Genomic DNA, 60,948 nt, shown 5'->3' with positions numbered 1-60,948 from the left:
GTGAACATTCGCCAGATGGAGACACAATGTCACCCTGCTGTGCGAATGACTTCCATGTTACTGCATTGGTTCTAGATGTAACCCAATAGGGGCTCGCGTCACTACCCACAGCAGTCACCATCCTCTGGGAATACAGACAGCATGATCGCTCATCGGCTATCCGACCCCTTACAGGAAGCCAGACACGTATGCTCACTATACTGGGTGACTGAAGGGGTTAATGACCCTAATTCGCAGGATTCCCCCCCCACTGCGTGAGCCCAATGCTGCATCTCAGGAGATGTCAGGAGGCAGCCAACACGTGTGGTCTGAATCACAACCAGCCAGGGTGTTATTAATCAAATGACGGTCCGTTAGATCATTTCTGGATCGGAAGTCCGAGAACCTGCATTGGCTTCTTTGCCAGTAGTTAGGGACAGTATGGGGTACGTTTGCTGGCATGCGAAGGGTTAATCGTCCAGTGCAATGGCAAACTCTCAGCATTCCGCAACGTTGCTTTAACGGGCGAGGACAGAACACTGATCCCCGGCAGCTATTGTGTTTGATCCGTACCTCAACCAAGTTGGTTTATATGGACGTTTAACCCTTTGATTCCAGCTTTGGCACACAAAAGAATTCATGCTCTTTGTGAAACACAAATCAGCACATTTTGCAGTTATAACAGCACGTGGATATAAGTATATATATATATATAAGTATACGTTTTATACAATGAATGGATTTTATTGCAGACCATATTCGCACGTCTCTGGGAATAAGCGGATCGGATCATACAGGGAGGCAGATGTTAGGAGCTGGGGATACCAATCCTGTAAAAGCCAACAGGAAGCACTGGCGAGCGTCTGACTAAGCACTCAGCCTGTGATGTCACATTCTGTACCGATATGGAAGTTGGGAGGATCCAGGCTTCTGATTGGTGGGCATCACCGTGATGTCACATAAAAAATGTTAGCCAGAAGCATACATAAGAAGGGAAGCTCCGAGCATGAGGATCAGAATCCCCAAACCCTGCAAAGAATATATTTCTTCCTCCAAGGATATTAAACCATCAGAGCATCTCTGGAAGTAAGTGCTTATTTTACCTCTCTTTATGCTTGCTTTTATTAGTTTTATTAAAAACTACTGTTTTCTATGGAAATAAAAAATAATAAAAGTGATAGAAAACTAAAGCCAGATGCTGCAGCCGTTCTGATCTCCCTTCTCAAACAATACCTTTTATTCTGGAAAGGTTTTCAGCCCTTTGGTTAATTATAATGAACATGTAGCTGTTTCTGAAATCATAAAATGTATCTACTTATGTTATCGCGTTGTTAAGAAACATGTTAACACATATTGTATATTATGTTTCTTTTTTAATTCTGCCGGTGGGTATTAAATGTTATTTGCCCTCGGAATGTGGATGGGGTGGTATTAATAATCATTAAAATGACTTTGATGATTCATTTATGAGTAAGATTCGAATTTAAAGATCATGGGGGCTAAAAAAAGGCACTGAAACGAGAGGCAGCAAGTAAAACGATTGTCATTCCGATAATTTATAGGGGAAAAAATTATGTATATCTTGAGTTGGTAATTTAATTTAACCCATTTAACCCTTTAAGAGAAAAAGCTTGCATTACAAGGGTATAACGGCATGCTGCGGTTTGCTACAACGTAACATGATTTATAGGAAATAATATGCATATTCGTATGCACAGAGCAATGGTTTGCTGGCCTGCACACCGGTGAATTTGGGTGCTTAGCTACAGAGAGGGTGGTCGATAAATTGAACAGCCTCCCAGCAGAGGTGGTAGAGGCTAATACAGTGAGGGCGTTAAACATGCATGGGATAGGCATACGGCTCCTGAATCTAAGATGAGACCAACAAAAGATTAAAGGTTTGAGTTTTTACAGCAGGAAAACGGGCTACGGTACTTTGTACAGCAGGACATCTGAGCGTAGATGGCTTTGCGCATGTTTTTGTAACTTCAGTAGTTAATATACTGTGTCTTTTCCACTCCTCTTAGAAATGACCCTCAACCGCAGCGATCGGCTGAAGAACCTGGAGAAGAGACGCGGCAGCATGCCCTTTTCCATGCACCAGCAGCTGCACCGGAGAAGCATGCCGGTGGATGACAAAGAGCTGCACGGCAACAACCCTGCAAGAGACCTGGCTCACCTGGTCCGCTGTCCATCTTACAACCCCAACGACAAGCACCGCGAGAGCTGGGCCTCCGACTCCTCTGACTCGGTCATCTCCTCCGGCAGCGACTCCGACGACCACGTGTTCAAAGTGATCCTGCTGGGCGAACACGGAGTTGGAAAGTCCAGCCTGGCCAGGATCTTTGGTGGAGTGGAGGATCTGCATGATGTTGAGGAAGCAGGTGAGACACGGTTATACAGTAGGAATTTTAGCCCCAAAACAAGCAATATCAGTGTGCACACCCTTGCACTAGCGCGTGAAGCTGATGTCTCGATTAGCTGTCTACACGCTGCGGTTTGTAGAAGCTCCAGGTTATTCTTAGACGCACTTGGCAGTCTTCTGACACTCGTCAGGTCCTTTATGACAGCTTATCAGCGGAACACTATCGTGAACATGAACACGTGCTGATAACGAACCATTCCACGTCAAGTTTCCATTATTCTAATAGCTTTGTTCTTTCTTCTACAGGTAATACGTACGACAGATCCATCACGGTGGATGGAGAAGAAGCTGGTCTCTTGGTGTTTGACATTTGGGAGCAGGTACGTCGCTGTTGGCGTAGGAACTTATATACCCGTATCCATACTCAACGATGAGCGTGTTTCAATAACTTTGACCGTTGTGTTGCAGGATAACAACCATTGGCTCCATAACCAGTGCATGAAGATGGGAGACGCGTACGTCATCGTGTACTCCGTCACGGACAAAGCCAGTTTTGAAAAGGCATCTGAGCTCAGGATTCAGCTGAGGAGAGCGAGGCAAAGCGAGGACATCCCTATTATTCTAGTCGGAAACAAAAGCGATTTGGTGCGGTCACGAGAGGTCTCAGTAGAAGGTAAGGGTCGGGTACCATGTCCACATCCTAAGTCGGTGAAGGTTGTGCCTGATCAGTTATTGGAACGTAGATTGCAGGCTGCCCTCGAACGATCATTTTATGCGTCGATAGCGTAACCCAAAGACATTAAGCATCCGATATCTAACCTGCTCTCTTTCCTTTATGCAGAGGGACGCGCATGTGCCGTTGTATTTGACTGTAAATTCATAGAAACCTCGGCTGCCCTCCATCACAACGTCAAGGACCTCTTCGAAGGCATCGTGCGCCAGATTCGATTACGCAAAGACAGCAAAGAAGACAACGCAAGGCGAATGGCCAGCAGCAAGAGACGAGAAAGCATAGGCAAGAAGGCCAAGAGGTTCCTCGGGAAGATCGTAGCCAAAAATAACAAGAAAATGGCATTTAAGCAGAAGTCCAAATCGTGCCACGACCTGTCTGTGCTTTGAAAAGATTTTTATTTAAGGGGCGACGTGTATCCCAGCGGGACTGAACAATGACTTGACTTGGAATGAAGATGTAGAACCTCCATTTCTCATTTCTAATCTATGCCTTAATAATCCAGATTACGAAATTGCATTAAGATTGTGAATTTGTGTTAAAAAAAAAAAAAAGGACGATTTCGTATTCAGAGAGCGGAGGACGACGTTTGGATTTGTAACGATCGCAAAACAGACGTCTGACAAAATCCTGCGGTCCTTGTGAAAACGGTTCATAAAAAAAGTGAAAAGATAAAAAAAACCACAGACTTTTGTGTTTAAAACTTGAAATTTTGTACGCAGGCTCGTACATGCATAAAATATTTTTTTCTTGCGGCCCGTGTATCTGAAATATCACATAGGCACAGAGACTTCTCAACTGAATTGTAGGCTACTAACATTTTGGAATTGTACTTGCACTTACATTAACTGTTATCAGATGAATTTATTATTTCTTTACATGCAGATTTTATAATAAACTATTTACTGTTAAAAAAAATGCTTATATTATATGTTCTATTTGCTTTATGTTTGAATGTACGGTGGTGTTTTATGGTTTTCATTCTTCACGACCCATAACTATAAAAAGTTGCCCCAAAACACAGTATGTGAACTATTTGGGGCCGTAGGTAACATGGCCATGGTTTGGAGATGAAAGTTGCTGTTAGACTCAACGGGGGTCAGCCAATGGGAAACTAAATCTCTGCCCAGCTTTATTTTTATTGGCTACACAGAGTGTTCCGTTTTGGAATGTTGTGATACACTTCCGGGTCGTTGAAATTTAGCTACATACATGAACCAGAAGAAGAACCTATGACTGTGTTGCTTTACTCTGATTGGCTACACACAGTGTTCCATTTTGGAATGTTCTGATACAATGGATCATCAGAACTTAGCTATACATACAATATATATTATACATATATATATTATACGTAAAGTAGGAAGAGAACATATTGTTTTGTTCCTTTACTCTGATTGGCCACACACAGTGTTCCATTTTGGAATGTTTTGATACAATTAAGGATCATTGAAAAATCTTAGCAATACATTATATATATACATATTTATATCATATATACACATATATATATACACACACACACACACACATATATATACATACACACACACACATATATATATTTAATATATTATATATATATATAGTAGGAAGAGAACATATTCTTTTGTTAAAAGATACTTAATAAATCTCTAAAGTCTGCGTTGAAAACACTTGAAGGAATATGAAAGTCAACATAAATATACCTTAAAAAACATTATTAGTTATAGGTGGATACAAATTTAAGCTGCTTTCGTTCCCAATTCCGATTGTGTCATTCACCCCAGAAAGTGTCAGCGAAGAGCTTTCAGTGACTCGTGTCCTCCTAAGACTAACTGGAGGAATTAATGTGTAAGGAGAAAAGATATTCTCCCTCCGATTAATATTTGATGAGCCAGGCGTCCTTGGTAATAGCAGACCAGGACGGAGCGTGGGCACTGTGTAAATATATCCCCAGCCGATACTCAGAGTCTCTTTTATCTCCAGTGGATCACTTATGGATTTCATGCGGGATCAGAAGCCGTGGATCAGGGTCATTTCTGGATCCCGTTAACCTATCTTTTTCCAGAATTTGACGGCAGATAAGAACCGCTCGGCCCCCGACTCAAACCTTAACCGGTCCCCGGTCCCGTCTTAGATTCAGGAACTTAGACCATACTGGCTGTGTCAGCCTAAGGGTTAAAGAAAATGTGAATTTGCCCTGCTGGTCTCTGCAATGGCAGCCGGCGGGGCACTTTGCCAGCCGATCTCTCTGTAAAGACGGGATTTGGCAAAAGAAGATGTTTTCAGCTCCGTTACAGACGGAAAGGGGAATCCCCCAACCCGTCTAAATACAGTTGTTTAAATAAAGTGGTTAAGCTGCGAGTGAGCCGTGCCACAAATATACTTTTACTCATTGGAAAAAAACTGTAATCCTGACCTTATTTATAAGGGGGGGGTGATTTGTTTTCATTTTATTTGGCTCTACACATTAAAGGGCCACATGTAGCCCAGCGGGACTGATCCAGGACTTCCGATACACACAGTAAGAAGAACCATCGTTCATCTAGACCCATTGTTCACAATTCTAGAACATTTTCGGCAATTTATGGCATAAAATAAATATATCATTGGAGAACATGAGATTTTGTGTTTGGCTTCCGCGCCGTTACGGAGACGCCGTCGCACATAAGCCGAGAACCCGCTGAATAGTGGATATTACTACTAATCCGTGGGATTAGGCTGTGTCTACGTGCGCGCATGGTTAAACACATGAAATTATGTTTAAAGGGCAAAAAAAATATATATTTTTGGTCATGTTCTTCTGATACTGGTTTATAAGCTACCCATTAAGCCCTGCGGGGCCGGCGCCGGCGTTAGCCATTGGTGGGGTTTTAATGGCAAAGTCAATTATTAACCATCAAGCCTTTTCGTTATTTTATTAGTTCAGTAATTTGTTTTCTGTCCTTCAAGAACCAGGTGAGGTAGGACGCGCTTTTATTTTCTACGGCACAAGATGAGTATTATTATTATTCAAGCTTTTCTGTTTATGGCAGAGTTTTTTTTTATTTTTATCTGCTTTTTTTTTTTTTTAAGTGATTATAACTGAAATGAAATAATTAACATGCAATAATCCGTTAGCGGTAATAATAGTATTATTGATCCCGACGAGCCGCTCGTTGCATTGCTTGTCGATTACCAGGTTGATAACGGACGCAGCGTTTGAGGAGAATGGCGATTACGTTCTTTGCGCTACCTTAATCAGAAAATAAAAAATATTACGATTTTAAATAATAAAAAGCGACATTTATCATTGGAGATAGAAACCAATAAAGTGAGCAGGATATCCACGCAATGTTTGTCGATGTTTAGCTTCCTTTGTTGGTCAGTTCTGCATGAAGGGGTAATAATAATAATAATAATAATAATATTTTTATTATTATTATCAATATTTGTTCCTTTTTCTAGTAGATTAAGGATATTTTCATATACTGTACTTCATTAGGGCAGAACGGGAAACGGAAAACGTCAGGGTTTTTTGTTGACAAGAGTCTAAGGCTAATCTTCTGAGATATTAACACCGGGAAAGTATGTAAACTTGCAGAAAATCTGGCACCGAGACGAGTTATGATGTCATTATTATGTACTGGCGTACAATGGGACATTGACCGATGGAAACACATTAAATTATGGGATCGGCATATGGCTCCTGAATCTAAGACGAGGCCAACGACTGGTTAAGGTTTGAGTCTTTACAGCAGGAGAAACGGGCAACTAGACGGGGGCCGGATGGGGCCGATCTGCCGGCAAATTCTATGTTTCTGCGTTTCTATTCCTAATCGGCGTTCTCAGAAGAGAAGGGTCACGAGACCCAACTGGTTTTAAAAATAGGGGATTATTTAAAAAAAAAAAGGGATTCTGGTGCAAAATAGTCTTATCGCCACAGCAACAACTTAATAATTCTATTGCAGACACAGGAGGATCATAATTAACTATTTTTAAAAATAAAATAAAAACTATTGTATCCGTCGTGACTTCACCCGACACATTGTTGCAAACAAGCCATGTTTGCCAGTTACAATAATATTATTAATTTCTGCCTGCATTGCTTGATTTTTATTATTGATGTTGTGGGTGGGTTATAATTTTTTGGGGGGGATTACGAATAATTTAATAAGTCCCATCTTATAGTTCATTTAGTGACATAATGAAGAATTGTCACATGAAGGCAGCAGACGTTCCACCTTTTCTGCGCTGCAGGCAAACTAGATCTGTCTGGAATGTTATCTTTCCTTCCATGTTTATTGGCTTTTCTGGCTGTTTTCAGTCATTCCCGTCATGCCCTGCTGCACGGATACATCCCGTGAGGTCGCTGCTGGCATGTGGTAGCCATGGTATAGGTGAGAGACAGCGGAGATACATCGTGTTTATAATCCATGGCCCCGTCCACAGACTCTTAGTATCCTTAGTAATCATTAAAGTCTCCTCTCTAAATATGAACCTGCCCGGTAGAATTAATTACCAGACCGTTAATAATCAGAGAAGGCTATCTTCTCCTTCCATGTAATCTCCCCTGTCTCTCGATAATTAATATTTAATCCTCTGGACATCGTGCAGGTCCCTCCAACCATGAAAGGATCATATGTAACGTACGCAGAAGCCGACACGGCCATTATAGCGGCTTCTCGATGGAACGGCAGCGAAGCAGGTTATTAATCTTAGATTTCTTGTTTATTAAAGAGAACATTTGCTAAAGATCGCTATGTAACCAACGGTCGCCCCATTAGTGCATTTAGGCTTTCCGTGGTATTCCAAATATCTATATTAACCAAATATCAGAAGAAATGATCATTAATGTCATTCTTCCGTCCAAGAGGCATGGGTTGTAGCAGAGTTCCTAAGTTCTGATCTTCAGGAACTTTCCCAAGGAAAGCCAAGATGAGGTTTATATGAGCTTTATGTAGCCTCAGACTTTACGCTGCCTGTAAGGGACATCTTGACATTTACACCAAAGGTGATGACTCAATGGTTGTTGAGCGTCGAGCTGTAGGGTACATCGAGCTGGCACAATCCAGTGTGTTCCTGAACTCTATCAGCAGTAATAGGTAACTTTCTGCTGGTTTGGGTCATTTGCATTAAGGTGAAGTGAATGTTACTGGGAGATCGCTGAGCTCACGGAAAGGCTTTACAGCTGGAGGAACACGCTGCTTGTCACATGGGGACACAATTAACGTTACGTGTGTCCAGTGAGCGAGTAGTTAACTCCAGCTCGGAATCGGAACGCTGGACAAAGTAACAAACGAAGGACTGGAAACATTGTTACTCCTGTGAATGCACAATGGTACCGCTCATGCTTTGGCTAAACATGTGGCTGGTGACATGCATGTATTGGGTTATTATGTTGGCATAGAATGTTGGAATATAAAACAGAAGCGGAAAATCTTTTATTGAAAAGGAATTATTTTGAGGGCAGGTCATGAGATCCCATTTACATGGAAGGTTGGTAAGAGAGAGTCAGAAGGTTATGACCTCAAGAGATTACGATTGTGGACAGAATATGAGAAGATGTAGGTGTAGCAGGAGAAAAGTAGAATGGTTGGGGTTAGTCCCACCACCCATGGTGCCATCTCTTCCAGAGCTCCCTGCATGCGTGATATTTCATATGTTTCTATCCTTTTAGGAAGGAAGTCAGCATGAAAACCATTTATCTGTTGGTTCTACTGTCAGCCGTCCCATCAATCCAGGTACGTGCAACATAATAAGGTTTTTTTCATCTTGCCGAACTCAACAGCGGCCATTAATTTGGATTGTGTTACGGCCTGTTACATCAGCCACATGTGGTATCAGCAGTTGGATAGCAGTCCCTGTTACTTTTGTTGTTTGGTTGTTTGTTGAATATTTGTTTTATTGGCCTATACTGGATACAAATTAAAAATATAAAGTCTTGCATCAGTTGTGGCTACAACGCAAGCCTCCTCCACACCATGTCCTGAACCCTCATCTCGCAAGCCCAGTCCACGTTACGTAGTAAAGAAATCATAAAAAAACTTGCCAGTTCCATTTTATTACCCAGGCTCAACATGCTAGCATATTAAATAGACATGCTTTCTAGATATAACAATACCCAATGCCTTGAAGTGTCTTGGACATTAAAATAATACGCAGTGGTGCGCTAAGAAATAATTTAAGAGATATGGGGAATGTTGTTTTTTTTGTTAAACAGGCGACTGAATCGTCCTCATTCCATGAGCAAGTTCTCGAAGTTCCAGAAAATTATGAAGGTTCCTACCCCTGGTACCTTGGCAAGGTAAGTGAAAGCCATTAACCTATGTAAACCCAAATTCTAAGAGTGGTCCTAGCCTCACACATCACAGAACCCTAACCTCACCTCGTCTCTTAATAAGGAGGGAAGTTAAGGGAACATAAAAAGAAACAATCACATTCTCAATAATATAATCAGAATAATCACCTCCAGGAAATTAGCCTTAGAATAAAACACGCTTTGTTCCACGTTGGAATGTTCTTTCCTTCTTCTCACACCATTCATGGGATTTTAAAAGGCCGTGAAAGGACAGAAGAAATGTTAAATAAAATAGACAGTATGTGCAAACTCTCGACCTGAGCATGTATAGAGCTGAAAACCTGTGGACAAGTCGCACTCCGTGGGTCAGATACTCAGAGTGACCTCAAGGAGTTGGTTGGTGCAGCTGAACTCGTGATAGGAACAACCTGATGATGGGGGAATGCGTCTAAAAGATGTCGATTGTATCATGGAGATTGAAATCACAAAGTCTGGAGGGTTTCACCTTGATCTCAAGGCCAAAGTCTTTCAGCGGTTGTTAAAATACCAGCCTTTAGTTTCTCTGCGCCTGCTGATGGCCTATTACTTTCCACTCACCGGAGAAGCTAGCAGAGTTCAGCTCTGGTCAAGCGCTCAAAAGCAGCCAGGTTCCGTCTTATTTATTCCCAATCTTTCCTGGATGTGATAGCTTTAGTTACATGTAGCTCAAGAAAGAAAGATCAACAGAGAAGATAGGCCAGGGTCGTAAGCCAAGAAGACCACCTTGTTAGACCTTTCTGTGTCCTCCATGGGGGAAGTTTTAATGGGGTTGTTCCAATAGTTTCATTGATTGTTGACCAGCTTTTGGATAATATATCTCCTTGGAATGGCAGCACATTCTATTTATTACATGGAAAAGATCTCTATTTCGGTAAGATATATTTAAGTAGTCCTTTCCCTTTAAATCTATTTTGGAGCGTTCTGGAGAAGACTTAGCATGTGTTAGTAATGCACATTCTGGAACACGCTGTGTTCTCACATAGATGCCTGCTGGTTATCATGGAGTTACGATGCCAAATAGAGTTTCTCAATTAACCTTACAGTAAATTCCTTTTTAGATAAATCTCGCAGCAGATGGACAATATAACGCGGTGCTGGCTGGGAACGATGGAGAAATATTTGGTTTCGATCCAGAATCAAGACTTTTGTACGCTCTCCAGCCCTTTGATAGGGAGAAGCGGGATTCGTATACCATACAGGTATAAATCAGCGAGTGGGAATTCCGAATAATAGACTCCCTGTAACTAGAAGAGCCGGTATAATAAATGCCCATCGTATATGTCACCAATGTTTCTGTACAGGTCATTTTGAGCGATAACAAAGAAGCTCGGATTGAAGCGGCCACAATCCAGATAAATATTAGAGACGTAAATGATAACGAGCCGATTATGGAAAAGAGTACGTTTCATGGAATAGTGAGTAAAGGAACAAGACAAGGTATGCCCGTGGCTTTTGGATTCATTCTCTTTTTTCTGACTTTTAACCCTTTCTAGAGCTCATTACTCTATTTATTTGAGCGTAGCTAAAAGACGATTGGTTTTAGAGGAAGATGAGAAGATTCCACATATCTGTTGGCTCATATACTCATTTGCAAAGAGGTTTTAGAATGACCATGATGTGTTCTCTACTTCTAGAAGTTCCAGATGAATAAACCCAAAGCTGTAAGGTGGATAGTTACTCTATATGACAGCATCATCAATTTTAACCTGAAAAAAACCACGCCTTTCTGCATATAATTGGGATATGCCATCAAATCTCTCTAAATGCATCCATACATCACACAAATCCCGCTGGCATAGCGCACCACAGACAGTATATCTCAAGAGCAAACAGTGTCAGAGTTCTACCTCCAGATTCTACCTTCAGCTCTACAGATATACACAGAATTCCAGAAGGGTAACATCATGGGCAAACCGCATTCTATATATTACCATGTGAGATGCCTACAAAAGCACTCTATGGGACTTCCAGAATTCTAAACACTGACACTAATAGTCTCGTCTGCATGCCTTTTCGGCTGTAAAAATGAAATCGTTAATCTGTCCTTGGTCTTGTCTTAGATTTAGGAGCCATATGCCTATCCCATGCAGGGCTGGCGCAAGGATTTTTGTCACATTAGACAAAACCTCATTTTGCCGCCCCTTGGCTCAGCCCCATGTATGCCACCCCTTTGTGTCACCCTTGGGGTCAGAGTGATGTAAACACATCGTACACGTTTACCCAGCACCCAGATTGCACCCGCCGTGGCCTCCTCTCAGTGCTCCTCTTAGTCCGAGCTCCTTTCGGTCAGGGCTCCTCTCTGTCTGGCTCACGCACACCCTTTATTCATTAATTCATTTTTGCCCCTACACATAAACATGTTGGCTTACACTTGCCATGCATCCACTTGCCATAACATACAAACACAACACTCCATCTCTCTCTCACCCCTTTCTCATAATTTTTCCCTATATCCTTATCTCTCCACTTCCTCATTACCTCCTTTCTATCTATCTCCCTTTCTCTTTATCTCGCACCTTTCTCTTTAATCTTCCCTTTCGTATCTCTCCTTCTCTATTTATCTCTCCCTTTTTTCCCTATTTCTCCCCTTCCCTTTCTCTCCTCCTCTTTCTCTCTCCCTTTTCTCCCCTTTCTATTTCTCTCTCTCTTTCTCTCTTTGTTTTCTCCCCCTTCTCTTTATCTCCTCTCCTATTTAACTCACCATTTTTCCTACCTCTGCCTTTTCTATTTATCTCTCTTGCCCTTTTGTTTCATCTCTTCTTCATTTTATCTCTCAACTTCTTTTACGTCTCTCCCTTTTATTTCATCCTCTCTTTCTCATTATATGTACTCATTGTCTTTATCCCATCTCTCCTATTTCACTTAATCTCTCCCCTCTTTATCTCATCTTTCTTCTTTCTCTTTATCTCCATTTTATCATTATCTCACCCCCTTCCTCCCTATCTCTCTCACTATCGCTCTCCGTTTATTTCATTTCTCCCTTTTCCTTTTATTTCCCTTCTTCTATATCTCATATATTTATATCCATCGGTCTTCTTTCTCTTTACCGTTCCCCTTTCTCCTCATCTCTCCTCTTATTCATTATCCTTCTTTTGTTCCAATATTGTTCCTGCCTTTCCCCATTATCTCTTCTTTCGGATTTCACTTTCTGAAGTCCTGTAGTGGGAGCTCAACTTCTTACAGGCCTCTGTTCAGGCCTCCATTTCAGTGCCCCTGACCTCACTGTTTAGTGCTGGGAAATGACATCACACCGCTGGTTAAAGGGAGGTCCATGATCTCTCCAACCGGCCCTGCTCCAGTCCACCGCAGAGGAGACATCGCCAACTGGTCTGCTCTCTAAGCCAGCGCCTTCCTTGCCTGTAGGTAGCGCCTGCCTGGATCCCATGCATAGTTAAATTGCCTCACTGTGTGGACCGCTACCATTTCTGTTGGGAGACTGTTATCTACCACCCTCTCAGTAAATTAAACCTCCTAACATTACATCCAAGCCTCTGACCCTCTAGTTTTAGATTATGGCCTCTTGTTCTAAAGATTATGGCCACTTGTTGTCATTAGTCGCCGGTTCCCAAGCTGTATGGGGTACGTGTGGATGTGAGAAGCTGAAAGCTTCAGTCTGCTGGATTAACTGACCTCTTGTAGCTGCCATGGGCAGAATGGAAACAAAAGACCACAAACATTTGCACAGCATGTGACTTGTTTTTCCAACCCCTCTCCCCAAAGTGTGGCTGGGATCTGCTCTCAGATGTCATTACAAAGCCTCCCACACCCCATTGCCCTGCACCGAAATGTCAGAGCAGAGATACAGGCCCATTATAGCACTCTTATCTCACATGTCAGAACTGGTTTATCTTCGGCCGATAGCACAGTTTCACTGGGAACCATGGTGTACTCGTACGGCATGCTGCCGAGTCCGGCTAAAGTCATATTTTTTATTAAATGACTTATTAATGTGCATCGATGGACTATTTCTCACCCCTTTTTAACCTTTTCTCCCACATGGAAATTTGGGGAAATTACCAAACACCATAATATCAGTAATAGGCATTCTATTAACCCGTATAAGTGTCATAAGAGCCCGTAGCACATTACGGTGTCGGAAGTAACTTGGAATCCCATGTGCTTAAATAGATGTAACATTTCCGAGCAGCAAAAGAGTTAAAATTTCAAGATAGACCAGATGCCATTTACTTAAACATACAAGGAACCGTGTAGCCCAAGACCCAGCCATTAAGTAACACAAACAAAGCCAGCCGTATGACATCAGACTGCCATCTGAAGTCAATGGGATGACATGTTTGTATAAACAGCTTTCTCTGAAGGGATTCCCCTCTGTAAACATGGTTTCATAGAGGATGGTCCTGGGAGTGTTACCGTGATGGGGGTCTGATGGATGGATTTCAGAAATACGTCCAGGCAACGGGCGCAAGAGGGAGTTTTCCATATCTACTCAACGGTGCATGCCCGGCCCGGCAAACAACAATTTTACAAGCTTGTATTAATCTGTTGGAAAAGCACTTGTGGGATGGTCAGTTAGGCATTTTTGAGGTACTCTGGCCTCTAGAGGAAGCCTTGAACTGAAGGTTCTATATACCCAGATTTTTATCTATTCTACCCATATCTTGAAAATCTCTGTGCTTCGCCTGGAGTCTCTGGGTCCTCTGTTTCCAGGTCATGAGAGCGAGCATCTTAGCCCGCCCACTCCCTGCCTATTCCCCTCCCATCCCCATTCAGATTTAAGCTATCTGGGGCTAGCTCCACCCTTATAGATGGCAAGCCACACCTGCGTATGTTGCTAAGTCACTCCCCCGAGGAGCTTGAGCCTGAAAATTCCCAAGTACGATCCTGTCATCAACACAGGAACTTTGCATAGTATGTTATTTGGGGAATGACATACTATGTCCCACTACATTAGTACTGAGTACCTACTTCATAGCGTCAGTGCATCATCATTGATAGGTGTCTCTGAAACAGTATGGAAAACACCCACTGGCTATACAATGTTTCGTCCAATCAGAAAACCGTAAAGCTTATATTGTTCCCCGATATTTCATTTATTTGAATTTCCATTACAATAGAGAAAAGTTTAGGGTATCGAACGTTGGTATTTGGTAAATTTTGAGCTGACATTTTGCAGGCGTTGCTTTTGTGCATATTAAAGCCACAGATCTGGATGATCCGCTAACAGAAAACGCAGACCTGCGCTACTCCATCTTCTCATACAACCCTGCCGCATACGACAACGCGTTCCAGATAGACCCGAGGACAGGGGCCGTTTCTCTAACAGAACGCGGTAAGACCAAAAAAAAACAACCAAGATTGGGATCACAAAATGCGATTTACAAATCGGTGGTAATATTTATAAAATGTATTGCCCTAACTGTAGTCCAGAACATCCCTGCTTAGAACTTTGCAGAACAATAGCGAAGGGGAACATTCTAAGAAGCGGGTATTAAAATGCACAGCAACAGGGAACTCTTGTAAACTACAATTCGCAGCATTTTATTCTGCTAACAGTACTAGGATTCCATTAATTGCTTTCCGCTGTGTGTGTGACATGTGACAAATTTACCGTTTACCGCACAATACGTTTATTTTCTGCAAAGCATATACTTCTAAAATGCCAAGGACGGGGGGGGGGGGCGCGCTCACCGCAGAATAAGAACTTTAGCTAATGTTCTTTACTGGAATTTAAATAACAAGTCAACAAAATGGATCACTTCTCGACCTCATTATGTAATTCATATTCATTTATTCGCTACAAGAAAAAGCGTGATATCAATCATACAATGACAGCTTTAAAAGGGTACACAACCAAGCAGAACAGTGATGTCATTTTAACGATGTCACGTATCTGTTCACCAACTGTGTCTCTGCGCATGTCCATATACCGCGAGTGAGAGGCCTCCAATTCATGTCTGATGATGTCAGATGGGCGTAAAATATTTGTGTCAGAAACCTATACAATATGATTGCTGTTAAATCTAATCAGAAACCTAGAATTTTACGGCAGATCAGATCCCGCCGGCCCGTCTAGTCTAGCCGGGTTTTTCCTGCTGTAAAGACTCAAACTGTAATCAGTCGTTGGTCTGGTCTAAGAATCAGGAGCCGTATGTCTATCCCATCCATGTTTAAATTATTTTTTTAAGGTATACTCATTGATACATAGTTTCTCCTCGGAGAACAGGTTCCATGTTGTTGCCCGAGCTGGACGTCAGCCATTTTGAACTTGTGGTTCAAGTCAAAGACATGGGAGATAAACCCACAGGTTTTAAAGCCATGGCAAGCCTGGTAATCAACGTTGCAGAGAATACCTGGGTCACGCCGAGCCCGGTGTCCCTTCCTGAAAACCTGAAAGGGAACTACCCCCGGGTCATCTCCGAGGTAGGTCCATAAGAAACCACCTTTATCCGTACCGCTTGTGCTAAACATCAATCAATGGAACAGAGAAAAGGTTTTTTTTTTCTTTTTTCTTTAAAGATAAAACAGAAACTCGGGGGTTTCGTGGTAAACGCTGGCTCCTTCTTTAATTTGCCGCATGGATCTAGGCTAATTCTTGATTATGAGGCCTGGTAACCTCTCCCTTCTCTAAATAACTCTTTAGTATAAACATTAAAACAGCGCCCGAACCTGAAATTTCTTCATTTCTTAGGTTTTTTCTCGCCGCTCTGTCTCGTTAGTAATCTATTTTCTGCCTCGCCACATATCTTTTTAACAAGGTCATATACATGAAGCAGCACAGGAGCCCAGCAAAGCAGCTCCAGAGAACAAACAGACGAGTCTTAGGATGAACGCGTCCGAGGCAGTTTTAGGGGAGCCCGAAGTCATGATTTATCTCTCGGACACGTGTTTTGTTTTTCCATGTTAGGAGCTGTTAAGCAGTGTGGGAGGTGAAGGCCTCCATCCTATCTGAAAACAGCAGACAGGCCATCTTTTAATATGGTTACGCTGTCCAAACAATAGTATTTGTTGCCACAGTCGCCATGGCAACGGTGAAAATCTACTGTAATCGCTTAACCAAAATGTTCTTTGCAGGCTGTGATTTAGAATGCTAAAAAGGACCTTTTCAGTAAAAAAAAATAAAAAATGTCTGCCTATATGAACATCCCAAACATCAAAACAAAATAAAAATATATATATATGTATAGAAAATATAAATAATAATAATTAGAATTTATAATAAAAAAAAATCTAAAATAATATGCGATTATCCTTATTTGTTAATTTTAAGTAAAATCATTTGTAAATGTATTAATTAGGAAATTGTTGGGTGATTGTTTTGGAAATAATCTCTTGTTTTGATGACTGGGAGCAGGTCGTGTGGAATAGCACAGAGATCCGCTATTACCTTTCGGGGAATTTCAAAGCCGGTCTATTCACAATCGACGAGACGGGGAAAATTTATATCGCAGAAGAACTGGACAGAGAGATTCAAAGCGAAGTAAGTAGGAAAGAAAAAAAATAAACACATTTACGATTGGAAGTCAAGAGCTCCCAATATATGGTGGAACTTAGAGAACCGAGAGACACAGGACATAAAACGTAAAAAAACTGCTGGCTACTAACTTTAAGTTTATGGAAAACTCCATAAAAAATAATTCTCAATAAAAAAAACCCAAAACAAAATAAGTTTGGCTCTTAAATAATAATCAATTAATAGAATTAATTAATAAAATCTTGTTATTTGGTAAGGAGGACTTTCCAAAAAGTTGACCTCCTGAAGGAACCGGCATCCCAGTGGTTCCAATGGTTTTATAAAGTGCTTGAAGACGGATGGAAAGCTCCATGCTTATATTTAATTTGCTGTTTATCGTACGGAATCTTACCGCCATGTTTCTCTATGTTTGGTCCTGGCTTTCAGTACCGGATTGAAGTTTCCCCTGTGAATGAAGATGATGTCCCCTACGCTGATCCTCTACACGTAACGATTACCGTTCAGGACGAGAATGACAATAGACCGGTATTCTCCCAAAAGACGTACCACGTGGAGGTGACGAGAAAGGTCACAAAAGGTTGGAGCAGCTCAACGCAACATTTTTGTGAAAACCAGGGAGTGGAAGTGTCCCTTTGAGAAGGTTGCATACATCGTAAATGTTACAATAGATGCCATCACACATTTCTAAACATCAGGATTATCAAGTTTCTTATAGTCAGGATTAGTTTTCATTGTTGCAATATTAGTTATAATGTTTGTTGTTACATACAAATACCATTTTGTTTCCTTCAATTAGCTTCTACAGCGGTCCTGCTGGGGTTGGTCCCAAGCCGGGTCCTTCTAAATACAAAGTTTTGCCCTAAGTTTTCGATATTTCCTTCTGCGTAGGATCCGTCCTTCTTAAACTAAATGCCGAAGACGCCGATGGTAAAGAAACCATAAACGCACAGCTACACTACAGAATCGTCCGCCAGGAGCCCGACGAACCCAAAGACGCCTTGTTCCGCGTTGACGAGAAGACAGGAGATGTGGTTTTGCTGGAGGACCTCAAGAAGGCAGCAAGCGTCAAGAGATATAGCCTGGAAATCTCAGCCACCGACCTGGCGGGGGCTCCCAACGGTATGCCCAACGTATTATGGTTTATTTAGACAGCACCAACATGTTCCATGGTGCTGTACAACATACAGACCGCAGACAAACCAGTCCACGTGGGATCTGTACATTATGATTTATGTAGCCCCAGCATAGTCCCTGCATTGTATAATGGGGCAATATAAGGAGTGCATCACATAACAATTTGGGTTTTGTGAAGCAAAGAGCCCTGCTCAAAGGAGCTTACACCCTAGAAGAAAATAAAGAAATTACAGTGAGCTCTGCTTAAAGCGTGACGATGATCGTTCGTTAATAATCAATACCGGTGCACCATGTGCGATCAGGACGCATGTTACACCAGGAACACAAGCGCAACAATGTAGTCAGGTGTGAGCACATGTCAGAGCTCAATACCCCACGTGTAGAGTCCTCAAAGAGCAATCCAGATAATGGAACCTCCGTATCACAAAGTTGTAATTAAAAACACTTTAGAGAACCTTATTGATTGTCTTATTATGCGGTTACCCAATTAAACCCCCGTCCGTCACCCGCGTGTTCCTGCAGTTGCTAAACTGCTACATCACGACCGCGTTCCTCTTACCATCTGCTGTCGGAAAAAGCAAAAAGGGTTCTATAATTAACTAGAAGATGTCTTGCTGGTCCTTTTCCCGAATCATTATAGAAATATTAGCAGTAGAGCCGCGGAAAGTTTAAATGGGGTTTTAAAATCAGTTTGTTATTTTGAGGAGACATACGTTCGCAGCATCTTCTGTTGATTTGTTTTTATTTTCGGTGTTAATTCATTGTCAGATGATTAAATGAGCAGCGATACCAATGGCCTATCAAGAAATCGAAAAAAAACCAATTGATTTACACCAAAAAAAACAACAACTTTGGTTCCCTTTCTCTCTCTCTCCAGGTCTTAGCAGCACCTGCGTTGTAGTCATCGATGTAACAGACATTAACGACAGCCCTCCCGTATTTTTGAAAAATCAGGTAATCTACAATTATCTGGAACTGCTAATTATTGGGTTTTCAAGCAGCAAAAAAGAATTTAAAAAATGAAAAACGATTAAATACCCCTGTCTGGCCAACAACATGCATTTATATATATATATATATGGAAATATGGCCGTTCAGGGGTCCTTACGCATAAACACCATAATTCATCCTAACTACAGGTACGGAGTATCAACACTCATTGAGTGGCGGTGGTGTGAGTGGTGACGGGGGCCACATTGGGTTCTACAGGGGTGAAATCTAGAATCCATGCAAGTGGTTAATTTGTTGGCATGGACTGTCTCGGTGAATGATGGACGAGTTGGGATGTATCTGCCGACTTCTGCCCCATGTAACTCACCCCAGCCGTTTCTCGTCTTGTTTCATATCGAACGCTGCGGACGAGGTTATGATTTCCTCCAGATTGCTGTATGTGTTAAATATCTTTTTTAATCAGAGAAACCCAGGTGTCTGCGCGATGTTCCTTTCATACAGGAACACTGTGTTAAGGGAACAAGCATTAGACGCGAGAGGCAGCGTCTCGTGGAGGAACACGCGTAGCAGAGATCGGGTATTATTGATTGGCGGCATTGTGTGTGGGCCGCGTCCGTATTACACATAAACCGTGCGTTCCTATGAGCTCTAGACAAATAAACCCCGGAGCAGTGCTTGTGAGCGGTCACAAGTCATCCTACTTATCAATGCATCAGAAGTCACAAGGACTGCCGATCGTTCATACATTGTATCTAACCATGCAGACGTACGTTCCAGGTGCCACACAGAAACAGTTATCCGTCAGGAAGTATCGTCAAACTAATATTTTGTTTTGTTCTTCGAATTATTAGGGTTTTTTTTTTGTCTTCCAGTTTGAACCGTTTATTATTCCAGAAGATACAGAGGTTGGCACCTTAATAACCAGTCTGACGGCCAGCGACGATGACGACCTGATGGAGAACAAGCTGATAGACTTCTACGTTCAGTCGGGCAACGAAGACGGGGTCTTCGCACTTTCAAGTGACGAAGATAAAAACGTCTTGAATGTTTATCTTGGAAAGGTAACTTTTTAGGTTCAACAAACTGTAAACGGTGCTCAAGTAGGAAATGTAAACTGTGTTCAAGTAACAAAACTAAAAAAAATCTGGGGAGAATGGAATCATAATTGCTTCAAACAGCTGGAGGGCAACTTTGGGAGTAGAAATTGGACAATTTGTTCTATATTCATGGTGTATGTCAGGATACAGGAACATGCGCCATGAAGTATAAGCAAGCAACGCCATTAGAAAGGAACCTCTTTACATCCTCGGCACATCTTACACAATTCTGAGAGTTCTTGGGCCAAAGAATGGTTCAGGAGACCACACCACGGGTACTCATTTCACCAAGTTTAGTGCAAGCGAGCAACATTTTCAAGATGTTTCACAGTGGAACGCTCGGTTTTCTAAGGGCATCAGTCACATTGGCCAAGGCACCGACCGATCCACACGTATGGACATCCTCAAAATCCAAAATACCACCTATGCTTTCTCAATGTATGTGCCTTCCATAGATGAAGCCGGCACTGCTTTAAGAGGCCTGGGATTGAAAAGAGCAATGAGGGACAGATAATTAGATGACACGGCTGAGCGAGACCCCTCTACTGATAAGGAATTCTGTATAAGACTGCGATGGGGGGGAGGGAAAGAAGAGAAAAAAAAGGGAAACAAAGAAAAAAAAAAAGCCGCAGCCATCATCAATGAACAGTTTCCCAATGCCCTGTAAAGAAAGAATCCAACTATGGTGGAGCGCGCGCTGATATGGAGAAAAGGAGAGTATTTAAAAATATATATTAATAAGTATTTTTTAATATAAAATACACAATCAGATGCATAATGTCTAACAAATCAGATTAACAATCTTTAGTGTTATATCATGAGAACGGTCGATGTAAAGACCTGACGCGTTTCTCCAAACGTGGCTTCTCCAGAGGTCAATAGATATAATGATGTCACACGCTACTGGCGTCAATCTGTTTGTCTCTGAGTGGAGACCTCCTCTCCTCTCGGATCACACCGTCCTTCCTATCATTAAGCGAATGGAGGTGGTGATGTGAATTCTGATAAAACATTGTTCTTGGAAAAGGAACTTCTTTGAATGAATACAGCTGGAGTTCTAAAGGACGCAAGTTGCGCCTCCATTAGCGAAACTTACGTCACTAATTCAAGCGCCTCGTCTGCGGGCCGCCTGGTATAAAGCCGGCATGCTGCGAACCAGGCTAGTTGCGAGATATTAATGAGGGGAAAGGGAGGCAGCTTATTTCACACTCCCAGCATCTGGGAAAGTAGCTGCAAATTGACCGCCGCGGGAAACAAGTCCTCTTACTATCTGTTCATTTCTGAGTCAGCCAACGTCAGGTGAACTTTTACACGGACGTCATGAGATGTGACGAGCGTCCCCATCATATGGACTTCATTGGAAGCATTTAGAGACACGCGCTTAAAAGCCACCGCTACGGCAAAGTGGTCAACATTCCAAGTTCTTTGGGGTATACAACGCTTTTTGGAGTGAAAAGACAGTGGAACGCTTCCAAATTAAGACCACCTCATGTAACAAACAACAAAGTTCAGCATTCTAATCACAACAATGCAATCTGTTTTTCACCTTCAGCCCATTAAACAGATTCTTTTATCATAACTTTGTCCTAAAGTTGTTCAAGCCGATTAATGCAGAGCTCGAGAACGCGGTAGGCGGATTCGGGGAGATTGAGATAGAAACCCGGTCTATCTGTTCTCACGAGCCATTGTTCTCGTCGCGGGGTCCTCTGCAAAGCGTTATGCCTGTAGAGGAACATACGGGACTTTCAGAGTTTATTTTAAGTTGTATTCTTGAGCAAAAAAGGATTGGGTTTTGTCCACATCTCAACGGCACTCACAGGGTTAAAAACATGAGTCACCAACGCAGCGTGTGAAAAGTTCAACATTATTTACAGCAGAGGGCTGCCAGGCAACATCCCGAAAAATATAAGCATTGAATCCAGAGTTATCGAGGAGGATAAAGTCATGGGACAAGATTAATGTCCGACGAGAACCAAATAGAGTAAACGTAACTATAAGGCAGAACCAACGTGGCCGGCCCCTGGGCACCAAGCGACCTTAGGAATGGCTCTTTTTCTTAAATCCAGCTATAGTTTCTAAGTAGGTCTGAAGAAGGCGGAGGGTGTAGGAGACGAAAGTTTACTGTAAACTTTACAAGTTTACAACTAAATGTTAACTATTAGACCCGTGCTAGTTAAAGAGCCACCTGTACACACGGGTAATCAGCCCTCTAGAACACAGGTGGCAGTTTAACGAGTGCGGACAGTGTTACCAACGCGGCCACGACAGTGGTTGAGATACCTGCACTCATAGGATTCCTTGCTGAAGTTTACAGTGTTGTGGCAATTCAAAGTATGACCCGTGAACAACGTTGGGGGTTATGTTTAAAAGCCGATTCTGGTGCAAACATGGCCTTATCGCTATAGCAACTCATGGAATGTCCTTCCTGATTGGATCACTCCACTGGTTGCTATGGTGATAAGACCACTTTTTAAACGTTGCTACAGAATAACAATTTTATACAGAACCCCCAAGGCGACATTGTTTATCAGTAATGCTTTCAGCTGTAATAATGAGTTTCATGGCATTTATTAACCACACACATTTTTTTTAATGCAAAACAACCATTTTTAAGTAATTACCCACAATGGCTTGGTTCCATAATAGGACTTGAGAAGTGGTGAACATGTGACCTGAATATATATATATATATATATATACCATAAACGCATTATACATACACGGAATACATTAAACTATTTCCGTGGGCGCCGTCACCAAACACCCCCTGCGACTAAGTAGCGTGGAAACTCAACAATAATTATTCTGCTTTTGTAGGCGACGCTCGTTTCAAGTCTCCGTACTCCAAGAATTTCCACTACCAATCCCTAAGCGGTTGTATTATCTAGATTTCTCTAGAATCGCGGGTATTATTTGGTTTTTGGAATTCCGAATAGAAGATTTCCCATTGTTTGCCGCTGTCGCACGCTTACACCGAGCCTTTTTTTCATTTGTATCCCTGATTCCTCTGTTGGTTTAATGAAAGCGCAATGATTTTCCAAATGGGTATTGAATGCTTTCTCTGTATTAACGACGCTGGTAGTTCAACCTCCCCTGCTGTACATAATTGCCACTTTTAGAGAGGTGAGGGGGCGAAGAGACTCAGGCCCGGGGTATTGCGGAGGCGTTTGAGGAAAACTCTGTACTTTGCAAAGTCTTCCTAAGAGGGCTGCCACGTCGATACATTGAATAGAGCTCACACAACGTCTACCTCTTTCATTAGCGAGCTTCACGTCGGCCTCTCTGAATCGCAGTGGGTTAAAGCAGCCGTCTTTTTCTTTTAAAGCAATCCAAATAGGAATTTGAACGCTGGCGTTTTCCCACGCACCACAGCAACAATACAAAGGCGGATTTTTCTTTTCTGGACCCCAGGGATTTGCAATCATTAGAAACAAATAGATTTCATATTTTCAATCGCTTACCGTTGAGTCGGTGAAGCCCGTTGTCAGAAGGGAGCGCGATGACCTTCCGTTCCTTTAAGTACAGGGTTAATTACTGTTTTGGGAGATACGTCTATTTTTTGTAAATGTTCGTTTTTCTAACAGTTTACACTGATTCGTCTTCTTGTTGTTGGCGTATTATCCTTAGACTGTTTGCCAAATTAAGTATAATTCTAGGTCTTCAAAGAGGTGGGCTGTTAAGCATCTAGTTAGTCCAAAACGTCTGATTTATGATCCCGTGGTCCAGGATCTATGGAGGTTACAAAGTGTTTTGGGGCATTTAAATTCTAAAGTGGAATTTTCAGAAGAGGGCAGGAGAATTCCTGGAGTCAGGTAATGAAAGCCTTGTCAAAAAATACCAATATTTCTTCTTGACCGTAGCGGGCGTTTAAAGGAACGCGGCAGAAACGAGTCGTTAAGACAAGAGTTCAACTAGATGAGGATCACGATTTTCTTTTAGGATATGTTCAGCACTGAAAACGTGAGAATTGGTTTCAGGTCAGGGTGGAGGGATGTCCTCCTTCAACCAGGGTTCCACCAATTAACCATCACGAACTTCAATAAAGACTGTAAGCGTTCCCACTAGAAGGGAAATTCACAGTTACTTCTTTTGTGGTGGTTTGGAAGTTAATCTTGCTTTAGGATTCAATTCTTCCTTCCTCGTTCCCCGATTGTTTCTTGTGTGGATATTTGCTAGGTGAGCACTGAAGAACCTTACACAAATTTGAGACTTACACTCGTTGAATTTGGCCGTTTAGGAAGCCATAATGAGTTTCTCTTTGTTTCTTTTTCCTTTTAGAGTGTGGATTATGAGAAGATTCAAGAATACAATTTAGTTGTCGTTGCACGGAACAGGGTCCAGCTTTATGAAACCGATTACGGTCCGAGTTCTACGGCCACCATCCACGTCTTGCTGGGAAACGTCAACGAAGCCCCGATATTCACCCAGCAACGGTATGAGGTCAGCGTGCCGGAGAGCACCCAGACCGGGTCGCTAATACTTACCGTGGAAGCTTCGGACCCAGACACACACCACCCAGCCAGATTACAGTAAGTGCAAGCAAAACGCAGAATCCACAACTTTCTGTCTTTCCTAGAATGATGTTATTTACCCCAAAAGGCCACCAGTGCTACAATATAAAAGAGCAGCCAGTTTTCCAAAAAAGTAAGACCAACCTTTGTCTACCGATAACAAACTTTCTCTTGCTAACTTTGGAATTATACATTTGTTATACGCGTGGTATGATTTTAATGTAAGGTACGGATTCTAGAACGCTCAACTTTTTTCCAAGTGGTTCCCCATCCGCCTGACCAAATGGTCTCTCTGCTGATGTCAGCCTCCCTGGCATTGAGTCATTCATTTTCTATTTTTTGCTCCATTCACCAAACCTTGACCATTCAGCCCATTTTTCAGGCACATTAAGATGAAATCTTTAGTAATGCAAAGGGTTGGGTTCACGAGCAAGGAGACATTTCTTCCTTTTTTCTAAGAACCAGAGACAAGCCGGGGAAAAAAAAACCGCGTCCAATCAATGAAGATATGAAGAGTCCACACTCCGGTGTGTCTGCAGAATGGAAAAATCAATGTATTATCTTATCCTGCTGCACAGAAAGCCCGGGGATAATTTAAGTCGGATTTAATGCCTGCGGTGGACTATTAGTGTTGCTATTACTGTATACGCAGTTGATTTAGTTATTTGTACAAAGATTAGTTACCCGTATCAATGTCTGATTAAGCGGCCAGAATAAGCCCAAGTGATATTAATTGCAATATCCCCTTCATTGACTAAAAGCCGCTTTGCTTCCTTTTTGTAATTTGATGGAAGGTTATATATAGAGAAGTGGTTTTAGAACATAGCCCTCCAGAAAAAAAAATAAAGGAAGAACAGAACGTTCTAAAACACGTTCCTAACTCTTTAACGAATACATAATTCTGCGTTTTTAACTCTCGGGTTATTGTTGAGAGCCAGGGCTGTTCAGGCGAGGCGAAACAGCTCCGGACAGGAAGTCAGGTCTTTGGGGGGGGTTTCCACTTCCTGTGCGATATTCGGTGGACTCAAAGTCGGAAACTAGACAATTCAGGGCAGAATTCCCAACTTTAAAGTCGTATAACCCTATATTCTGTATCATATAATGAATCTCCCTGGTATCTTACCAATTAAATCCCTTATCACTACCAGACTACGCCGAGTCAACCCAGAAAGAGTTGATGGTATCATGACGCTTCAATCGAGATAACCCAAGTCGGGAGATGTAGGGGCTAATGCGTAATCATAACGATCAGGGGTGTCCAGCTCTTAATGGAAAGGGCCGCATATTGTCAGGATGCACAGGGATAACTGAAGGCTGAAACCTGCTAAAATCTGGTTTATCATAACATATTGTTTAGACCTGCCGATGTTTTATGCTCTGAAAGACTCTATTTCGCAGATCTGTCCTCTACAACTCGTAGATAAGTTGTCTTATTTTGCGTAACGCTTGCTGTACTCGCCGTAGGGGGAACGCTGCCGTTTACTAACATGTAAGAAGTCTTAACTTGCTTTCTGTGAATGGCTGAATCCAAGTGTTTCTCCACTTTATTCCCCAGTTACGCTATCAAAAATGATTCCAGGAAATGGCTTTCCATACAAGAGCATTCTGGGAAAATAAAGCTCATCCATGCGCTGGACCGGGAGCAATATGAAGAGACTTATAACGTGCAGGTCATTGTGACCGAGGAAGGTATGTTCCAGACATGGTGGTTTCTCTCATTCCTCTGTTTCTATTCTGGGTTTTTTTTTTATACCAGTTGGTTTACCAGATTTAAACTTAAAATTCAGCACAAATGCCACAATTCTATGACCTCTATTTCCAGTTACAAAGAAACACATTGTGTCGCATCTTCAGCTAGCTCCAGCTAGAGACAAGGCCTCTGTATTCAGATACAGTTAACAGACATTGTGTTGCATCTATATAAAACACTAAATAATAATAATACTAATAATTAAAATCTATGTCCCGTTATCACTATAAGCTGTAAACAGTTCATATTAAAAGGGATTCTGAAGGCCGTTATGGGTCAGATAATACTTCTCAATAGGTACATTTTGTGGAAATAAATAAAATATTTAGCGAGAGGTTTTGTTACAATGTAACAGAACCTATAATGGTGCATCTTGCAGATCGCCCTTAACCCCCTGCATACCGCAGCGCGGTGTAACAGGATCCTGAGCTGACTATACACAATACACGCGGTGGAGATACCTGAATATATTCCGTTTCACTGAGCATTTGATTAAAGAGTTTTTGGCATTTATTTTCCCGTGTGTGACTCATTCTGTGGCCTGAGACACCTCAGCCTCAGTAATAAGCAATTCCCATTAACCCTTCGCAGTCAGAGAGGTCTGCGGTCCGTTTGTCAGAGGGCGGTGGCGGCGCTGCGCAGTCTGGTTAGAGAGGGGTTAAGCAGGCTATTATGTGTAATTTCTCCAGCGTAGCCGGGGTTAGTGCCCTGAAATTATTTAATGGGGATTGTCATTTGTTTGTCCTTGCTGGTAGTGCCTCATTCTGTGAGTCACACGGTGCTGATGTCACCCAGATGCATCAATGAAAAGAAGGGGGGAAAAAGCATTTTCATTCACTTTAATTCTCTGCTGCCTTAAATTATGTTTTTTTCCACTATTTCTAGCAGGGATGGAAAATTCCATCTAACAGATTGCTCGGAGTAAGATAAGAGGCTGGGGTCCCATCTGGCTTTCCTACAGCCTGACATAATAGAGCTAAAAGGGTATTTGAGATAAGCCCCCAATATAAATCTGCTATATTACCATTTGAAGCAGCGGGATAGCCCCCCATCGGCATCTTCCTCCTAACCATTTGCATAGAATGGCCGTTATAGTCTCATACTGCCCAGCGAAGCCAACACCATACATCAAGTTGCCAAACTGTGGTGACACTCCAACCCCTATGATGCCAAGCCATCCACAATGCCAGTGGAGCATCATAGGAATTTATCTGCACAGCAACTGGAGAAGAAACCTGGTGTGCTTAAACCCTCTGCCATGTTTTGCTTGGCAATGATGAGGCTAAAAGTAGTCGGACTCCCCCATTTAAAATCCAGATGTCCAATCGAGAAATCGACATCCACGTTTCGGATTTTTTTTTTTTTATAATTACATTGCATGGAGCGGTTTTTATTTCTTTCCATCTCTAAAACACACCAAGTTTTAAGAAGGCTGCCAGCGAAAGCAGATGAGCTGTAATCACGCGTGATTGCTACATTGTTACTCTGAATCACATGGAATGAAGATTGCACCCCTTGAATGGTAGATATAATTGAATGTATGAAGCCTTTGTGGGGTGAAAATTCAGAACATATTATCATAGAACACGCAAGTGTTTCTCTCAATGTGAAACGCTGAAATGTTCCCTTTAAGGCACATGGAGGAACACTTGGTGTCCATGCTGCCATATGCCATGTTTATTAAGCACTGTAAACAGGGAGAATCTTACTCTCAGTCCTATCTAATAAAAGCAATATAAGAACAATGTCAGTGCAGTGAGTAGGATTGTTGGACGTGGCTTATGGTTGGTAGAAGGGACTCCTTACATTTCCACTGTTGGGCTATCAATGTCACTTCAAATCATTTGACCACCTCGTACATTTGTTTTAAAGAGTTCTCAGATTCAGATTTGTTCTTCTTGGTTTCCGAATTCGAGATATTTTATGGCTGATTACCAAAGATATGATAAAATTGTCCGGTGACAGATGCCAAGGGACATGGACGTCCAAGCCTCTTGCTGTCTGCTTCTCCAGCACATCATGGGTTTCAGAATCTTCTTATAGGACTACCTGGAGTTCTTCCATTGGAATGATGAGGTCTGTAAGACCTGTGCCCACTCATAGACTCCTTGAAGCCAACCGTGTTGATGGGGTCTGACACTATGAGACCCTATGAAAACGTCAGATGTTTTTTTGCAAAAAACAATTTTTTTACCCATCGCCACATATAGAATTCTGCGTTAAATTGTTTCAAACAAAGATCACTCAAAGCCAAGACGTCGGTGCCATCCTTTAATGGTAATCCCCCGTGCTCCAGACTAAATAAATAAAATCTCATGGCAGCCGCATACATTTTGAAGGCATCACCTCATGTGGTGTTAAGGAGACTTCTAGACAGCTGTTCCTTCATGATGTAACAATGTGTTTCTCAGATGAAGGCTTGCCCGGAGATTCCGAAAGGGAGAGAATCCCAGCAGCTTAACAAGTTTACACTTGGGTGGGGGTGGGGGGGGACGCTTCTGCCAGGAATAACCTGGTGGGATCCATGTCATAAGAAGAATGTTTAATGACAGATAATAAATCACACAATCAGAGGCTGTCTCCGTCGTACCATTATTCGCTACATCTGCTCGCAAAGAAGAGCTAAAACTGAAGAAAGAATATTATTCACACAATTACTCATCAAACCCATTATATTAGGGATAATTGAGATAATTGCAGTGGAGTTTAAATGTAGCTCATTGTGCAATTAATCTCTCCGATCTAACGCCTACTTTGCCGGCAGCAGGAGACTGTATTATTTTGAAAGATACATCTGCCTGGCAAATAATTTGCTACTCTGCGGCTGGTGGACCACAAGGAGTGTTTGTAGAGAGATAGAGAGAGGGAGACAAAGAGAGTATTTTATAAAATAGTTTGTGTTTGCCCAATAATGTTGGGTTGTCCATCAACCCAGTAGCCAACCATAACCATGGAAGAAGGTTTGTGTTATCTTCATGATCCATGGCCTCTCCAGTCAGTTGGGGCAACGTTCCTCATCTGATTGAAGTTAAATTATCCCATGGATATCCAGGCAGTTATACTAACCTCAAGGCATTTTAATCTTGGCCAAGATATTATCCCGCTTACATACTTGTGCCATTATATATTTTTTTCACAGTAAGAAGTGCAGGAACCCTGATTTTAAGTCACAGATGTGTCTATCCCCCCATATCCTCGGGTAAAATCACCCATCAGTGACCATGGTTCAGTATGTGATCTACGGTACATGTCCTTATGTCAATAGAAATAAGGATTTAACAAAAAAACATCATATGAGATGCAACTACGAAGTAGAATTCTGGATCATTGGAAACATTCCATTGGTTGATTTACCTAACAAGTTGTTCTTTATCAGTATGATCTTTGGCTCCAACAGCTAACTGGTTTGAGGCATGGTGGAATATCATGATGGATTTAATGGTAACAAAGTTGTAGCTTAACTTTTTTTTGTTAACGTGCATGGAAATTGACATCTAATCCGCAGGTCTAGAGAAGTTTCTGTCTTTGATATCACTGTTTGTGGCCCAATTGATTCCAGCTGTGAGATTTTGTTACTTGTCCTTATTCAGGAGATCATGGTCTCTCAGCCACGGCAGACGTTGTGATACACATCTTGGATGTTAATGATAATATCCCGTTTCTGGTGGGAGATTATTCGACGGAATTTTTCTGCAGTCAAAAGGCAGACAACCAGAGGATCCTCATTAGAGCTTACGATCCCGATTCAGAAGGAAACAGCGCTCCTTTCACCTTTACACTCGTCAAAGAACCAAACCATCAAGTCAAATGGAACTTAACCGCTGTCAATGGTACGTCCACGGTATCGATATGCTTGTGCTCCATAAATTAAATGCAATGTAATATACCGTCTACAACACTGAATGTCAAAGGAACGACAGTGGTCCAGGATTTAGGATATTCCTCCAAAAAATGGGCCATAAGTGGTTCTTGAGGTCTAAGAAGTGGTTCTTGAGGAACCAAGAAGCCCAAAGCTTTGTAATTCTTAATGATGATGTCTCTGATCAAAAGTTCCATTTTCCATTTAAAATTAATTTTCTATGAAATTTAAAAACAAACTGAAAATGGTAGCCAAGCCGAATTCTGCACGGATCTAACAATATGCTGATGGTTTGAAGGTTTGGACGTTGAACGTTTAAACCTGTTCACTGCTCAGATCCTTAAGTAAACTAACTCCTGCTGTTTCTTCTGCCAACGTGTAGGGACTCACGCTTACTTATCGATGTCGATTAGTTACCTGGAGCCAAAGGTACATAATGTTCCGATCATCATCACAGACAGCGGGAAACCCCCCCAGAGCCTCCATGTGCACCTCCCAGGTAACCAAACCTATTTGCTTTCTAGGATACTGACATGTGCTACATCACCTAGGGCGCTGACAGCTGTCAGGTCATAAACCTGAAAATTATATATATAGTGTACAAGTGATTTTATAGATTATATATATATATATATATATATATATGATTTATTTGTCAGAAATCTTATATTTATATTAAAAAAAAAAAAAAAAAAAAAAAAAAAAAAAAAAAAAATCGAACAAAACTACAAATGCATCCAAGACCAGGAGATATAGAGAAACTAAGTCTTCTAGTAAGAAGTAAAAAATAATAATCGAAAAACAGAAACATTATAAGGCTACAAACGTGAATCAGCTGTAAGGCATTCTTCAGGGAGATTTCCATTTTTCCATTTTCTTGAATTTCAAAATAAATATTATCTCGCCCTCAGCCGGGGCATGCGAGTTATTTCTGTTCCGAGTGTCCGAGCAGATCATTTGTACAGTCTTGGTGTGTATGTTTGCGGTAGCGTAATGGCACGTGACACACGTACAATATCCCGTGTTTAAGGACACCCCAATCCATATTCACTAATTCACTGAGTGCCAATGTTTATGCAAAAATGTCCTACATAGGACATAAATAGATATCCGTTTCACCATAGCAACCAGCCCGTCAATTGACATTTTTCTGAAATCCTAAAGCTGGGTTTATACAATACAATGATTTTCCGTAGTTTAAAGTTGCGGTGCCCGTAGGACCATGATACATCAAGTGGTGCTCTTTGTGCCATTCATGGACTTTTTATTCCCATTTTGATCAGACTAGCATAATTATCTATTATCGTTTTTCCGTATTAGGGTCTGCCAGCATAGATGCAAGTATTGTTCCCAGCACAGCATCATACAGGGCCGCCATTAGAAATCTTGGGGCTCCTTACAGAACAAACACCCAGATGACCCCCCCCCCACACACACACACACATACCACCAGACTGTTTGGGGGCAAACATGGCACAGACAGGCTGTTTGGGGCCACTGACAAGCTGTTTGGTGGTAAAGATGGCACAGACAGGCTGTTTGGGGGTACTGACAAGCTGTTTGGTGGTAAAGATGGCACAGACAGGCTGTTTGGGGGCACTGGCAAGCTGTTTGGTGGCAAAGATGGTGCAAATAATATTTTTGAGGGCACTGACAAACTGTTTGGGGACAAAGAAGGCAAAGACAAGCCGGACTCACCTATAGTAAAAGTCTGGGTGACTGGTCTTTGCCAGACTTGACTGCAGAAACTTCAAGGTACAAAGAAAGGTCAGCTTCACTCGAGTTGTTTTGAAGGCACAGGGTGGTCACACCAAATATTGATTTTAATTTAGATTTTTCTTCTGTTCACTCACTTTGCATTTTGTTAAATGATAAAAATAAACTATTAACGTGTCTATTTTTTGAAAGCGTTCCTAAACTTTTGCACAGCACTGTATATCTATCTACATAGATATGTGTATAAACAGACCAAGTGCCCTTTGTAGATACTTCTGCTGCGCATGCCTCTTTAAATGCGGTGGTTTATTTTGATGGAAAAAGTGTTGAAAAATATGGGGATAAAAATAAGTTACCCAAAAATTCTGTTTTTTTTACCATTAATATTAGTCTGTTGGGCAAAGGTTAAGGCTCCAAGAATTTGGCTGAGCTACAGAAATCCAGGGGATGGCAGCCTGTAAGATATTTTGTCAGGCTTCCGTTCTGTTTTTTATGTGAGCTTTTAATTGTGTGTATAAACGTGAATTTATGCGTTAGAAGCTTCTTCAATTTACTATTACAGATTATTTATTACGGATTTATTTGGGCCCTGTAGATAATTCTCTGTCTCTGTCTCCAGTAAATATCTGTCAGTGTGGCTCCAGTGGTTATTGCAACAATGAAGCGGAGAAGACGGAGGGTATGCCTTCCGTGGCAGTGGCCATGGGCACTCTGCTGGGCACTCTGGGAGCCATAGGTGTGTATTACCTACTGTTAACAACCCACCAGCCTAATGATGTTTGGCATCATTATTAGAGCTCTCTTTGGAGAGTGTGTCATCAACATGAAGTCTGGTATGTTGTATGTGGTATGTGTGTGAGTACATATGTTAGTTTGTGGTTGTCAGTATGTTAGCGTATGTGCGTAGGAGATGCTTATAGGTCCCAGCGGTGTCTCTATCAGGGGGCCCCAGCATTTTGTTATGTCATCTGTGTGTATGTATGTGTATGGTTCTGTTGTGTTAGAGTCAGTATATGTAAAGCATTAGTGCATGGTACTGTATGGCATTAGCAAGAGTGTGTGTATCCACATGAAGGGTGGTAGAGTAAGTGTGTGTATTAGTATGTATTCGTGTGCGCTTTAGGGGCCTTGAACGAATACCGCACCCAGCTTGCCCCTGTTCTCATAAGGTGTACTTATGGGAGGATCCTAAGGCGGAGTTGTGGGTGGGGCAATGGGTGGGGGCATGGGGGCAGGGTGATGAGAGGATCATGGGGGCCCTGATGTTAAAGCATGTCTGATGGCGGCCTCGATAACATCTGTGATATTCTTTTCTTCCCAGGCTTCTTCTTGATCATTATCTTCATACATTTGTCCCATGCTGCCCCCACCAAGACCACCGGAACGGCAGAAACTATCCCTTTAAAGCAAACTGCATGAACTTGGAATGGGTCAATAAGCCAGGAGCTCGATGGGGAGATACCACGTTATGGCAAATGACTACAGTTCTACGCGTTACTAGATTATTTCACTGTCCATGCACCGTGGGGTCTATTGGAAGGCACATGGTGAAATATTACCCCTGCCCAGATGCACTTTGTCTGTTGGCCCCTAGCAGCTCATACTATACTTGTCTTTGAACTCGTAGCCAAGGTAAAGAGAGTAAATATCTCATGTGTTGAAAAGTCCTGTGACACTATATAACCTGCCTTTTAATCTCGTACGGTATTAGTTTTCTCTGATTCCATGCCTACATTCATGTTACTGCCTCCTCACTGCCCTTTCCCGAAATGTTACACGGCAGCCTCTCTGTGATCCTATGAAACAAAGCGGACCACAATCCAAAGACCCCGGCGAGAGACATCGACAACCAGCCGTTGGCCTCCGCTATCCCGGGTCTAAGACGAGACCAAGGACCGATTGAGGTTTTAAGTCTTCATAGGAAAAAAATGGGCAGACCAGACAGGGACAGAATGGGTCGGTGGGTTCTATGTTTCTATCAGTAACTATGTGACAGCGCTCTAACCAATTCCAATAAATACAACTTACTAGGATTATCGGCCAAAGTTCTTTTTTTTTTTTGCCCATGTATTAATCGTGACTGTGTATTAAGAAAATAAAACTGAATCTTGGCACACGTCCTGTCCTTAAATATGTGTAAAATTGGACATTTTCCATATCTCCCTCTACATAACACATGCAGACGTCCATTAATACATGTATCTAGAAATTATTTTTAAAAAAAATAGAAAAACAGGTTAAACTTTTTAGATAAATCCGTGGACCTGATTTTTTCTTCTTCGTCGTAATTTACCCGATGGGAGCGGATAACCAGGTTTATCTATAAAAATCTGGTCCAACCAACCTACTTCTCCAACCATGAGAAGACTTCTCCGCACGGCAATAAACCGCGCAGATTTTCCACTTAGGATTTCAAGTTATTTTTCCATTTCTTCCATGTACCGTTTTTGACAGTGTTTTCCAAATAGCTGTTCATGGTTTATTCTAAACGGAAAGAGACTGATTTTACGGAGCCACCCAGTAAGCGACTCAGCGCACGATGGGCTTCTTAAACAAGATAGAGAGCTGCTGAAAAATGCAAATTTGGTCAACTGAATTCCATTAGATTGCAAGCTTTTGAGAATAGTTAGGTCTCGTCTTCAAGCATATTATACAACTGCTATGGTACACTATGCTAAAACTGCAAAAATAATACCCATTAACTATTTATTTTAATGTTTTAAAAGGAAAAATTGTCTTTTTTTTGCTAAGAAAATATAAAATAATAAATAAAAATATAAAATCTACTTGGTAGCTGCTACACCAATATACCCATTCATCATTCATAGCCCTTTTTAAGACGCACGTTATGTTGTAACCCAGCAGCTTCCCAATGAAAGATCAGAAAATCTATTCCCTGTCCAAATGGAAGAAAGCAATGACATCATAACTAGAGACATTTTTTTGCATTCACTTGAAATTATGTTGGTTTTATTCATGATTTCTCTTTAATAGACTGGAGACTAATAATTAACTCAATAATTAGCAATTACTCATTATTTTTGGTATATGGCCAGGGCCGGACTGGCCCACCGGGATACCAGGAAATTTCCCGGTGGGCCGGAAGGTCCGTGGGCTGGGCGGCCGGCAGACTAACCATGAAGACAGCCGCTGAGCGGCTGCAAATGACATTGAACGCCTCCCTCGATGCCAGGGGCGGGCTGGGCAGGGGGGCAATTGCCCACCAGGCTGCCCGAAATCTAATCAAAGCGGCCGCTGGGTGCTGATGCGGCCGGCCGGCACCAGCACCAAGCAGCCGTGTGCGATGGCCGTCCAGTGATGGGAGCAGTGTGAGGGGTGAAAGCTCCGCCCCCTCGCACTGACCTTTCACCCCTCACGCTGCTCCCATCACTATGCGGCCGTCAGATTGCTGGGAATGTAATCTGAACGGCCGGTGCGTGCTGATGCCGCCGGCCGGCTCTGCTTTAATACTTTTTTTTTTTACTTTATATGGCGAGCCGATCCTGCTTACCATATAAATAATAAAAAAAAGTGTTAAAGTAGCTCCGGCCGGCGGCATCAGCACGCACCGGCCGTTTAGATTACATTCCCAGCAGTCTGATGGCCGCATAGTGATGGGAGCTGCGTGAGGTGGAAGCTCCGCCCCCTCGCACTCAGACTGCTGCAGCACCGGATATCAGGTCAGTGACATCCTGTCAGGAGAGAAAAGAGAACAGTGTGCGGCTATCAGAGGACGGAAGTCAAGAGAAGTAGAAGGTGAGTAAAATAATGTATTTTTGTGCTGTATAATGTTTTTTGTATTTGTTAAAAACAAAAAAAAAAAATCGGCATGTGTGTATGTAAGTGTGTCCCCCTATATGCCACTCTGCCTCCAGAAATGCCTTATACCCCCCTATATGCCACTCTGTCCCATGATATGCCTTTTAACCCCTTACATGCCAGAGTTGCATATAGGGGTATAAGGCATTTCTGGATGCAGAGTGACATATAGGGGGTCAAAAGGTATATCTGGAGGTGGAGTGGCAAAAAGGGGGTTAAAATTCATATCACGGGGCAGAGGGGCATATAGGAGGGTTGAGGCATATCAGGGAGGCAGAGTGGCATATGGGGGGTATAAGGCATTTCTGGAGGCAGAGTGACATATAGGGGATTAAAAGGCATATTATGAGGCAGAGTGGCATAAAGGAGGGTATAAAGCATATCAGGGAGGCAGAGTGGCATATAGGAGGGTTGAGGCATATCAGGGAGGCAGAGTGGCATATAGGGGGGCATAAGGCTTTTCTGGAGGCAGAGTGCCCCATGATATGCCTTTTAACCCCCTTCATGCCACTCTGCCTCCAGGAATGCCTTATACCCACTATATGCCACTCTGTCCCATGATATGCCTTTTAACCCCCTATATGGCAAAGTGGCATATAGGGGGTTTGAAGGCATATCATGGGACAGAGTGGCATATAGGGGGTATAAGGCATTTCTGGAGGCAGAGTGGCATATAGGGGGTTAGAAGGCATATCAGGGGGGCAGAGGTGCATAACTCGGGGGTAGGTTGTCAAATGAAAGGAAATAAAAACCAAACATGTCTAAATCATAGCTTTTATTAAATATGGAAAAAAATAGTCTACATGAATTAATAAAGAAATAAAAGTTTCTTCCCAGAATATCGTGAAGAATAATGTGATCAGTGTTTTGTTCCACTGAATAAAATGGAACTCTTTCATCTAAAAATGTTCGCAGTAGTAAATGTTTTGATCCCATTATGTGTAATGTATTTCATTTTTAGGGCCTTTTAACACTTTTGCTTTCTGGCATTTTAATACAAATAATGAGATAAAAAGAATGGCACATAGTGCGACTCGGGTGTGTATAAGGGGTGCGTGTGGGTATAAGAGCTTCACCGTGAGATAAACTATATGGGGCTGGTCTCCAAATTTTTCCAGGGCTGCTTTTCAGTCCCAGTCCGGCCCTGTATGTGGCATGGACAGTGCATCCACTCACCACTTGTGACTTGGTTTAGTGATGCCAACTTCGTGGCATTACATTTGTTTATGTAGTAAAGATGAGATCTTCCCATAAAGAAATATATATTATCCTACGTGGTGATTATCAGGGATGGAATTTTCCACTCAGTGACAGGTAAATAAAATAAAAGTGAAGGATTGTGAAGACTATAACATACAGAGAACTGCTGACTTCTTTCCACCGAGAGGTGAAACGCGATAATATGTTTGCCCCCCCTATTGCCCCCTCGCCGAATTTGGAACCATCCAGCGGATTGCCCGGGACAGTCCCGCAATGGGACTTTAAGTCCTGGGCAGCCTGAAACGCTTTTTTTTTTCGGACGCGGAGGAGAGAGAGGGGCGCCTAGCAACCTCAAAAATACTAAGGGGGTATAAACAACAATGCAGTGTGAAAAATCCATCCTGATGTAGATGTCAGTGACGTAGATTGTGTCCTGCTGTTTGTGTGTTTTTGGTTATCAGTGTACCAGAGCCTGTCCTGGGGTGTGTGTGTATAGGTGTTGGTGTGGCAGAGCCTGTCCTGGGGTGTGTGTTTGGGTGTCCGTATGGCAGAGCCTGTCCTGGGGTGTGTGTTTGGGTGTCGGAGCCTGTCCTGGTGTGTGTTTGGGTATTGGTGTGGAAGAGCCTGCCCTCGTGTGAGCCTTTCCTGGTGTGTGCGTTTGTGTGTCAGTGTGGCAGAGCCTGTCCTGGTGTGTGTGTGTCTAGGTGTCGATGTGACAGAGCCTGTCCTGCTGTGTGTGTTTGTGTGTCAGTGTGACAGAGCCTGTCCTGGTGTGTGTGTCTGGGTGTCGGTGTGACAGAGCCTGTGTTGGTGTGTGTGTGTTTGGTTATCTGTTTCCTGGCACTTAACTTACAGTTATTTTATTTTTACTTATCCAGAGATAAAATGCCCTCCTGAAGTTGTAGTGACTTCACGGGACAAAACATTCAAGGCCCTGAAATCATTTACTGGAAAAGTTAAGGTATTGTGTTATTTATGCTATAATACTTATTTAAAGGATTAGTCGTACTAAATTGTGGCTTCAGGCTGCCCATGTTGAATGATCAAGTACAGGGCCGGCCTTTGGGGTGTGCGACCTGTGCGACCGCACAGGGCGCCACACCTCAGGGGCGCCGCCGCCGCCCCCTCTGCAGCTCACTCTGACAATCGCGCGCGCTTGGCAGAGAAATTGACAGGCAGCGTGGAGGGTCATGTGACCTTCCGCCACTTAGCATTGGGCGGTGTCAGGAGCATCAGACAGCCAGACTAAGAGGATCCAGGGTGCCCTGCTTGGTAAATAACAACAGGAAAACAGGAAAACTAAACTAAAAATGAAAGAAAACATTAAGTAAGTGCAAGTTTGATGTATAGTGTATGTCTTCTAACGAAAGGTGAAAAAAGATTCACCCCTTGTCTATTAAACACATTTTACATATGGGAAAAATAGTGCTCAGTTTAACTGTTACTTCATAAAACACGTTTTTATTCAAGGATACGCCATTTAAAAAGAAGCTACAGGTTTTATGCCAGTAAAAATACCAAATATAAATATACAAAATGCCATTATCTCGTCAATTAGAGTATGGCGCTTACTTGTTATTGCCAGTGTTCAGTTGGTTTTTTGCAAACATACCTATTTATAGATTTTGTTTTTATATGAAAGGTTATTTACCTCATAAAAGTGCAGTAACTGGTTTCAATATATATTTTAAGAAGTGATAGGGGTTGTTTGTTGCGGCTGTTCAAACATACATGCGACCTGTGATCTATGCCTGTTATTTAAGGTTTCCATGCATTATTTATTTGATCTGTAACGTCACTGCATGTGATTTGTATGTTTATTTGATTTTTACCTGAACATTGCTTTACTGGTTTTCTTCATTTAATCTATACCTGCAAATAAAAGGCTTGTATGTCTTATTCAGTTGATCACTGTGTTATCATGTGGTATTTAGCTAAGCTCTATATTATTTGGTATTTTGCTGATCTTTACTAGGGCTGCAACTAATGATTATTTCCATAATCGATTAGTTGGCCAATTATTTATAAAAATAAATGTAAGTTTTTTTCATTTATTTAAAATAATTTAATAAACAAACAGGATGTTAAAAAGAAACAGCAGAGTTAAATGCATTTCTTGTTTTTATTTCCCAACCTGCCCCCCCCCAGTTATGCACATGTGAGCCCAGGCTTGCCACATACCCCCAGATATGCCACTTGCCCCTCCAAATATGCTGCCAAATAATCAATGCCAGAAGGTGTACATTTCTATTACCAGTCTTCCCAGTTATTATTGCACTTGCACATAAATTATCTTTAATTAACAATTATTTGTTACAAAGATCTTTTTTCCTCTCTTCTTGTGTCAATGTTTATGGGGGGGGGCGCCATGACAGTTGCCCGCACAGGGCGCCCGAACACCTTAGGCCAGCTCTGATCAAGTATTATGTTAGTCCAATAACAAAAGTATCATTCCATAGCACATTACTTTTGGCAATATATATATATATATATATTTTCTCAGTGGTATGATTTATTCTTCTGATTACGAATAGGGTCAGATTTTACTATAATGTTTTTACGTCTGCCTGATAAAGTATATCATCTCTACCCATGTCCTAAAAAAACAGAGGACATTATAAAATAAAAAAGGATATATACTCTATTGTGGTATATATATATATACAATTTAAATTTTTTTAATTTTCCATGTTTTAAAACAATAATAGATTTTAATTTATTGCATATAAGTGTTTAGTAGATTATTATAGTCTAAACGCACTCTGGGTTTTAAAAGTACGGGATACACTGGGTTAATGATTCCGCCATCATCCATACTATTGGGGTATTATCGACCAATCAGAAGGCTTTGTAGGGTATGGCACAGCAAAAGCGCAGTGAACGGTGAATGGAAAATTGGATTTATTAGCGCCCTGGCCTGTGTAAACACACATAGTGGAAGAATTTGATCTACAAACCCTATTGTAGTGGAAATATTAATTCTGCTGATAATAAATGCCAAAAATACATTGAAAACGAGCTCGCTGAGCTACAACAAAGCAGCCAGGCTTGGAACAGACCCACTCGGTTATATAATGTGTTTCTTTGGCGGATTAACATTTCTCTGGGTTTTATGGGGTTAACTTTGCAGCCAAATTAGGTTTGGAGAATGCGAGAGAAAAGGAGACGAAGAGAGACGAAGAGAGACAAAGAGACACAATGTTTCTATAATGATAAAATAATAATAGGCAAAACGGATAGTTAACCCTTTCAATGTTCTTGGATTAAGCCCAGCTATTCCGGCACTTAAGAGGTTACAGTGTTCAGGGAATTCAGGCAGTGCTTTTCACGTAATGTTCGCGTTGTGCTGGGTGAGAGTAAACCGAGGATCTCCCATGAATATTCAGCCAGCCGCGGGAAAAGCCTCCGCCGGACCCTAATCGCTTCGCTGTAATTAAAAAGAAACACGGAGAGGCTGAGTGGCGAAGCAAAGCCAAGCCTCGATCACGGTCTCTGTAAATCAGATGCGGATGTGGCAGCCACTCGCTCCGTGTCATTTGCGTGACAGCTCGCGATGTCACCCGAGGCAGGATTATTCTTTAATGATTTCTATAGCGCCAACATATTCTGCAGCGCTGTACAACGCGTGCAGGGAATGGTGCTTGATGCTCAGAGTAAGAAGAGATACCAGAACTCTGATCACAGAAATGCAGTACTGTCGTCACGTCACATCATTTCTGCCCAGATCAGAACCGTCGGCCCGTTTAGTCGACCTGCTGTAAAGACTCAAACCTTAACCAATCTTTGGTCTCATCTTAGATTCAGGCGCCAAATGCCTATCCAATGCATGTTTACATCCCCTCTACCACTTATGCTGGGAAGCCGTTCCACTTATCCACCACCGTCTCAGTAAAGTAACTTTACTAAGCCTCCTTATTCTCTACGTTCCCTCTGCATCCACCACAGAGCTATAGCAATTCTGGATCCCCTCCCCTGAGCACAGGTGGATCTATGAGACGCACACCTGTGTTCATGTAGGGAGACCCTGAATCCCTGCAGTGTTATTGAGTGCAGATTACAGATACAAAGTGCTTTAACACATTTACCGATCGCAATGACTTTAATGCGCTTCCCCCGAAAGCATCAGATTAGTATCTGCCCCCTACTGGTCTCCATGAGAAGTGGGTCACTAATCCCGCTTACCCATAAGGGGTTAATAGGAATGGCGTCCCTAGCGCTAACACATCGCAAAGTAAGTGAGGTTGGCCGCGAATCGTGCGGATTCATAATTATTTATAGAAAATAAAGATTCTGTACTTACCCAAAAAATCAGGGGGGTGAAATAAACGCACTTGGAGTTTTGGGGTCTTCATTAAAAGAAAACGGGGTCCGCCGGCCCTAACGGAATTGCCCCTGTCCGGTCTATGAAGCTGTTGTGGCTGCAGCGCTGGGACCTTAAAGGTTCAATAACTAGACGGAGTTTAGTAAACATACGTTAACCTGAGGAAGAAGCCGGGTCTGCGGCTGGCTGAGGGTTATGGGAGCAGTTGATTGAGCCCTGTACTAACCTGCGTCTAAGCAGGGCTTTACAGTGACCTGTTGGAGGCCAGATTGTAGCGTGCTCCATGACATCACGCTAATTGGTTACTAGGTCATCATGTGGACTATAGGCGTAATCATACATTGCAAAGGAATTCCCATGGGCTGCACCCATTAACTCTTAATAAGCCATCCAAAGGCTAACAGAATTAGCCCAGTATGAGTGCCTCCGGTGCCCGGGAAGACCAGATCGGGCTATCCATCCCTACTTTTACAGTGACGGTAAACGATCTGCTCTGCTTTGCACAAAGACCCCAATCCCGAATCAGTTTGTATACCAGCGATTAACCCCCGGGGTTCCCCAGGAATGGGAACGGAGATCATAGAGGTCTCTATTATGTGTGATCTCAACACTATATTGAGCCGAGCAGGCTATAACACCAAATATACACTTATGTAGGATGATGGGAGTGGTGGTCTTTGTGATTTAGCTTTCATCCGAATTTAACGGAGAGAGAGGTTTAGCGGAGAGAGGTTTAGTGGAGAGAGAGGTTTAACGGAGAGAGAGGTGTAACGGAGAGAGAGGTTTAACGGAGAGAGAGGTGTAACGGAGAGAGAGGTTTAACGGAGAGAGAGGTGTAACGGAGAGAGAGGTTTAACGGAGAGAGAGGTGTAACGGAGAGAGAGGTTTAACGGAGAGAGAGGTGTAACGGAGAGAGAGGTGTAACGGAGAGAGAGGTTTGATGGAGAGAGGTGTAACGGAGAGAGAGGTTTAGCGGAGAGAGGTTTAGTGGAGAGAGGGGTAATGTCTCGGGAGGTGAAGCAGCGTGGTCTTCGGCGTGAGGGAGATACAATGTCCTCGTTGTCCGCGGCAGAAGATGGCACTTGTCGGGGTCGTGGCCAGCGTCCCGCGCTGTGCCGGTGATTGCCTCTGTTTGTTTGGGTAACCTAGGAGCCGGTTTTACTATCACAGTCGTAGTCCAAATATAGGTCCCTGTACATCTGTTTTACCAAGTACACTTCAAACGGGAAGCGTAATTATAGCAGGCGTGAAGGCGTCTGTTTTTAGCGATCTGGATTAAAGTTAGAACGCGTTCTATTCTTGCCTCCCTTTGTGCCCCGCGCCCGGTTCCCACACCCGGGGCACTATCTGCTGAGGGCCTGCGGATAGCTAACACTTATCTCTCACATTCTCTGGAAAGTTGGCAGCCGTCCCCCATCATATTAGTCCTAAAAAGCCTCATCTATCTCTCATAGAGGGTCCGAAGAGGACCCCGCTTCTTTCTCTGCCTGCTGAGTCGAGCCGGGAGCCGGTGTTGTGTTTACGTGGAAGATACGGCTTCTCTATAACGAGTAACCGGGTATAACGGAAATCCGACCTCGCCGTATCAATGTCACTTTATCCTAAACAATAAGGAACGATGATTAACTCCTTGAATGCAACAGAGCCGCAATCACATAAACCCAGATGAAGCGTGGCTTCCTAGGACATCCACCTCCCAGCAGAGATGGTAAAACGTTAGCGTAGCCTGTGCCGTAGGTCGTATTAAAGTGAAGCATAAATGTGTTCTCTGAACTGGTTAGTCTCGCGGTAACTAAATATACCATAAACATCTTCAGAAGTAATCTCTGTAGTTTATTTAAACCCCAAAAAAACTTGGACTCAACCCATTCCGAAGATTAAGTTTTCCAAACGTTTACACAAGAACGTTTGCCGAGTGCTCACGTGACACACTGCTCACCAACTGGAAAGCCAAGAGGGATTAGAGGCCAATATTTCTACGCTCAGAAATAAAATAAAAATTGTGCGGTTTGATGATTAGATTTTAAGGGACGGGAATGCTAAACGAGGATTAGCGGGGATCCATATCTTTCTCCGTATTCTCCCCGTATTACAGATTACAAGTTCTCAAGAACAAGAAGTTCTCCTTCTATACAGGATACCTTATACTATATATATATATATATTCATTGTACAGCGCTATGGAATATGATGGGGCTATTTAGCTCAATAAATAATAATAATATTAGTGGGAAATATTTGATAGGAATATTTGATTGGATAAAGGGGCGCCCGGGGGCTAAGTAGTTAATTGGAATCCAGTAGGGTTTGTATTTATTTCGTTTCCAAGGAGAATGTATTCCCCGTCCCTTCTCATCGCCCGACGGGTCATTTTTTATTTCTCGCTTCACGTGTTTTCACTGATGTACGAGAGAAACAAAAGGGCCGGCGTGTTCACTGAATAATTGAGTGATCCGTCAGCAAAACACCTCGGGTAACCGATCCGGTAGAACTTTACATAATCATTCTGGAAACAATGTGACATCATTCGCCTTCATCGGGGACTCTCTGCCCCCCCCCCCGGGACCGGCCGGACGCGACGCACCCGACCTTTTCTCGCAGATATAATTACGTATTGATAAAAGATGTTAGCAGGAGTATCAAGGGTCTACATGTGAGGGCAGACATCACTGAAGCCAACTTATCCTTCTTTCTGACTCTGACAATGTATCTTTGTGCTCATCATCATCATGGTCATCATCATGGTCATCATCATGGTCAACATCATGGTCATCATCATGGTCAACATCATGGTCATCATCATGGTCATCATCATGGTCAACATCATGGTCATCATCATGGTCATCATCATGGTCAACATCATGGTCAACATCATGGTCATCATCATGGTCATCATCATGGTCATCATCATGGCCATCATGATGGTCATCATTATCATCATCATGGTCATCACTATCATCATTATGGTCATCACTATCATCATCGTTGTCATCATCATGGTCATCATTATCATCATCATCATGGTCATCATTATCATTATCATCATCATGGTCATCATCATCATCATCATGGTCTTTACATTTCAAAAGACATATTATGGAATTTAGAATCCACAGCAAACTTTAATTTTGGGGGAAATTCAAGAAATCTGCGGCATTGTTGGTTTAGTTGCACGGATTGTGTGTCTCCGGGTCGTATAAATAGAAAGCTAGTAACAAAAATTCTTTATTTTCAATTTTCTTGTAGATTTTAATACACAGACTGTCAGCGTTACCTGGAACTACCAAGCTTCCCGTCCTGATATGAGCTCCGAGAACCTCCACTCAACACAAAATAAATAAATCTATATCCCCCGGGGGCCCGAGGACTGCTCCACGGCCTAAGTAGGTGCTATTAATAGCAGCTCTGTGATTTGTAGATATGGAATGCTATTTATGGAACGTCAGTGCGCTCCGGCCATATGATTAGCACAACGCACTTCTTTTTATAGCTGGCCGATATGCTAGGGGGCTAAATACATCCCAAATTGCCCGCAGAGATGTACATGGCACGCGGCATGTATGAAAAAATCAAGTGACACGGAAAGTATGAGGCTGGGGGGCCGACTCGCGGCTCGCGTTATTGGGAGATGAGGACAGCGCCTTGCACATTGTACAGCGCTACGGAATTTGATGGCGCTATATAAAACAATAAATAATAAAAATAATAATAATCAGATATAATGGAAAAAAAGAGCATTTTTTGTCCTTTAAATCCACAGTGTATCCCCCTGAAACGATACAAATTCCAGCTAGAAATTATTTTTTGTAAATCGGGAATTTATTCTTAATTTATGGTTATAGTTTGTGAGCTGCTGTAAAAGACTTCAATATGATGGTACTAAATAAATAAATTAATTAAATTATTATTATTATTATTATTAATTCTAATAATAGTAATAATACTAACTGAAATAGTTATACTTTTATTAATTATAAAAATATGAATACATAAAATTAATATTACCAATACTAGTATACTATTAATATTAATAATAACAAAATAATAATATTAATAGTATAATAATAATAATAACTAAAATAATAATAGCAATAATAATTAATTATGAAAAAAATACATAAATATAATAGTAATAATAGCAATAATAATAATTAGGATTTCCTATTTAATCGGCTGGTTTTTGGATGGCAGGTACAGGGGATATCAGGTAAATTTCGTTTAGGACAATCAATGGCGGGCAGACGTTAGACACACGAGGAGCTGTTCCTGGAAGGGGATAATTATACGTATATTGTCAGATGAGACGTGAATGTAATCTCTCGTGGCCCGGGAAGCACGTCCATTAGTCACGTGACCCCCGTTAATAGGAAGAATTCCCCGTGTACCGGAATAGACTTACTGGAGGAGCTGCCAATCCCGTGCGATAACCATCGGGCTCGTGTATCAGCCTTTATTTAGATCGCGTTTTGCTAAATTTGTCTGTTTCACTTAAGTCCTATTAAAAATGTAACGGATCTATTCTGGAAAGAAAGTATCGGCTTCATTCCCGAAGGAGGAGGAATATAGCGAAGGCTGGAAGCGTTAAGGTCATTAGCGGCATTCCTCTCTCTGACGGCACGTAATGGCTCTTCTCGTTGGGGTCAAAGACAAGTTAAGATCTCCCTGGGGGGGATTAAATCGAGTAACGTGACGTCATCTTCTGCTTTTTCCTGGGATAGCCCATCGCTATGGACCATTCATTTTAATTAATATTAATAGGAATGATATGATTCAGTCATCTAATAGGGATAGAAGCGACCGATGCTGATCCAGCCGATGCTTCTAATGGACGTTGAGACTGGAACGTCAGAGGCTTAGATGTAATGCAAGAAAGTTTGACTTTACTGAGAGGGTGGTAGATAAGTGGAACAGCCTTCCAGCAGAAGAGGTAGAGGCTAATACAACAAGGGGATTTAAACATGCATGGGACAGACATACGGCTCCTGAATCTAAGGTGTGGACTGCAAGTGGCATGGTGGTCCTGGTGGTCCCGGATTAGGGTCCTGGATTAGAAATGACGCAGCTAGCAAAGAGATTACGAGAAAAGAGACCTCTTTCATATTTTTGTGCGATATGTAGATCATTTTGATGCATTAACCTCTAGATTGTAAGCTCTTTGAGCGAGGCCCTCCTCGCCTATTGTTATGTGACACTCTCCTTGTTATTGTACAGCGCTGCAGAATATGATGGCGCTATATAAATCTATAAGTAATAATAATCTCCCTGAGCACGCTTCATTTCTGTATCTTTTATCGGGTGCCCTGGGTTATATCTATATGGGGGGGCGATAGGTGGGCAGCGATGCCTTGGTGGAGAATCGCATCCAAAATCCTGGCATTATTTGCGGATAAAGACCCCCCAGTTGCGTACGTCACGAGATACGGCAGACGAAACGGTTGCCGTATGGAGAGATACGGTAACCATGCCTTCAAACAACATCTCTGATGATAAGACCGCGAGGCTTTGCCGGAATCCGACCCGTTCTGTTTATAGGACCCGGCGCTATTTATATCGGGGATATTATCTTCCGGGAAACTACCTTCCTTTCACTCCGCGCTTTCTTTTCATCTTGTCAGCAGCCATTAAGCTAAGTGGTGATTGCGTCTGCTGTTTCGTAAATAACAAAAACCCCTTTGCGTCAGATGGATTTTCATGGTAACGGCACTGAGCGAGCGCAGAGAGCGCAGCGAGCGCGTGAGTCACGTACGGATGGGGTATGTGGTGTTAGCGTGAACGGGTGGTTTGATCCGCGCATTATTTGTTTATTCCGAATGTCTGGGGTCACATAGAATCCAGAACAATCAGTATGACGATGAATGAATAGCTTCAGGTCAATGGCTCCATTTTATGTGACAAGAAGTGACTTGACTGCGTGGGCGCCGGTAATCGGCTGGAAGATTGATACACCGAGACCTGGGGGATGGGTAGGGGATCGATACACCAAGACGGGGGTCTCAAGGGTCTTAAGAGTATAATTACACGTAAACTAACAAACTTAATGTTCACCATCACAATTGACTGGCGACCCCATCTAGAAACGACGCTTTTGTTTTAAGAGCGTTCACGTGTTTCTAGAGGGGAGATACTGCCATCACCTGTTCATAATGCAACAATGCAGGGGAAGTCTTACTTTACTGAGAGGTTGGTAGATGAATGGAGCAGCCTCCCAGCAGAAGCGGTAGAGGGTAATACAGTGAGGGGATTTAAACATGCATGGGATAAGCATACGACTGCTGAATCTAAGACGAGACCAACGAGCAGGACGCTGGGTTTCTGATACAGATCTGATTACCCAGGGCTCACGGCGTATCATCTTTAGAGAAGTGGTAACGTTACACTCAGACCTCAATTATTTGTAAATAAGTAATTCTTTAATCGAAAACATGTTGTTTGTAGTGTTTCGTGTAATGAAAATAAAACAAATGTCTTATTTTGTTACTTTTAATGCAACTGTCAAATGCTGAGATCAAGCTGGGAGCTCCATCTAGTGGCATCTCGGTGGAATTACATACATTGGACAGAAAGTATTGTGCTCATTAATTCATGACTGTATCTCAACTCCCATGATGCTCAGCCAGCTATGTGCCTATTCCCAGCTCTAAAGCCTTATTTCTACACAATCAGATTTCTATCCGGCGGGTTCTTGCCACAATCTCTCAGTTGAAACATTTGTAGCAAAAGACAAATGCTAAACCATAACCCCACTTTTTGCACTTTGTTGTACTTTTTGCACTTTGTTGTACTTTTTGCACTTTGTTGTACTTTTTGCACTTTGTTGTACTTTTTGCATGTTGCGGAAGGCAGCCTGATGTAACTAACTATGTGATGGGACGTATGATGGGGACCCACCTACCTTTTGCTCTCCAGCCTGGTAGCGTTATGGAGAGGGTAATAGGCCATTCAAACTATTAGGGCAAAATTCACCAAAGATGCCCCCATGAGCCCCAAATTCTGAAGAATCGCAAAGGGGCATTATAGAGCAGCCTCTTCCACTCCAGATGGGTGCAGCAGATGGACCTCACGGTTGTCTGCATGCAAGGTGAAGAAGCTGTGTCAGTATGTTTCGTTTCCTATATTAAGGGGTATATCTTCTAAACCATGTGTTTGTGGGGAGTGGGAACAGTTCAGCTTCACTGGGCACGCTCCATACCTGACATGATTCTCATACACAAAGGGCTGACACAAATACATAGCTGGGTTCATATGTTTCCTCTGACAGTGGTTTTGAGAATAAACTTCTGAGACCTCTCGCTGAATTCTGAGAAAAGTCTTTTTTAGATCGGACTCTTCTGGCTGTGAGTTGAAGGGGAAGTACAGGAAACATCACAGGGGAAGCCACATAAGGCCTTGCTTCGTTTCTGCTGCTTTGTATGTTTTTGGGATTGTTCCACACTAAAATAGTACTGAAAAAGCTGGGGAATAAACCACGGCCGTGACTCGGACCGGTGTCATCCGGTGTCCCAGAACCGGCCCATTCTGGAAATATTTCTGCCCCTCATACACCAGTAAATGCACCTTCTTTGAAATGTATCTTCCTATAACTTATAATTAGGTGCCTCGGAAAAGTGAACACACGCGCATGTTCATACTGGAGCTCCCTACTGGCTCCGGCTCTGCAGTTGGTTCTCTTACCAGTAGGGGGCACTATAACGCCAACCACGTCCTACAATACCTGCCACCAGGCCCGTCTCACTCCTGACTCTGATTGCCCCGTGCGATGTATAAAAGAATAGTCGTCAAAAGGTATATTTTAATAATATCCATAAAACGTTTTATCTATAGCTCCGCTAATCCGTACGCTTAATCATTAATAGAGCGCGTTAGTAAATAACTCCTTCCTGGATTCCTCTGGTGTGGAGAAAAGAGATATTCTGTAAAAAGCACCATTTCTTAAAATACATATTTCTTTTTACTCCGCAGATTAAAATAACCAAAAATCATTACAACGGAGTCAAAAATATATATCTACGCATAGAATTTTATTCACCGTCTTAATTATATTTAAAAATATGTATTAATTGGCTCCACGTTAAAAAAAGTATAATTCCTTATTACTCTTAAAGCTGGTTTTTTTTAGTGCTGGGAGTTGCGCTCTGCCGGGTATTCAGGGATTTAATACAAGCATTTTTTTTAATGATTTCTTTTTATTTTTTATACCAAAACTTGTACATTTCTATCTGTACACAAATGTGTCTGCAAGAACATAAAATACGTTACATTGTTACTTATAATACAAAGCAAACTTTGAAAGTTTGTGATCCCCAGACAAATGTATCAAACCAAAAAGGTGACAAAACTTCTGTGGGGGGGGGGGGTTCTGCGGACCTTCACATGCAGACCGAAGAATCGGATCCGCGGAATAAGTCAGAGCACCATGGGAATTGTAGTCAGTGCTTCCCTACGCCTGATCCACAGTCCGTTTAATCAGATAACCGGTAAGTATCTTCAGATCACCTCATCTAGAACACTGAAAGGGTTAATATAAACATATTTTCGGGCCAGACTCCCGATTCTCCCTGTAGTTACATGTTATTCTCGACGACACGCTCTCCCTGCGTGTCTCTTACGTAAGTTAGGCTCCCCTCACACCCCACGCGGCCCCCGAGGACACATGTTAATGCCATTGACGGCGGTCCTCACGCACCCTCATTCTCCTTGTAGTGCATTTCAACAGCGCTAGAGTTAAAGAATATGACCGTAACGGTTATATCATCCCTGTACATCCGAGATAAGTCCTCCGGTAAGCTTAGCATGGCCGCCAGCTTCTCCTGGTCGATGTCACCGTGCTCGTTGCTGCCGATGGCGTGTCTGATCAGATGGGTGGCCACGTTCTGGTCTTGAAGATGAAATCCCCGAGAGCGTCTCTTCAGCAGAAGACTATGCATGTATCCCAAACTCCGCTTCTCCACCGACACCTCCGGCTCCTGCAAACGTACCTCAGAAAGGTGTTCTGCTACGAGGTTCACCACCTCCTGGTTCTCCAACATGTCCCAAAGGCCGTCGGAAGCCATGACGAGGAACTTATCCTGAGTTCTCAGCTTGTGGTAGGTAATCTCGGGCGCGGCGGTTAAGTACGGAGGGGTATGGTAATTGGACGGGGAATACTGATAAATATTTAAAGGTTCCGAGTCACAAGCATTTTGTAAAACACTTTTCTGGAGCTCCTGACTCCACTTAAACCGGACATCTCCGAACGCTCTAAAGGGCATAAGGATCCCCAGCAAACGGTTTTCGCTCACGACCGTCTCCTCCTCGGACGCTGGGTGCTCCGATTTTATTCTTCGAAGCTCGGAATTGTTGAAAGCATCGTGATCGGCGGTCAGCGGAACGGCGGACCAGTTCCCGTTGTCATCCTGAACGCCCAAGATGGCTCGGCTGTCTCCGGCGTTGGCCACGTGCAGGTGGATGCCGTCGATGTGCGACACACATGCTGTCGCCCCCGAAAATGCGATCTGCAGCGTGAGGTTCCTCACCAGCTCGCTTTCCGCCGGTACCTGAGCCTCCAGGGAAATGTCCGAGTCCAGTCTCTGGAAGGAATAAGACAAGGCATCGGCAACCTTCATTCCAGATTCATTATCCAGATTGAGCAACTCCTGCCAGTAGACCCGCAGATGGTCCACGTAGAGCGAGGCCACCTCTCTGTACACGGAGTCATTCTTATGCTTGTGCCACTGGAGGATGGGAAGAACGGGCTTCAGGTGCTCCCTGGCAAACTCCATCTCCTCTAAAGTTTCTTGGGACATGAGGGACACGGCTATGTAGTAAAAGAGACGTTCGCTAATGGACTGGGCGCATGCCGAGCCGGCGTGGCCATCGAACACCCCAAACATGTGACCCTTGGCTTGCAGGCACGTCGCCGCGCTCCGGCGGTCCTCGCAAGGAGTGTTCGAAGCCAACTGGTTGCTTTCAAACTTTAAGATGGTGCTGCGGCCCTTCCCATCGGGCTCCGGAAGCTTGTAGGACATTTCGTTGGCCCGAAGCGCGTAGTTGATTTGGGAAGGGTGTAGCTGAAAGTGCACATCTTCTTCGGTTGAGGTGCACCTCAAGGCCTTGGAAGTCTGGTATATCGGGTAACACAAACAGGTCTGAGTGACTGCTTTATGAGCGTGTGCTCCACGTTTATCCGGACCTCTGTTCAGGACACATTTGGAATAGCCGCGCCGCTCTCTTCTGCCCAGCGGAAAGCCGTTCTTCACCGAGACCAGAATCCACCTGGAGACGGTTTTTGACATCATAAGCGAGACGCTTCTCGGGAGTCGCCGTCGATCTTCAGAAACGGAATAAAACCCTGGGACAGAAAGGAAACAAACGTATCGGGTTATTGAGGTTCCGTCAACATCGAGGCGCGGGTCGTTAAAAACAAAATACATTTTACAGCTGCCGTAACCCTCTGCAGAAGCTGAGAGTGCTGAGAGTCTGCGGCAAATCCCTAGCTGTACATCGGTCTAGCGTGGATCTGGTATATGGTCCCCCCATAGCATAAGCGGGACTTTCAGATAATAATAACCACGTGGAAGCCGCTCAGTTGATAATATTTTTATCTTTCTGAACAGCTGGCAGCCCCGAAGGTGACCAGGTTCATTTTTTCCTCCCCAGGCAGCCTATAGCAATGTATGTTGAAGTTTCTTCAAAGAATTTCTTATCGAAAAGTCAATATAACGTACGCTGAGCAAACAGCTCACGCTCTCTTCGGCTGAGAGTAATTTTCCACCCCAGTAAGAGCTTATATAACACGTTATATAACGCCGGTCTAATCCGACAGGTTCTCGTAAACCGTCTCTTGGAGGTCGGAACGAGAACGAATGTTTAATATCGTCGCCGCGGTGTGTCCCTCCAGCTGCAAAAACATCTGCCTTCCAGGTCCTACCCCTGATTACCTACACTTCTGGAGGGCTTATTCACTAAGTGGTTGCCTCTGCAGCTAGGCGGTGGCCACACAAAGGCCGGGGCAAAAACAACCAAGGTCAGCTAATTGTCCGACCCCTCAAGCTGGAGAAAGCAGCTCTTCACGTGGGAAACCTGCTTCCACCGGTAACTTCTAAACACCAACAGCAAAAGCGTGTATTAACCCCTACATTCCCACATTCTTCTAGAGTTACTAGTTCGGATCAGTTTACCAGGCGGGTATTTACTAAACAGGACGAAGGAAACATTCCCCAAACTTCTCAATAAAGTATCCCCCACTCCCAGCTTTCTGATTGGCTGGAGGGACACCTACCGGTCAAAAATGTGGGGTCTTCATGGAAGACAAGGACGGTTCTGGCGGTAACATAATTACCAGCAATCTGCCTTTTAAACTTTAAGTTGGATCAGCGAACACAACGTGCCATTGGAACACAGGAGTGATGGGAGTGATAAAGGGCCATTGGAGCACAGGAGTGATGGGAGTGATAAAGGGCCATTGGAACACAGGAGTGATGGGAGTGATAAAGGGCCATTGGAACACAGGAGTGATGGGAGTGATAAAGGGCCATTGGAACACAGGAGTGATGGGGGTGATAAAGGGCCATTGGAGCACAGGAGTGATGGGGGTGATAAAGGGCCATTGGAGCACAGGAGTGATGAGAGTGATAAAGGGCCATTGGAGCACAGGAGTGATGGGAGTGATAAAGGGCCATTGGAACACAGGAGTGATGGGAGTGATAAAGGGCCATTGGAGCACAGGCGTGATGGGAGTGATAAAGGGCCATTGGAGCACAGGAGTGATGAGAGTGATAAAGGGCCATTGGAGCACAGGAGTGATGAGAGTGATAAAGGGCCATTGGAACACAGGAGTGATGGGAGTGATAAAGGGCCATTGGAACACAGGAGTGATGGGAGTGATAAAGGACCATTGGAACACAGGCGTGATGGGAGTGATAAAGGGCCATTGGAACACAGGAGTGATGAGAGTGATAAAGGGCCATTGGAACACAGGAGTGATGGGAGTGATAAAGGGCCATTGGAACACAGGAGTGATGGGGGTGACAGAGTGATGCGCGCCTGTGAAGAGATTCTATTAAAAATCAGCCGTTTCCAGCTACAACAGTCATTTACAACATTAACCCCGTCTGTTCTAAGTGACCCCAAACTCCACGCTAAGTACCACAGACAGCTGACTACGCGATAAAGTCGCCATACATAGTTTAACCCCATAATGTCCCACCACGTACTGGGTCCTCTCGGAACATCTCAGTGCATGCGCGTCCTCGGTAGCGCTATTACCCAATCACATAACCGGAACCACAATAAACCCCCCCTGCGCTGTGTACATAAACCCACGTGTCTTATCTGTCAGGCGGCACTTTATTTATACTGTAACTTCTGCGTAAAGTCCCACAAGATGAGGAAATACCAAAAAAAAAAACTGTTCCTAGCAGAATTAACCCTTCGCGCTCTGCTCTGAATGAATTAGTCATTTAAACCCCACTTTACAATAGAGTAGAAATATTCATTGTCTGACCCTTTATCGCGGGAGGATGTGAAGAGGAAGGACGATGAATCATTCAGAGAATGCCAACAGAATTCCACATGATACAATGTCACCCACGTCACATGTAATATTACACGTCACATGTATTATTACACGTCACATGCAATAATACACCCCGAGCATGGAGAGGTAACGGCTCTGGCAGGGCAGCTGCTGCACACTACACCTATGAGAGTTGTGGTTCCGTAGATCGCCCCATTATTACATCTCTTATTTTCTAAACACTGGAACGTTACAAAAGAAATGCCAAACATTTTGTCTTCAGGGAACAATAAGCGCGAACGTTCTATAAAGTGATACATTGTTTCAAAACATTGTGCGCAGTCAGGAAGTGAGGGGGGGGGGTCGATACATTGGGTTCCACAGTGTGACAGCAGCTTCTGCCACGTGCCTGTCCTGTCATTTATAGCCCCCAAAAGGGGTACCTATGCCCCCCATAGACAGCCTATCCCCTCCCTCCCATTAAGAGGGGTCTCCTACCCCAGGGGCAGCTCCAGGCCCCTCTCTATCATTACTGCAAAGCAAGTTGATGAAAGCGAAGCTCCAGCCCCGGCCGCATGTTCTCACCAGTACGCCCCGGTCCAGCTGTTCCGCCAAGATGGAGAGCTAAGGCCTGCGTAGCCTGCCCAGTCCTCCCAGACACCCAGGACTTTGTAAGCTGCCTGTGTGCGGCTTCTATTAGACTGTGACACCCCCCAGGCCTGCTCCTCCCTCAGCCCAGACAGCCAGCCCTGCCTCTGCTGACACTCCCCTCCCTGCACCCACTGACCTGGAGCTCTGCATTCCTCTCCAACACAGAGCACAATACATTCCGGCTCCGCTCTGCCTGCTGGGAGGACACTAACCAAACACTTCTTCCAACGCACAAATCCTACTTCTGTGCACGATAAAATGCATATTTTTTATTAGCAAACCTTCCTCCTGTAACTGTGCGCATATATATATATATATATAACGCTAAATACATATATAAGGCTCAAACACTGAGATATTTGTACAGCACCGTGGCGTATGTTGGTGCTTTATAAACAAACATTGATAAAGCACTGGACTGTTCTGTAAGACATTATTGACTCTTTGATGAAGAGCGCCGTACAGCGCTGTGCAGTGCGCCAGGAAGGGAGTTAAATAATAAGATATATATATATATACGTCTAATAAAATTGCCCTTTTATACCATTTTTCCGTAGTAATCGTTTTGCTGGAGCACATAGAGTCCAGAAAACTGAGAAAAAAAAATACGTTTTGGGCAATGATCTGTTCCTTCTTCAGAAACAGCTACAAAAAAACCCTTTTTTACCCCATTCTAAGAGTAGCCAAGCTGCTGATGCCCTCGCATACAGGAGCTGGTGCTAAATTCATATTATATATATATATTATTATTATGATTATTATTTACGTGGCATAAAACCTCTGATAATTTGGATTTTATAATATAAATTCATATATCTATTTTTTTTTAATTTAGAAAATCTTTTTCTTCCCTTATCTGTAAATCTATAGAATTGACTTATTTCTTTTTTATTTATTATAATTCTAAATTAGCAGTTTTTTTTCTTAGTTCTTGGGAAATTACCAAGAGCAGATATTATCTGATTATCTGGTTCCTTAACCCCGCAGATAATCGCCCCGTGTTTCTTAAGTGCTTAGATGTTTGTGAAGATGTCTTGAGCTTTCCTTCCAGATAACCAGCTGTTTGATCTATACATTGTCATCATCATCAAGGCCCAACGTGTAGAATGGCTTCTGTGTACTTTGTGGCGAGTCCTGACACTCAGATAAAAATAAATATAAACACCCTGCCCTTTCATCTTATCTGTGAAGCAAAGACCATTCAAGTCAAATAGGTCATAACTCTTCTTAACTGAAGGCTAAATATCTTCAGAAATAATTAATTGATTAACATTTCCTTAAAAAAAAAACAGATTTTCTGCAGTTATTTCTATTTGGGGGGCTGTAGACCCCTGGGGTACCCTGAAAATGCTTTGAGAAAAAAGGGACTTCAAGAAAGAAAGAGGGACTGGCCAATTTAAACAGAGACACTTGGCAGGGGTGTTTAAAGGCATTTGTAGAACATAAAATACCCCAACAGAGCCACATATCAGGATTTTTATGGTGGTCACGTCACTTCTTCTTGATGTTTCTCATCTACTTCCTGCTCAGGATGCTCATGGTGCGTGAATAAATTCTTCCCCCGTCGAGCGCGCCGTTCCCGGCATTAACGTTCTGCTAATACGTCTCATACTTGTTTTGTTGTTAGACGCCAGGTAGGAGACAAATGATCGTTTGGTTGTTTTCATTTGCCCATTTTGTGCGTTGTTGAAATGCTCTCCGTCCTCGTGATCCTGAAGAGCGCAGACAGAGCTTGTGACTTCACATTAAAATCAGATCTGGGGACAAAGTTCACCATTTCTGCTGCCAGGCGGCCGTGTCAGGCTACTCTCCCCGTCATTGGGGAGATACGCGTTACATCATCGCTGGTGACATCGTAGCAGAGTTGACTCTGTGACAGTAAAGGGGGTAGATAAGAAATTTCCCTCTGCCTCCCAACTCTCTAATAGATTGTAAGCTCACAAGAGCAAGGCCCTTCTCCTTCTGAACTTGGTGTCTTAACGTTATCGCCGATATTATTGTAACCCGTTATTATTTTGGTCCAACATTAAACAATCTGATCCACCATGGCTACTCGCCTCGGATAACCCGTGTGCATCCATCTTCTGCCAAAGCCGGAGATGGCTCACCTCCTGATTTGGCACTACAAATCCCATCATCCTCCTGCTCTTGTCTGGATTGTCCCAAGTTTCCTTGGATGAATGGGGCTGTAGTGCAGCAACAGCAGGAGATCCCTCTTCGGCTTTGGGGAAGAGTAGTCATTCCCGTGGAGCTAAAGGAGACCAACATCCCAGCCACCATCATGGACCACAGATGAACAGCAGTAAAGGTGAGCGGTAGAAATCCAGCCCGTAGAGCTTAATCCAGCCCGAGGAGCTTAAGATTTATGCTTTTTCACATTCATCGCATGGAATAAGAGATTTCAGCTGTTTGTAGGATGTTTGTTTTGCTGAAGGCCAAATGAAAAGAATAAACAATAATCTAAAGTGGCTTCGAATCCATTCCGTGGACTATAAAACACACCTTGAGCAAGCGAGCCGCGCTCCGGTCTGCCTTCTTTTTATTGCCCCCATTTAGAGCTTTGCTCAGGAAAGCTTTTTAATTTATAGGATTAAAGGATTCTACGTCATTTGTAGACGTTTATGCCGGACGGATGGCTAATTATTATTCGACCAAAACGCAACAAAATGCGGGTTAAAAGACGGTTGTGATGTCTGCTGGAAGCGCGTGTGTCCGGACAGCAATCCGGCCAAGTATGAGATGGTGCGATAAACTTATGATCGACTAAATGTGATATCAACTGGTTGAATTGACTGTGGCATGGGAGGCCTGTCGGTACTTCTGACCGCTCTCCCCTCCTGCCCACTGACGTTCCATACGCCATAAGTGACTCTCTTTCCGTTCCATACGCCATAAGTGACTCTCTTTCCGTTCAATACGCCATTAGTGACTCTCTTTCTATTCCATACGCCATAAGTGACTCTCTTGCCATTCCATACGCCATTAGTGACTCTCTTTCCGTTCCATACGCCATAAGTGACTCTCTTTCCGTTCCATAAGCCATAAGTGACTCTCTTTCCGTTCCATACGCCATTAGTGACTCTCTTTCCGTCCCATACGCCATAAGTGACTCTCTTTCCGTTCCATACGCCATAAGTGACTCTCTTTCCGTTCCATACGCCATAAGTGACTCTCTTTCCATTCCATATGCCATAAGTGACTCTCTTGCCATTCCATACGCCATAAGTGACTCTCTTTCCATTCCATACGCCATAAGTGACTCTCTTTCCATTCCATACGCCATAAGTGACTCTCTTGCCATTCCATACGCCATAAGTGACTCTCTTGCCATTCCATACGCCATTCCATACGCCATAAGTGACTCTCTTGCCATTCCATACGCCATAAGTGACTCTCTTGCCATTCCATACGCCATTCCATACGCCATAAGTGACTCTCTTGCCATTCCATACGCCATAAGTGACTCTCTTGCCATTCCATACGCCATAAGTGACTCTCTTTCCATTCCATACGCCATTAGTGACTCCGGGTTCCATATTGTTAATCACATTTCCAGCTTTACTCGGTTTTCTAGATGCAGTGCTGCCGCCTAGTGGGCATACGATGCATTACTTCCAAAGTGTCTATACTGTTGGGGGAAGAACTTAATTTGGGCACAAGACAAAACTAGTATTCTTATAATAAATCTTTTTTTCTTAAAATCTTAGCTTTCCATTATGAAAGTCTAAATCTACTGAGTTTCCTTGCAGGAAGGGCCAAATATTTCAACTTTTTTAAATATATATATATTTGAATGTATATTTCATAAGCCCCTCAATTATACCTAAAAGCTACTAATTTCAATTCAAAATATATGGGTTTTTTCAAATTTGATTTCACAGGAAATTTTCCAAGAAATGTCTCAATTTCCTGGGTTTTAGCGTCATCACCCATATTGTCCACAAGGCGGCAGAGCATGCAATAGAAACAGAATCTGCCGGCAGATCGGCCCCATTTGGCCCCATCTAGTCGCCCGTTTTTTCGTGCTGTACAAATTCAAACTTTAATCAGTCGTTGGTCTCATCTTAGATTCAGGAGCCAAATGCATATCACATGCATGTTTAATACCCTCGCTGTATTACCCTCTACCTCCTCTTCTGGAAAGCTGTTCCATTTATCTACCACAGCCTTGTTTTTCAACAATACTATTTAATAATAAGACCTCTTTGTTGCTAAACCCTTATAACTATTGATAGAGAGAGAGAGAGTTTCTGAATAAATAGAGATTGGGCTCAGATATCCAGATAGGAATTTGGGAAGAGGGGTTGAAATCTAATAAAATGAAATCATTGTTAGTTATTTTCATTGACCAATATTTTGACTTTTAAAACAAATCCGTTCAAAGTTTACAAAACACTCTTTATTTTGTCTGCCGCCCGACCTTCCAAATGATCTGTAGATCTGTAAGAGACAAAACACGAGACGGACGGAGGACATCGATAGGAGTAGGTTCTCGGAAGAGACTCGTCTCCATCGCAGGAAGGAGAAGCGAGCGCGGGTCATACAGACCCACAATGCAATATTTATTCATTCCACAAACAGCATTGTGTTACAGATCCTCCGCTTTCTATTTATTAACTCCTTGACCGCCGGAACAGATTGGGGGCGTTTAAAGGAACGGTGATTATCGCGAGGATGTAAAGAATAATATGCGATTTCTGCGCGGAATCATTAGTCATTTTAGGACCTTAGTCCATATTTCGCAACCTTTTACACTGAGAATGTAAAACTAGGATAAGTCAGGACTGGTCTGACAACGGAGGACGCACGCTGGTTCCAACCTGCCGATAGCAGCTCTTTAATAGCTCTTCTGCAGGGGTTTCTGTGTTTGCTAAATGTTTTTTACTGCTGGTTTGGCGAGATGGATTTTACGCTGCGCACGACAAGGGTGGATGTGTAAATCGCTCAGCTGCAACTGTAAACAGTCAATGGAAAAGAGTCAGTCTCTCTAGGAAGGGTGTCTCGTCATAGCCCATAGCAGATCCAGATAGAGACACAGGTTACGTCAGCCTGACCTGTGTCCCCAACCTTAGTCCTCCTTCTCTGACATTCACAACTGGAGTTCTGAACGTTCAGATTGCGGTATGACTTCTCCGGGCATTCTTCAGATCAGCCCCCAAAGCATATGAGCGCATCTAGGCATTTGCTGAACAGCCCTGGTGATTAGACCTCATGATTTAAAAACCCTCGATGCCATTAAACTATCGCAGTATATGGGGGTTTTCAGTAAAAAAATAAACATGCATGAAAAGGTTTCTATATTACCCGAATGTAAGTTGTGATATCTGTAATGTCTTGGATCGTTTCCATTACTATGGGGGAAGATGTGTTCTGTTGCACAGGCCACTTCCTGCTCAGGAGTAACGTTCCATATAAGCACCTGTTCTTGAGGCTCTTTCTGGGTCATTTAGGAGAAGATACATTTCCACCCAGAATTATTTTTTAAATACCACTCGCAGATTTTATCGCTGCTTAGATCTCTGGAAATCCAAACCGTCACCTCTCGAGTGATGAAAGCTTTAGGTATTTGAAACTCAGCGGCATGGCGTGAAACATACACTCTGGATTAAATGAACGGATCTCTTTTCACATCTAGGAAGGGTACTGGGCTAAGGAAATTGAGCAGCCTGCCTTAAATTAACCATTACGAGGGGAAACGATTTGTCCCAATTCCTGAATTTTTTATCCAATAAATTCTATACATTAACAGAGCGCAATAACTCTGAAATATCGCCTCTTACCAATGACACCTGTAGCCTGTAAAACTTATAATGCATTGTTAATTTTATTGCATTATAGAATACAGTGGAATTCCTAAATATAGCCAGATACCTGTCCCAAAGAGCTTGCAATCAGTTTGCTAATCGACAAGCTTGTTATGATAGAGAAAAGGCTCCTTTTTACCCCCAAAATCCATGGAACGGAGGCTTTCTAGGTCTTCTCCATGTGTCCCTGTTATCAGTAACTCTAATTTACGGTAACTATACTCTGTATCGATATAGGAACCCTACCCTTTGCTCCGATTACGGTATTCCACCTTCTCTGTTGTGGGAAAATCTCTCATAAGTAAATTATTAACTCAACCTGATTCATAAAAGTCACTTGTTTGCAATTTACTTGGTTATAAATCTTCTAATGAATTCGGTAAATGCCAGGTCCCCGTCCCCATGATATCCGGCGCTGCTTGTCATGAAATATGGAAGCCCAAAAATCCCATAATTCACTTATTTGATCTTAATATGTGACCATCCGCTGGTTAAATTTACCCCAGACCTCAAGAAGAGGGGTAAAGGGCAATAATACACAATGTCAAAAATATGAATCCCAAAAATACATATAAAAAGATCATTTATTTGCACCATGGCATTTCCACGCATTCTTATATTTCTGCTTTTCATCAGTATGATTTCAGTACATTTTCAATCATTTTTGAATAATCATCATTTTCAATGTCAAGGTGGGCTTTCTTCCCAGCCCCTTTAACAGATAAAGGGTTAAGTACAGTGTCTGCTAATAATCCAGCGGGTCACGTCGACATTCTAGCTTTGGAACACAAGACAATAAATCAAGATTCTACGATTCTCCACCATTTAAACGTCT

At 42.8% G+C, this 60,948-nt stretch overlaps 3 protein-coding genes across 3 annotated transcripts; 2 read left to right on the top strand and 1 right to left on the bottom strand.

Annotated features, from left to right (window-relative positions):
• The first annotated feature begins 965 nt into the window (after positions 1–965).
• RRAD (RRAD, Ras related glycolysis inhibitor and calcium channel regulator) lies at positions 966–3,992 on the top strand. Its single transcript, XM_053449656.1, has 5 exons — positions 966–1,065; positions 2,007–2,363; positions 2,651–2,724; positions 2,813–3,017; positions 3,186–3,992. The coding sequence occupies exons 2-5, from the start codon at positions 2,009–2,011 to the stop codon at positions 3,461–3,463; spliced, it is 912 nt and encodes a 303-aa protein (XP_053305631.1). The 5' UTR covers positions 966–1,065; positions 2,007–2,008; the 3' UTR covers positions 3,464–3,992.
• A 4,727-nt stretch (positions 3,993–8,719) lies between these two features.
• Positions 8,720–33,858, top strand: CDH16 (cadherin 16). The gene is made up of 17 exons (XM_053449642.1): positions 8,720–8,779; positions 9,259–9,342; positions 10,434–10,574; positions 10,677–10,812; positions 14,510–14,665; positions 15,560–15,756; positions 16,688–16,813; positions 17,234–17,384; positions 17,696–17,926; positions 18,819–18,895; positions 19,765–19,953; positions 24,268–24,518; positions 26,056–26,189; positions 29,841–30,080; positions 30,492–30,608; positions 32,445–32,561; positions 33,147–33,858. The coding sequence occupies exons 1-17, from the start codon at positions 8,729–8,731 to the stop codon at positions 33,242–33,244; spliced, it is 2,496 nt and encodes an 831-aa protein (XP_053305617.1). The 5' UTR covers positions 8,720–8,728; the 3' UTR covers positions 33,245–33,858.
• Positions 33,859–49,824: 15,966 nt separating this feature from the next.
• Positions 49,825–54,309, bottom strand: PDP2 (pyruvate dehydrogenase phosphatase catalytic subunit 2). The gene is made up of 2 exons (XM_053449652.1): positions 54,244–54,309; positions 49,825–51,492 (listed from the first exon to the last, which is right to left on the bottom strand). Exon 2 carries the CDS (start codon positions 51,437–51,439, stop codon positions 49,841–49,843), a length of 1,599 nt encoding a protein of 532 aa, XP_053305627.1. The 5' UTR covers positions 51,440–51,492; positions 54,244–54,309; the 3' UTR covers positions 49,825–49,840.
• Positions 54,310–60,948: the final 6,639 nt, after the last annotated feature.

This window comes from Spea bombifrons, chromosome 10 (assembly GCF_027358695.1).
Source record: "Spea bombifrons isolate aSpeBom1 chromosome 10, aSpeBom1.2.pri, whole genome shotgun sequence".
In the NCBI taxonomy this organism is placed as follows: domain Eukaryota; kingdom Metazoa; phylum Chordata; class Amphibia; order Anura; family Pelobatidae; genus Spea; species Spea bombifrons.
Note: the sequence above shows the minus strand (reverse complement) of the source record. Positions and strands in the feature narration are given on the sequence as shown.

Bases quoted from the DNA above. Each gene is read 5' to 3' on its own strand.
- PDP2 (XM_053449652.1), bottom strand. From the start codon at position 51,439: ATGATGTCAAAAACCGTCTCCAGGTGGATTCTGGTCTCGGTGAAGAAC.
- CDH16 (XM_053449642.1), top strand. From the start codon at position 8,729: ATGAAAACCATTTATCTGTTGGTTCTACTGTCAGCCGTCCCATCAATC. The intron at 16,814-17,233 runs GTAAGTAGGAAA...CCTGGCTTTCAG, and splicing joins ACAGAGAGATTCAAAGCGAA to TACCGGATTGAAGTTTCCCC. The intron at 19,954-24,267 runs GTAACTTTTTAG...TTTTCCTTTTAG, and splicing joins TGAATGTTTATCTTGGAAAG to AGTGTGGATTATGAGAAGAT.
- RRAD (XM_053449656.1), top strand. From the start codon at position 2,009: ATGACCCTCAACCGCAGCGATCGGCTGAAGAACCTGGAGAAGAGACGC. The intron at 2,725-2,812 runs GTACGTCGCTGT...GTTGTGTTGCAG, and splicing joins TGTTTGACATTTGGGAGCAG to GATAACAACCATTGGCTCCA. The intron at 3,018-3,185 runs GTAAGGGTCGGG...TCCTTTATGCAG, and splicing joins ACGAGAGGTCTCAGTAGAAG to AGGGACGCGCATGTGCCGTT.